At 39.3% G+C, this 72,089-nt stretch overlaps 1 protein-coding gene across 1 annotated transcript; it reads right to left on the minus strand.

The window, feature by feature from the left end:
- Window positions 1-13,124: 13,124 nt before the first annotated feature.
- Window positions 13,125-29,019, minus strand: LOC140894740 (regulator of nonsense transcripts 1 homolog). The gene is made up of 29 exons (XM_073303339.1): window positions 28,303-29,019; window positions 26,277-26,528; window positions 26,036-26,206; window positions 25,861-25,911; window positions 25,307-25,399; window positions 25,132-25,227; window positions 24,963-25,013; window positions 24,758-24,876; window positions 23,956-24,064; window positions 23,477-23,599; window positions 23,322-23,393; window positions 23,141-23,212; window positions 22,944-23,010; window positions 21,832-21,974; window positions 21,647-21,718; window positions 21,450-21,578; window positions 19,570-19,725; window positions 19,081-19,194; window positions 18,891-18,989; window positions 18,739-18,816; window positions 18,373-18,507; window positions 18,077-18,151; window positions 17,857-17,971; window positions 16,050-16,423; window positions 15,864-15,926; window positions 15,716-15,781; window positions 15,415-15,549; window positions 14,315-14,434; window positions 13,125-13,960 (listed from the first exon to the last, which is right to left on the minus strand). Exons 1-29 carry the CDS (start codon window positions 28,840-28,842, stop codon window positions 13,832-13,834), a joined length of 3,819 nt encoding a protein of 1,272 aa, XP_073159440.1. The 5' UTR covers window positions 28,843-29,019; the 3' UTR covers window positions 13,125-13,831.
- Window positions 29,020-72,089: the final 43,070 nt, after the last annotated feature.

Raw genomic sequence — 72,089 nt, forward strand, 5'->3', positions numbered from 1 at the left:
GCGCGGGCGAGGCATTCCTCGCGCGCGCGCGAGCTTGGTACCTCGCGCGGGCGCGAGCCTTTAAAAAAAAAAAAAAAAAAAAACTTTGACTTGTTTTACTCTTGGATTCTTGTTCGCTTAATTGTTGTTTAATCCGAGATTAGTGGTTTAGAATCGAGGTCTCACACATCCGCTCTACAATGCAAATACCCATGCATCATTAATTAAGCTCTAAAACCTTTAAATAAGCTATTGCATACTCCCAAATAATTTAAAGATACCATAGCTGTAACGCCCTATTTTTATCTTAAATGAGTTTATTTGAGTTAATCGGAGATTACAGAGTTCACGAGCCAACTTGATTTTGATCAGGGTCCTTTTTGCAAAAATTGGATTTTTCAGGGACTAAAACGCAAATATTGTTTTTGATATATTATCTACACTTGGAATTGATTGGGAAAAGTCTTCATCTTCCTCTCCAAACCGATATCCACCATTATAGACGCCTCAAACCCTCTTCAAGCTTTCTAAATCCAGTCCGAGCTCGATCCGTCCGTTAGAAATTAATTTTGAAGGCAGATTAGCGATCACTGCAGCGAGAGCTCCGTTATACCGTAAGTATTTCTCCGATCGGATATGTTTTGTTTTTCGGAGGTTTTTAGAATCGATTTAGATTCTAGTATGTTGTTCTTGACAGAGTTCTGATCGTTTATTATCTGTCGGTTTTGAATTAGAGCGACGTTCGGATTTGTTATGATTTTTGGAAGCCATTTTTGAAAATGTGGATTTTGAGATTGATGGGTTTGCTTTGTTATTGTTGTTTTGGGCATTGATATGAGGTTATATCGGTATTGAACTGCTGTCTGCATTTTTGGTTTGTTCAGTTTATAGACGTTATGCCGTCGGTTTGAGTTTTTGGAGATTTCGAGCCATTTTTGTATTGATTGAAGCTTTGGCTTGTGAGTGATCATGGTTGTTGATCAACTCTTGTATTCGTACAGATTCGTTGGAGTTTGTCGAGCCCTGTGTTAGCAACATTGTTCGTCGAGAGTTGGACGAAGAACGGTAAAGAGATTTCCTTGAACCGTTGTTTGTTGTTTAGGTTGTATAGTTGTTGATACAATCTTTTGTTGTAGCTTGTCCGGAGTTGGATCTATGACATTAAAAGGTAAAAGCAGTCATCGTAGCCGGATAGCATCCTCGGGATAGTTGGTTCTCGAGTTTCCCTTTTCAAATCACATATTGCATCTACACTTGTTCTAGCATTAGGAACTTGTGTCTTGTTGATTGATTTGGCTTTTGACTATGTGGCTTATGTTTTATGTTTCTGTTATGCATTCATCTTGAGCCTACGTTGATTCAGCGGGAAGAACCGCCCTTTTTGTTTGGAAGTTTGGGAACTATGATTGAGTGGCCTAGGTCGTAGTCGTATCGCCTAGTGCTAGCATACTCATTATGGTTGCTCAAAGTCTAGAGGAGTGAGATATGTGGCACCACCTTGATTGGAAGATTCGGTGAGTCGTCACATGATCTCATCCTCGGGATCCCAAAAGCACAGTAGCAATCCTTCGTTTATCAGATTTGATATCCCAGTTTAAAGACATGCATTTCATTACGTTGTTATTGATCGTGTTGTTGTCTTGAAAGCATGTTTATTGTTGTATTACTTGATATGTTGCTTTTACTGGGATTATCATTCTCACCAGTTTATCCGGCTGTTGCTTTGTTTTGTATGTGTGCTTGGCAACAGGAAGGGAAGGATCAAGTCAGCATAGACCTGGTTAGCGTCCAAAGCAAGAGATAGAAGTGAGACTCGTTTAGAAGTCGAATCACCATGTCAACCTAGTCATGTTTTGCGAACATGTTTAGTCATTCGAACTTCTCGTATTTGTTTTGTAAGCAAGAATCGATGTAGGTACTACCGTATTTAATGTTTCTCTTCCCTAAACCTTATTTGTATTGTTATTAGCATGTCAAATACTTTTAATGCAAGTGTTTAGGTTTTGATTGAGTTTATTTCAGTGCCTTAACTCTTCTGGGCGAGAGGACGGCGCGGGCGCGCGACCTCTTTGCGAGGTATGGGCGCGGGCGCGCTGATGTCAGCGCGGGCGCGCGAGCTTTCTTTTAAAAATAAATAAATATTATTGGTTTCTTGTTTACTTATCGATTTTTGTCTGATATTAGTTGATTAGAAACGAGGTCTCACATTAAGTGGTATTAGAGCGATAAGATTCTTGGTTGAACTAGAGTGAGCGGGTAGATCGAGTCTGCATGTATTGGCTCCTCGCATGTGTTTGAATTATTTTAGCTGTATAATTAATTCCATGCGAGCATGCTTTATTGTTGAGAATTAATTGAATTACATGGTTATGTGATTTACTTTTATAAAGCATGATCTACTTGAGATATAACTGCTTATGTTATCGACTGGTATCCGGTTTTTTTGAGCGGTTGTAAAGGGGCACCGGTTGTAGCGATTGAGATATCTTGTGCCCTAACATTTTTTATTCAGATGGGTCCTTGTCGAGTGATAAACAGAAATACACCGCCAGTTATCCCTGCGACTGAGCAAGCTAGCACTGAAGTTGATCAGTTGGATGCTTCAGTAACGCCTATGGAAACCTTGCTGAAGAGGTTTCAGCCGTTCAATCCGCCGTTATTGATGGGTTCAGAAAATCCAGTTTACTGTGAGAGTTGGTTGGATGATATCGATCAGTTGTTCGATTCCATTGACTACACCGATGACCGCAGAATCAGGTTAGTCATTCATCATCTACGTGGGGGTTGCTAAGAGCTGGTGGATCATGACAAAGAAAGCAATGGAGAGTAGAGGTACGGAAGTTACTTGGACTCTTTTTAAATCTGAATTTTATAAGAGGTTTTTCCCTATCTCGTATCACAAAGATAAGGGAGCAGAGTTTGCCAATCTGAGGCAAGGGAATCTGAACATTGAAGAGTACGTGGCTAAGTTTGATAGTCTGTTGTGTTTCGCACCGCTAATTGCCGGAGATGAGGAAGCAAAGGCCGATCAGTGTATCAATGGTTTGAACCCCGATGTCTTCACGTTGGTGAACACCAACAGGCCTAACAACTTTGCGGATGCCATGAATCACGCAAAGGGAGCAGAAGCAGGCTTGTGGAGGCAAAGAGGTAACCAGGTAGCACCTCAGCAACAGAGGCAGTATCAGAACCCACTATCTCAGTATCAGAATCAGCCACCTCAGCATCAGAACCAGCAGCAAAGGTATGAAGGTGGAAACAGTGGGGGAAACAGAAAAGATCAGTACAAAGCAAGAGGTAAACAGTTCAAGAGGCAGGGGAACAGTTCTTCTAGTTCCAGTGGTTCCAAGCAATTCGGTTCAGGACAGAGTTCTGGATCTTCAGCCATGTACTGCAGCAAGTGTGGGGGAAGACACTCACCGGATCAGTGTGTGAGAGTCTTTGGTAATTGTAACACCTGTCAGCAACCGGGACACTTCTCTAAGGTGTGCCCTCAGCGTAACAGAGATAGAGCTCAGAGCGGAAGTTCATCTCGACCTACAGCTCAGCCTGAGAGGCAGTCTTCTGCAGTGCACTCTTTCCAGCCTCAGCAGCAAAACAGACAGGGAGGTAACTCTAGTGCGAACCAACCTCCAAGACAGCAGGCACGAGTTTTTGCCTTGACAGAGGATCAGGCTTAGGCAGCACCTGACGATGTTATAGCAGGTAACTGTTCAATTTTCGGTTATTTTGCTCATGTCTTGATAGATACGGGTGCTTCCCATTCCTTTATCTCTGAGAAATTTGTGTTATTGCATGTTTTGCCTACTGAGTTGTTGTCTACTGTAGTAGCTGTTACTTCACCTTTGGGTGGAGGAATTGTTTCTCTCAGACTAGTCAGGAACTGTGAACTTTGTTTTGAGGGAAATTTGTTAGAATTCGACTGTATTGTGCTTGGACTGTCAGATTTTGATTTTATTGTCGGTATAGATGCTTTGACCAAATACAGGGCAACAGTCGATTGTTTTCTGAAAGTTGTCAGGTTCAGACCTGAAATGGCAGACGAGTGGAAATTCTTTGGTAAGGGTTCTCGATCTAGAATTCCTTTGATTTCGGTGTTATCTATGACTCGTTTGTTGCAGAGAGGTGCAGAAAGATTTTTGGTTTATGCAGTTGATGTACTAAAATCTAGCCCAGCATTGGTAGATTTACCAGTGGTTAGAGATTTTGCTGATGTGTTTTCGGAAGATGTTCCTGGATTGCCACCTATTCGAGAGATCTAATTCAGCATCGATTTGGTGCCAGGTACTCAACCTATTTCCAAAGCTCCTTATCGTATGGCACCTATTGAACTGAGAGAGTTGAAGGAGCAACTTGAAGATTTAATTGCCAAGGGATACATCAGACCTAGTGTATCGCCTTGGGGTGCTCCTGTGCTGTTTGTTCGGAAGAAGGATGGTTCTATGCGGCTTTGTATCGACTACCGTCAGTTGAATCAGGCTACAGTTAAGAACAGGTATCCTTTACCCCGAATAGATGACCTTTTTGATCAGCTGCAAGGTTCTTCTGTCTATTCTAAGATTGATCTGAGGTCAGGCTATCACCAGCTGAGAGTGCGAGAGGAAGATGTTCCTAAGACCGCATTCAGAACGAGGTATGGTCACTTTGAGTTTATAGTCATGCCGTTCGGTTTGACTAACGCTCCAGCGGTTTTTATGGGTTTGATGAACCGTATCTTTCAGCGTTATTTAGATGAGTTCGTCATTATCTTTATCGATGATATTCTTATATACTCGAAGAACCATACTGACCATGCAGAGCAATTGAGGACCATACTGCAGATTTTGCGAGTTGAGCAATTGTTTGCCAAGTTGTCTAAGTGTGAATTCTGGTTGGATCGAGTTGTCTTTCTCGGTCATATCATTTCTGTAGATGGGATTTCTGTCGATCCCAGCAAGATTGAAGCGGTTATGAATTGGCCTAGACCAACATCAGTACCTGAGATCCAAAGCTTCATGGGTTTAGCTGGTTATTATCGCCGATTCATCGAGGGTTTCTAGTCTATTGCCAAGCCTATTACCCAGCTAACTCAGAATAATGCGCCTTTTGTCTGGACTGCAGATTGTGAGGCTAGCTTTGTTGATCTGAAGAGGAGACTGACCAGTGCTCCGATTCTTTCTATTCTGAAGGGTACTGGAGGTTTCACAATCTATTGTGATGCTTCTAACCGAGGCTTGGGTTGTGTTCTTATGCAGCATAAGCATGTGGTGGCGTATGCATCGAGGCAGCTGAAACCGCATGAGACTCGTTATCCGGTTCATGATCTTGAACTAGCTGCGATCGTCTTTGCTCTGAAGATCTGGCGTCACTATCTTTATGGTGAGTCTTTCGAGATCTTTTCTGACCATAAGAGTCTTAAGTACTTGTTTTCACAAGCAGAGCTGAATATGAGACAGAGAAGATGGTTAGACCTGTTGAAGGATTTCGACTGTGAAATCAAGTATTATCCGGGAAAGTCGAATGCAGTTGCAGATGCCTTGAGCCGAAAGCTTTGTTCTTTATCTTTTTTACTATTGGTGTTTCTCAGTTGATCGATGATTGTTGCACTTCTAGTTTAGAGTTTGAAACAGATAGGGAGACTATCAGAGTGTTTGCTATTCAATCCAAACCGGAGTTGTTTGTTGCAATCAGAGAAGCACAGAAGTCTGAGCCGAGCATTCAGGTTTCAGTAGAGAAAGTCAGATCTGGGAATCAGTCTGAATTCCAGGTTAGAGATGATGTTTTGTTTGTGAATAACCGTATTGTTGTGCCTGAAATTTCGAAGTTGAGGCAGCGTATTCTTCGAGAGGCTCATTGCAGTCGGTTTAGTATTCATCCTGGAGGTCATAAGATGTACAACGACTTGAAGAACCAGTTCTGGTGGAAGAGAATGAAGAGCGATGTTGCGAGGTTTGTATCTCGGTTTTTGAACTGTCAGCAAGTAAAAGCAGAACGGAATCGATCAGGAGGTCTGTTGCACAGTCTATCTGTTCCTGAATGGAAGTGGGATCACATTTCCATGGATTTCGTCACGAAGCTACCACGATCTGTTCGAGGATGCGATGCCATTTGGGTAGTGATCGACCGATTGACAAAGTTTGCGTGTTTTATTCCGTACAGGATGACGTATCGTCTTGATCAGATGGCTGAGTTGTATGTTAGCAATGTTGTGAGATTGCATGGTGTGCCGAAGTCGATCGTTTCAGACAGAGATCCTAGATTCACTTCTCACTTTTGGCACAGTCTTCAGGGGGCACTTGGTACTCAATTGCATCTGAGTACAGCTTATCATCCTCAGACTGATGGACAGTCAGAGCGGACTATCCAGACGTTAGAGGATATGCTGCGAGCGGTAGTGCTAGACTTTGGCACTATTTGGCAGGATTCTTTGTCTCTTGTCGAGTTTTCTTACAACAACAGCTTCCAAGCGAGTATCGGTATGGAGCCTTTTGAGGCTTTGTATGGTAAGAAGTGCCGATCTTCGTTGTTTTGGGATGATTTTCCAAGTCACCGGGTTTGGGACCGGAGATGCTTAGAGATATGGCAGAGCAGGTTAAGATCATTCAGACCAGAATGAAGTCAGCTCAAGATAGGCAGGCAAAGTATGCGAATGTCAGGCGTAGACCTCTGAGTTTTGATCAGGGAGACCGAGTCTTTCTGAAGATTTCTCCGTTCAGAGGCACTGTCAGATTCGGTAAGAGATGGAAGTTATCTCCGAGATTCATCGGGCCGTACGAAATTCTCGAGAAGATAGGCGATCTTGCCTACAGACTTGCACTTCCTCCGTCTTTATCTGGTATTCACGACGTTTTTCACGTCTCTATGCTGCGAAAGTATCATCCAGATCCTTCTCATATTCTTCAGCTTGACGAAGCTGAGTTAGATGAGACTCTGAGCTACTTTGAGCGATCGCTTCAGATCCTTGATCGGAAGGAGAAACAGCTCAAAACCAAGTTGATTCCGTTGGTGAAAGTGCAGTGGAGCCATCACGGAGTCGAGGAAGCGACTTGGGAGACAGAATCTGACATGAGACAGCGATTTCTGGAGTTATTCGGATGACGTGAGTTCTTCTTACTGTCTTTAGTTCTTTATTCTATCTTATGAGTTGTAGTTCTTGTTGATTTCGAGGACGAAATCTCTTCTTAGTGGGGGAGAATTGTAACGCCCCGTTTTTATCTTAAATGAGTTTATTTGAGTTAATCGGAGATTACAGAGTTCACGAGCCGACTTGATTTTGATCAGGGTCCTTTTTGCAAAATTGGATTTTTCAGGGACTAAAACACAAATATTGTTTTTGATATATTATCTACACTTGGAATTGATTGGGAAAAGTCTTCATCTTCCTCTCCAAACCGATATCCACCATTAGAGACGCCTCAAACCCTCTTCAAGCTTTCTAAATCCAGTTCGAACTCGATCCGTCCGTTAGAAATTAATTCTGAAGGCAGATTAGCGATCACTGCAGCGAGAGCTCCGTTATACCATAAGTATTTCTCCGATTGGATATGTTTTGTTTTTCGGAGGTTGTTAGAATCGATTTAGATTCTAGTATGTTGTTCTTGACAGAGTTCTGATCGTTTATTATCTGTCGGTTTTGAATTAGAGCGACGTTCGGATTTGTTATGATTTTTGGAAGCCATTTTCGAAAATGTGGATTTTGAGATTGATGGGTTTGCTTTGTTATTGTTGTTTTGGGCATTGATATGAGGTTATATCGGTATTGAACTGCTGTATGCGTTTCCGGTTTGTTCATTTTATAGCCGTTATGCCGTCGGTTTGAGTTTTTGGAGATTTCGAGCCATTTTTGTATTGATTGAAGCTTTGGCTTGTGAGTGATCATGGTTGTTGATCAACTCTTGTATTCGTACAGATTCGTTGGAGTTTGTCGAGCCCTGTGTTAGCAACATTGTTCGTCGAGAGTAGGACGAAGAACGGTAAAGAGATTTCCTTGAACCGTTGTTTGTTGTTTAGGTTGTATAGTTATTAATACAATCTTTTGTTGTAGCTTGTCTGGAGTTGGATCTACGACATTGAAAGGTAAAAGCAGTCATCGTAGCGGGATAGCATCCTCGGGACAGTTGGTTCTCGAGTTTCCCTTTTCAAATCACATATTGCATCTACACTTGTTCTAGCATGAGGAACTTGTGTCTTGTTGATTGATTTGGCTTTTGACTATGTGGCTTATGTTTTATGTTTCTGTTATGCATTCATCTTGAGCCTACGTTGATTCAGCGGGCAGAACCTCCCTTTTTGTTTGGACGTTTGGGAACTATGATTGAGTGTCCTAGGTCGTAGTCGTATCGCCTAGTGCTAGTATACTCATTATGGTTGCTCAAAGTCTAGAGGAGTGAGATATGTGGCACCACCTCGATTGGGAGAGTCGGTGAGTCGTCACATGATCTCATCCTCGGGATCCCAAAAGCACAGTAGCAATCCTTCATTTATCAGATTTGATATCCCGGTTTAAAGACATGCATTTCATTACGTTGTTATTGATCGTGTTGTTGTCTTGAAAGCATGTTTATTGTTATATTACTTGATATGTTGCTTTTACTGGGATTATCATTCTCACCGATTTATCCGACTGTTGCTTTATTTTATATGTGTGCTTGGCAACAGGAAGGGCAGGATCAAGTCAGCATAGACCTGGTTAGCGTCCAGAGCAAGAGATAGAAGTGAGACTCGTTTAGAAGTCGAATCAGCATGTCAACCTAGTTATGTTTTGTGAACATGTTTAGTCATTCGAACTTCTCGTATTTGTTTTGTAAGCAAGAATCGATGTAGGTACTACCGTATTGAATGTTTCTCTTCCATAAACCTTATTTGTATTGTTATTGGCATGTCAAATAATTTTAATGCAAGTGTTTAGGTTTTGATTGAGTTTATTTCAGTGCCTTAACTCTTCTGGGCGAGAGGACGGCACGGGCGCGCGGTTGTTGGCGCTGGAGCGCGGCCTCTTTGCGAGGTATAGGCGCGGGCGCTCTTGCTTAGAGCGCGGGCGTGCTAGTTTTTGCGCAGCATAAGCGTGGGCACGCTGGTTTTAGCAGAGCTTAGGCGCGGGTGCGCTGATGTCAGCGCAGGCGCGCGAGCTTTCTTTAAAAAAAAAAAATATTATTGGTTTCTTGTTTACTTATCGATTGTTGTCTGATATTAGTTGATTAGAAACGAGGTCTCACAATAGCTATACCTGCGTCCGTCGTCAGCCCTTTGATGGCGATTATCCCGCAACTAGGGGCACACCCCTGCTGCAACTCCACAACTTGAGCACGGCTCCACTACACGAGCACTTCTTCGCTACTATGTCAGACACTGTCTGACTATGCTAAAATATATTCCCTACTCCAAATCTAAAATAAGAGTACCCAAAGCCCTAAAATAGAGCCACATGGGTGAAGGAGAGGAATTCGGAATTCGCACAAATGAGGAACTCGGACCCCATATTTATAGAGCACGATCGGACCGTCCGATCACGCCTTCGGAGCGTTCGATCTGCTTCGGACCGTCCGATCGCCTCATCGGATCGCCCGATCTCCGCCACGCATCATTGCTTTCACATGCGACCATACACCTGTCCCATACACTGTTCGGATGGTCCGATCTGGCCCTTCGGATCGTCCGAACTCGATATTACGTCATTCGTGATGTCAGCCATCCGATGATATGAAGACACGTGTCCCTGCTCAAGTTCGGATCGTCCGAACTCGACTTCGGAGCGTCCGAACTGCTCGTATCCTCCGACCCTTGGCTCTGTTCCCAGTTCGGATCATCCGAACCTGCTTCGGATCGTCCGTTCCTCCGGAACCTTTTCGGCATAATTCGAGTGTTCTGAATCCATTTCCAGACTCCGTTAATCCATGATCAGGAATTTTCTTAATCATATTTTACTAAATCTAAACATGATCACATGATTAATTACTCATTAATCATTAATTCTTGATACGGGTTACTACAACCACCATGTGCAATTACGTGGACAACGGCTGACGTGACACCTTGTACATCCAATGAGTGATTGTCACGTCAGCAGTTGCTCGTGTAGTTGCCCATGTGATCGAAATTCATATAAATATATATTGAATCAATCAATATATATTATTTGAAATTCATTTATCAACTTTTTCCACAAATAAAGTTATTTCCTCCAAGTTCAAAACATTCTCACAAAATTTATTACATTTCATCATTTTGGCTAACTAAAATAAAACTTAGCTTTAACCGACCTTTTTGAATCGACATAAAAATAAAACATATAAGATCGGGATCATGAATTCTACAATTGCGTAAAATAAAAACATCGAAAAAAAATTCAATCTTAGACTGAAAATTTTGATGGGAAAAGTTGCACGAAGACTGAAAATTGATCGAAAAAAATTCATTTTTGGACAATTATATATATAAAAATGATCGACTCAATTTACTATAATAACAATGAAAATATATTTGAGTAATGCAACAAAACTATTAATTTCCAACCATGATTGCAATTATCCTTATTTGTAGACATGATCATGATTATCATGCACTTACAGTGGTCGAGCGAGGCTTATGAGGTGTCTCATTTCCGTCAATGACCGACATCAGAAAGGTAATATAGGTTTAGGTCGAATAGAGTGTTAAATTGGGGATTCTCCGATGCACGTGGATAGTACGTGCATATTATTGCATTAGTTTGGGGTTTATTTAGTATACATTGAAGGTACCAGTTGCGGCCTGCAGTTTTTCACGTGGTTTACCTGACTAACGTAGTTTGCAGGCTATTGCGTTAGACCGGGGTTTACCCAGTGCACACCGAAGGTAGCGGCTAGAGGTGGTTTTTCGGTATACCGTACTAAAAATATTGGTATGAAAAAAAATCATACCGATACCGATAGCGAAATTCTAAAATTTTGGTACGGAAAAAATCCATATTGATATCATATAGATACCAAAAAAATGTCTGTATATCGAAAAAAATTCGATACGATATACCGAAAACTCGATATTTTGGTCCGATATGACAGCTCTAATAGCGGATCCGGTTCTTACGTAAAAAAAAAAAAAAAAAAATTAAATTGAGCTTCTAATACACGTGCAGAGCACGTGGGGATTCCGCTATCTTTAGCGGAATGAGTTGATGGAAGAGACATTTTTCAGACAAAATTAACAAGTGGGAGTGTACATAAGACATGGAAAGTTTGAGAGACATAGTTGGGAAAAAGTAGAAACTAGCTAGAGAGATATAATTATATATTATCCCGAAAATTAGCAATGAATTTTAAAACTAGTTTTGATGCAAAAACTGTAACTTCAAAAGAAACTAAACTAAGTTCAGCTTTTAATTTTTTTTATTAAAAAAAAGGAGATTTTGGCGTTTGGAAAATGTCAAAAAAACTTTTTGTTTTTATTTTTAAATACAATAGAAGCAAAAACTCAAAGTTAGAGATCCTTGCTTCTACCAAACTACTTTTTAAGTGTTATTTTTTAAAAAAAAATACTTTGTAACAAAACACTACAATTTTTTAACAAATACTTTTAAAATTTTGACCCGTCTAACCAATCTAACCAAATGAACTTTTAATCTCCCATGCGTCTTAAAAGGAACCACCATCGTCACAAAATTATGCTATGACAATAAATCAACATTTTAAGATATGATAATTATTTAAAATATAAAAATTTATGGGCCATAAACTAATCACAAACTTTTTATGACATGGTCTCAAAGTCAATTTTTTGAGTTACATTTCGTATCTGACCCTCTTGTAAATCAGGTTGACCCATATCACGGTCACAAAAGACCTATTCTTAATCAATATTGTCTTTATTATGTAACGAAATTATATTTTCATGGATTTAGCCATGTGCAATGTACAGATAGATATTTTCTTCATAGTTCTTATCCATTTCTCACCAATTATTTTTCCAAACATTTATTTATATTCTATTATTTGCCAAAACATGTATAATAATCAAGCATCTACAAAAATGAAAATCTAGAAAAGTGATATAGGATAGGAAAGCATATATATGTCGTCCCATTGTATCATTGCGCTACCCAACCATTCGAATCTAGATAATGACACCAAAAATTGCATCACATGTTATTAGCAACTAAAACTTAAATATATGATGTTAATTGCCCTTAGTAAAAAATCGAAAAAAGTAAAATTGTTTATAAAATCTGATGAAAGAATGTAAAACTCAATAAAAATAAAAATTTTGCAAGCAGTGGATGAAAACTCTTTGAAGTATATATCATGCATAATATATACTAGTACAACAATTTTATGGATGATATAAAAATAAAAATAGTATCACCAAATTTTTATTAGGTGATATATGTTTTAATATTAAAATTGGTCTAGTAACCATGGTGATATTCAAATCTTGTAAATAATACAACATATTAAGTATCACGAACAATTCCAACAAAAAAACAATTATTGTTCTTTTCAACGATACTCTTTCCTATAATTACACCAAATTTCAGTCTTTTTCCAACAAAATTGGCCAGAGTCAATATAATGAAAAGGCCCTAGAAATACCCTCACAAAACTAAGGCCATTATGCTAAGGGTAAATTGTTTGATACACTGGACGATATGCAACCTCAAGCCAGATTATATTATTTTATAGGTTAAATTAATAAAGCCTTGAGCCAATTACACGTATATAACCAAATGTACGAGGAAAAAGACTGAAATGAAACTATGTTTCTAAAATATATGCAAAAGGTTGATAAAGCCCTAGAGGCAATTCGAATTCACACCAGATTGATATGCTTTTTTCTACTTTTTTTTCCCTCAGGGAAATAAAATTACCACATGATCCGGAAATAAGTTATATTATGTTGGAGAACAATTAAAACATGATTCTTGAGTTGCTGGATATTTTTCTACCATTTACCAACAATTATAACTTATATGATCGTTCAATCCTTCCATTTATATCATAACCAAAATTACGTGTTCAATATCCGCAACTTACAAAAAATTCAATTACCTCTCTTGAAAAGCAATAGTTATCCCCACTAGCTCAACAATAGAGTATTGATATTTTTACTATTTTGTATGTATATCCTCCATTCTGTAAATAAAATTATTCATTTTGTTCCGTAGAGTAGAATAAGAGCAACAGAAGAAAAATTTCGAACGTGGTTGTCTCATTGTTTGTCAGACAATTATTTTCGTGGATTCTGCGATCTTAAGACATCACATACAAAGATACCATAACAAAGAAATTTTTGTTCCCAATACAAGCATTTCCGGTGTCTAGGAAGCAATTACAATTCACTGCCATTTGCCCAAATGAACACCAAAAATAGATTCGAAAGTAAACCACAGTTTAAAGCAGTAATGGTATCAAACATCAATCCGAGGACGCCACGTGATAGCAGCAATTGCACTCGTTGGCACTTAAATTATCGCCATCATCCAATTCCAACGAGCATGCTCACAATGCAAAGGCCAGATATAGGTAAGAACCTGTCCTTGCACGCTGTACAAAACTATGGCAGTTCTCTATTATATCGCCACTTTCCGTAACTTCAATAAACTTGCTTTGTTTTACAAACCCTCAACTATATCACAGCGTGCCACCTGTGTACCGCTCTCTTAGATTTCATGGTTTATTGGATCCTCCACCTCGGAAGGTGGCGTATGCCTAAAGTGACCATCCTCTTCAAACTTGTGTAATCCAGTAGTTGAAAGTCATCCTCGTGGATTGTGTCATGAACGAACTTCATATATTTATCAAACTTCAAACAGCGACTTTAGCTAGAGAGAATACACCTGATGGCACAAACCAGATTTCTGAACACAACATGTCACTCTCATACATAGAGCCCGTGACTTATTTTAGTGAATTTTCTGATTTTGAGAGGCTTGGCCTGGCTGGGATGAATGCTGTTGCTGGGAGTTTTGCATGTTAGGCTGTTGAGCATTGTAGTGAGCAAATGGTTGCGAGTAGAGGGGATTCAGCAAACTCTGTAAAGAAACAAGTGGGAAAGCTCACTGACCAAATATGATAGCACAAGGTATCAAATAATGGGATGGCCGGCCACTATTTGTAGACTTGGCGGGGATCATTCATTTTGACTAACGTAAAAAATTTATGGAATTCTTGACAAGTATAAGGTTCCTTACCAAAATGCACCAATTAGATCCATTCAAATCCTGAAACTCCCTTTACTAAAATCATCACAGTGATCATTTTTTTAAAAGAATATTTACTGCTTCGCTATGATCAGGACTGTTGAGAGTGGAGATGTATATAAATCCTCGGTCTGTTAAATTATATATCACTGCCATACATCAATTTAATGGTCAGTAAACAAATACCTGAGTCTGAAGGGGACGGGCATTGCCCCCACCATAGTGGTTTTGAGAAGAATCATCTTGAGATTGTTCGTTAAACGCAGCCTGTGTAAATAGCCCCAGCGAACCATGGGCCATGTATTCCTGGAGAATTATGGCGTTGGACTTCAACGGACAAGGAAAAAAGGGAAAAAATTGCAAATCCACTGTTTTAATAGACATGTGAGTACGAGAGCAATTTTCATTGATAGAATCTAAATTTACCCCACCCTTTGTCCTCTGGGAACTATCACTAAAACCTTCCCGAGTCATTACCAAAGACATAGCTTCATTATTTAAAATTTTAACACAATTGAAAAGCAATTTTGTCACATGGAAAGGCAGGTATTAATTTCATCAAACCATATAAAATGATCACTTGAAGAGAATGTTCAAGATATCAGAGAAATCTAAAAGCTTGCACATGTGGAACAACCAATTTCTCACGTCCTTTCAATGCAATTCCCATTTTGTTATTATCATTTCCAATGAGATTATTTTCCACCTCTAACGATAGGATGTAGCTCCTAACTTCGTTACAATCTAAATGAACTAAAAACAAGATCAAGATATGCCATATCTGCTTCTGCTTAAGATCATATTGGTGCAAATATAATAAAAAACAAATGAAAATTAGGCATGAAGAATTTAGCTAAAAATTAGATGACCGGTAGTACATCTGTAGTAAACACCTGACTCCCTCCAACAATATAAAACATTATTTTCTATCCCTTAAATTTAACATCAGGTTTAATGATACAAATTATAACAGATGAGTGAGTTCAAAGTGGAAGTGGCCCTAGCTTACTCCTTCTGAGACTTCTTCTGATATAAGATTGCGCGAATAAAAAAAATAAAGGACAATCAAAATGATTTTGACCACTTAACATGTATAATAAATGCGTTTTAGTTCGAAGGGATCAGTATTAGCAATAGTTTAAGGGGGAAAATGAAATTAATCCTATTTTGAATCTAAAACGGATTAGTTTAGGAAAGTAACTTGGTGCATCAAGTAAAGGAGTAACATAATTAGAAAACTTAAGGTAACGTAAACCATGGAAAATCCACATAATTTTAACTCTAACCTGAGACATGAAGTCATTTCCTGTTGCAAAACGACCATATCCAGCATGAGAGTTCTGGTTTAAAAAACTCCCAGGGAATCCACCTTGAGCACCACCCTGGGTCATATAGTCAACACCATATCCACCCTGAGTTGCCTACACCACAAAGCAGATCAACGTAAAAAGGTAATCAGCATACCAATAAAATTAATCAAGAGAATGAAAATCATCATAAAAGTACTATTGGCAAGCAATTTAAGAAAATATACAAAAATGAGAGTTGATGAAGACCACACATACAAAGTAACGTATACCACTATACCTGAGTAGAGAATTCAGCATATGGAACATGAGATCCCTGGCTTTTAAAATCATCACCCAAGAAATCCTGCATCATACTCCAACAATAAATAAAAGTTAATCATCAAAAATAACATAATCAATCAACAAAGTCCCGTTACAAAAACTACCTGAGACATGCCACCCATTGAGAATCGGTCACTAAATGTTTGGCTAGGTCCTTGACCTGTCACCTACAGTGTGCAAAAGAAAATTCCGAGTTTCATCAATCCAAATAGCAGAAAATTAGGAAATAAGAACGGACACATATTTCTCCTCAAGAGAGAAATATGAATAAAGTTGGTAACAACACTAACATTAGAAACATATCCTGGCTGAGATAATAATCCACCAGCATTTGGCTGGCTGCTGGCATTCTCGATAGACGGGAAATTGTAGTTAGATGCAATGCTTCCAATGGGGGGTTGCGCAACCTGCTGATGTGGAAGATGACTACCAATAGGAGCACTGATGCTCCCACGCCCACCACCAAATCCTCGACTTCCAGGCTGTGGCATTTGAGGAACAGTTCCAACAGGTCCATGTACAGCACCACGAGTAGGAATGGCATAAGGCTGAGAAGGAGGCCCACTGTGGTATGGAGAGAGGGGCACTCGTGGCATTGCATAACCAGCAGGGTGAACACCAGGTTTATGAGCACCATTAGGCGGTGCGGGCGGCATGTAAGGACCTGAATGTAGGAAAAACTTTTATGAGCTCCAATTTTAGGAAGATACCCGCCTATTAATTAATATATACTAGTGAAAAATCCACACGCTTTTGCATGTGTAAAACAGAATTTTTTTATATGTAATTTTTTTTATGCAAAACATGGAGTGGGAGATTTTGTGGGATAGTGGATAGAAAGAGATAATTATGGAATAAGATATTTTGATATCTTAAAAGGTAGTTCTTATAATAGGCTCATATATATATATATATATATAGTGGTATTCATGGGTGCCAGCTGAGCTGGCAGCCCAGCCGAAGCCCACCTCATTTTTTTTTATATTTGAAATTCCCAATCCTATCATCTCTTCCCTACCCCATATCACCCACCACACGACCACCATCATCAATTCACCACCACAAATCACCATTTAAATGCACCGACCACCCCTTGCTCCACAACCGTGCACCTTCGCGCCTCACCGGCCACCCGATGGTGAATGCGATTTGCAGACGAGGGGTTGCTGCGATGAGTGGTGGTCGCAGTGCGTAGAAGATGACGGTGAACGGAAGCGGTGGGCGGGCTTCAGATCCAGCTACAGGCGACAACGCTGGTCGTGGCGCGGTTGGGTCCATGGATTGTGAGGATCGATGGTGAAGGTGACCTGGGCACGGTGGAGGCGAGAAAGAACTAGCGGAGGTCGGTGGGCGATGATGGCGTCTTAAGGGTGGACGGACTGGCGTAGGTGGGTGGGCGATGGCGGCGGCGTAAGGAACGCAAGATCTCGGGCGTGCAAGGTGGTGTGAAACGAAGAAGATGGAAAAGTGTGAATCTCGGTTTTCCTTCATAAATTGAGCCCAAATTTAAAATTTTTTTTTAAAAATGACGCCCATGGATACCACGCACCCTATATATTCACCAATGGTAGCAGTTGAAGCATGCTGGTTGAAAGCTCAAACATTTATTGGGGAGTTTTAGAGAAAAGCATTCGAAAAACAAATTTAGATAGTTAATTCCAGTGTTCTAAAAGGGAGGCACAGGGTGGTCGCCCACCGCCCCGATTTCCAGAAAGGTGATGCCTCTAGACGTTGTTACATTAAATGGTCACCTACGCGCCTGGTCGCTGCCGACCACCACACCGACTTTTAGAAAGATGATCCCTCTAGGCGTTGTTGACGCCTAGGCGGCTCAAAATCCGCCGGGCAGTCAACTAGATTAATATATACTTTTTTTAATTTTAATTTTTTAAAGATTATTTGACATATTTGACCCGATGAAGAGGAATGTGCCATAAGTTTTGAGTTTGAATCCGTAAATGAAGAATTATAGGAGAAATACGAAGATGAACAAAAAGAATTAGATATTTAGGCTAACAAAAACCGCCTAGGCAGTGGCCACCCTCCTACCGCTTTTAGTACACTGGTTAATTCACTTTACTAACAAAAACAACATACCTCTAGAGCGAGCACCCCTCCTATCAGCACCAGGGCTTGAGGCAACAGATCCAAAAGCATCACTGGGGACGCCGCCTGGTCCACCACCATAGAAAAGTCGGTGATCATTGTATATCTGTACCACATCAACCAAATAACCCATGTGAAGGAGTAGGTCCAAAAAGACAACTGGCAAGCATTAAATTTCATACTTGACCATAGTTATATTGCCCCTGCCTACCTTTTTGGGCTTCTGAAATTGAACCATGCTCTGTTTTAAATTATTCAGTGGTCCTTCAACCAAGCATTCATGTTCCTGATAAACCAAACTTTCAGAGAGAAAAGCATAATGCGTTGCAGCACATAAATATATTCAGGAGACAACTCCAAGCTCAAACTTGTGAAAAAAACACCAAACTAATCAAAATGTTGCCATGCTGAAGGAGCCACAGTTTGGTCATGGCAGCTATAAACAAATGTAGGAACTATTTTTTTTATCATAAGAACACTAAGAACAAAATGAAAGCGGAAAAATACTTTGTAGTGTGTTAATAAGCCGTTCCAGAGGGGTTGCTTGCTCAATACTTTTGGATTTCCTAGGATAACTATCCCATAACGAGCACGTGTGAGGGCAACATTAAGCCGGCGTGGATCATTGAGGAAACCAATGCCCTGAACATAGATGAAAAAAGAATACCCATAAAAAATTGATATCAAGCACACTCCAGTGCACAACTATTAGTATGTAACCCAGTCCTGTGAGTCGACATGTCCAGCAAATGATGCATAACATTTTGTAGTCAACCATAATTTGTACCATATCGGAAATCATGCACAGAATCCCACTGTTGAAAATATAGTATATATACAGTGAAATGATTATCCTATATGAGAAGCCCCTACCTGGTGTTCATTACTCCTCACGCAAGACAAAATTATGTAGTCTTTTTCCCTTCCCTGAAATGAATCTACACTAGCCACCTGAATCGGACATGTCAAGTCACATCTAACTCAGCAAAATGTTCCAAATGAATAAAAACAAATATTATATTTACCTCGATTTCTTTGTATAGCTGCTGTCGTAAAGCACCGTTGCGAGACATATAATTCACAATGTATGCCCGCTGGCCTTCATATGGGGTTATAACACCAATCTGTAGGACACCAAGAGACAATATAATCACCACTCAAAATCAAGATAGAACTACACAAGAAACCTGAATAATGGAGAAGTTTATACTGAACCTGACTAGGAACTACACCACTTTTCAAAAACGTAGTCACAATTTTCTCAACATTTGCAGCTTCAGTCCTATTTAGGTAGGATGTTCCACTTGAACTTATCTCCTCTTGCCCCATCTATAAAGGCAACCAAAAAGTTTGAATAAAACTCTTAAAAAGTACATGAAAAGAAAAAGGAAAGCAGATAACGCGAATCTGCCGTGACAGACGTCCAACACCAAAGACATGCAATTTGAACATGGGTTAACTATCTTACTAATATGTCATCATAGACCAATGGGAAGATTAGAAATGTGAAGATTTCTCACTGATATGAAGTAAAGAAATGCTGCACCGATAAATTATGGAAAATGACCAAAAAACCTCTCTTACTGCATTAAATGTCATAAACCAAGAAATTCTTCCTCGAACAACAGTAACATGTTCATAAAGGAATGCATAAAAGTGTCTGAAGCAACTCCAATCCTTAGGAAAGTAAACAACTGAATATACCTGGACATAGAAAAACATGGGACGATTTGGCACAGGCCAAGGGAAGTCTATGCCTGGTGATTGCCTCTCGTTAATTGTTACTCCATTTTGAAGAGTACCTTCATAAAAGCTGTTAGAGGGAAACTCTGAAAGGGCAGGATGCATCCTATACTGAACCTGGAGGATTGAAAACGAGGGGTTTTAAGGTTCCAACCATACAAGATAAAGACACAAATAACATGGTGTTGCATCATTAAGCCGATAAAACATAAACCAGATACAGGATTACGTGATATTTAAACAAGATTATTATAGTTCGTCATACGTAACGTAAGAAGTCCATGATGAATTATGCTAATCCCACAAGTTGATGATTGATCACCATTAACTGAAACTAAGAAGCACTACTTAACCTTTGTTTAAAGCACTTAAGTTTCCAGGGGCTTTAAGTGCAAAACAAAACACACGCTTAACAGAAATAAAGCACAATAAATTAAAATATTCTATTAAGATAAAGTAAAATCAATTTTTTTTTTTAAATATGAAACATGGGGATACCAAATATTGAAATCATCACCATCTTCACCTTCCAAATATCAAATATCAATATCAATATCAATATCAAATATTAAAATGTGTGGTCAAAGGGCAGGGGGAGATGTGAGGCAGAGACGAAGCCGGGAAGAGGCAACATGATGTTAGGGTTTCCTCTACTCCGTTTTTTAATAAACAGCTCCACTGTCAGAATTTTTTTAATAGGCTGTGTTATCTCCGATGAGAGCTTCAAGAAAGCCATGTGCTTAACGCAGGCTGTGAATTGCGAATGCGCTGCTTTTGACAACTATAGGTGTTTATTTTTACATGTTCCTAGTCCAACAAAAATACCTCCATTTGTCATTAGTTCATATGACTAGGTAGGAAAAGGATATATAGAACGGGAACACTTTATGCACAAAAGTGGAGACACATTTTGGGAAAGAATATCCTATCAATTTGTTAGAAAATTGTTTCCTTTTCAGTTTTAAATAAAACTAGCAAATGCAATACTTCTATAATAGAGGAATCCAAAAATTGAGTATTCAGAGGTCACCATCACCTTTTTCTGGCCCAGTTAGCCGAGGCCTGAGCAAGAAGCGGGACGTGACAAAAGGCGGAAAAGAGAAATACAACACAGTGCCAAAGAGAAGTTCATTTCATTTTTTTATTTAGAGGGTGTTTGACTAAACTTATTAAAAACAACTTATAAGCTCTATGAGCTTATAAGCTGTTTTAGGAGCTTATAAGCTGTCAGGTCTTATTTTAAAAAAAGTTGTTTAAGTGTTTGGATAACTTATTTTAAACAACTTTAAGATGTTGACGTGTGTGGTATTATAAGATCTTTTTTTTTATCGAAATTACCAAAGTGAGTAAAATACTATAAAATTAATTTAAATAGTAATATACATACAAAATAGTTTTAAATTTATCACAAATGTTAAACATATATTAATAAAATAAAGCTATTTTAAATTTTAATTTAGAAAAAAAATTTGAGAAATTATGTACAAAAAATGAAAGAGGGCATGGTGAGAATTTAATAAAATATATAGGGATAATATGGAGAAGTAAAATATAGATATAAGATCTTTTTTATAAAAGTAGGGGTGACCTTACTTTTTTAAAAACAAACTTGACAGCTTATTTTTGACAGCTTAAAAGTTGTTTGACAAAAAATTTGCCAAACAAATTTAAATAGCTTATAAACTCTGAAACAACTTATAAGCTGTTTTCAAAAACTTATAAGCTCTCCCAAACACCCTCTTAACTTTTTCCCAGCTTAATTGTGGATGGACAATAACAAAGAGTTGATACACTTCCATGAAATGGACAGTAGCAAAAACAAATATCAGCATGACAATCACCTGCAACCTAATTGGTTTAACCCCAAGCAGCACAAGTCGTTCAAACAATGACTGTGCAAGACCCGCTCGAGCAGCTTTTTTGCACATAATGACTGGACCAAGTTGGCAATGGTCTCCAACAAGAACAACCTGTAATAAACTTCTTATTAAAGTTCTTTGATATAATCAAGTAAGGTTGTGCAGCTAACTTCAAATACCTGTTTCACTCCAAGAACCAAAGGGATAAGACACTCAGGCTCTGTTGCCTGGGTAGATTCGTCGATAAGCACCTAGAAATGCATTCAGCATTAAAACCACATGATCAAGGCCTAATATGAAAAAGTAACCTGGCCCTAGACAATGTACGCAAAGAAAGTAATCCAGTTTCCATTGCCCAAGTTACCTGACGAAATCTGAAGTTTGCCAAGCGAGGATCTCCAGCTCCAACACATGTACAACAGATAACATCAGCACTCTGAGATATCTCCCTTTCAGTAGCTCTTTTTAGTGCTTTATACTTTTTCTCATCGCTGCTGGACAGTTCCCCTGGAACATATACAAAAGATGGGTAAAACCTCAGCATTGAACTTTATGTAGTACAGTGACTGTATATGGGCTTTGTGACAGTATATTAATCTAACAAATAATCGCAACAAGAAGCACAAAGATGAACCCAAAATTAATATCCTCATTCATATTTGCAGCAGGTACAGAGTAAAGGAACTCAAATTCATGCTGGATGTCCACCAATGAAAACAAATTCTGTGGCCTCTATCATATTATGTTTACCCAAAAACCTAAATTTTTTTTTAAAAAGAACTCAAATAGACTAATAAAATAGCATATTGTCACATGGCCAAAGCCCAAACGTGAGATTCCACAAAGGTTCCAGTTTTCAACAACTGATGTACCTCAATAAGCACTAAACCAAGATTTAATTTTGTGTCGGTGATGTTCTTATGGCGGAAGTCGGAACACAAACGTAAGCAGAAAGATAAAAGTAAATTATCTTTTTTTTTAAAAATTTACTCAAAATCACTTGAAGTCTCTCCTTTCTCTCACACATCACAAAATTTCCATTATTGTGCTAAAAACATTTCTTCCTTTTAAATCCATGATAACTATATTTCGAAATGGAAATGAATTCTACACGTTGAGCACTTGCCTTATTCCTTCACAGCTTGTTTAACATCAGATCACTTTCGTGACACACGTATACACCCAATTTGAATTACAGCTATTAACATGTTTTTTTCAAATGTCACCACCGTTCAACAGAAGCAGCCAATTCACTTTTACATAGCGACAACTGAACACATCCCACAAAACTGCTTGAGAGAATCTTACGAAAAACAAACTAAAACATAATACTAATCGCTTTTCTGCAAAAAATGTACAATGACCAAAAGTAGAGAGCTGGCAATGCCAACTGCTAAACAAATGTAAACCAAAAAGGTAAGTAAGAAAAATAAAGAATACGAGGGGAACAAAAGGAAGAAGACAAAAAACACACACCTTGTTCATCTTTCAGCTGCTGTAACTTGTGAAGTTCACTCTTTTCAGAAGTGTCTAGATGTCTAACCTGTGAACATTTATAACATGCATATTATGAGTTTGATTTGAAAGTCGTGAACATACTACGTATAAATGTGGAAACAAATCAGCAAAACAAAGAGCACAAATGCCAAAATCCAGTTCCTTGATTAACTAACCTGATAATGCAAGGTTAAATGCTCAACAGGGGAACTAACAGCTTCCCTTGATTTTGCACAAATTCTGACAACCTTCTCATTCAAAATAAAAGAACACGGACATAATCAAACATCGAAGTAAGTTAATTTGATTTCTAGCGCACTGTATAAAATAATATCTGAAAAGCAGCAATATCCAGACCTTCAAACCAGTGGCACTTATCTTTTCAGCTAGCTGATCGACAGCCACATTACTTGGAGCACATACCAGAACCTGCCATGGAAAACTACAGATGAGTCTACAAAGATGAAATTAACTATAAAAAACATAGATTTTTTCTAAAAACTCTACATTACCTGTCCCTGGCCTTGTTTTGCCATATGATACACAATTGCAGCAGAGGTGACGGTTTTACCAGTTCCAGGAGGACCTTGTATGAGACTTATAGGTTTTTGTAAAACACTCTTCACGGCAAAAACCTGTGTGAATTGACAGGTAAGGAAAATGCAAAATTAGAAGAAAACAGAATGACAAGAAAAGAAAGGGAAATCCATAACACCATATCATTTGAATAAGTTTTCAATAAAGCCTTACTGGTTAAAGGTCATTCCTGTCACACTAAGATAAACGGATTCTATCATAAATTGAATTCTACTGGTCAAAGATGTACATCATTCTTTTGTTTTGTTTAGTTCTATTTTTTCATTACCATGTCTGACGTTGTTCTTTCACATTCCATTCTCTAATTTAACAGGCATCAACAATCAAGCAACCCAAAATCAAGAATACAAAGAAAATCCAAAACAAAACCAAAGTTGAAACAACGACACATTACTTGAGATGCATTAAGCTCTGGAAGACCCGGAGCACCAAATCGACGAGGCAACGCATTTCGAACTATCTGCATATCAACTTCATGGCCCAGTAAATGATGATAAATGTACCTGCATGACGTGCAGCAGTTCAGAAAACTAATAAGAGTCTACAACATAAAAAAAAGTGGATCATCAACTGAAACACCAATTGATCTCAAGAAAGCCTGATCAAAGTTGAGTTCATGAACAACCTATCTCCAATCAGGCTAAGATCAACCCTCTTGGAAAAAATTCAACAAATGAAAAAGTGAAACAAGTATGTAAAGTAAAGCTGATAAAACTAATGCCAAGTTGGCCACTTGAAAATGATAAGCTATGTATATGATCATTTTGCATAAAGTCATAGCAGATCACACTCGGAAGCATATTGTTGAAGCATTGATAGATAGAAAAAATAAATACTTGATTCGCTTCATTAATCAAGTTCCTCCACAGAGAAACATAGTCCAGCTAACTTAACACTTAATGGGTACAATTAATAGTTTAAAGAAGACAATAAACTCCTGACACTTGATATTGGTGCTGCTTTTTAGTCCAATTTTCAACATAAAAAGGATGGCTCTTCCCAATAGGGTGGCGTGATACCCGTGCACCTCCAGGTTTACCTGGCACATTATCGAACTAAAGTACCAACCTTAACCGATTAGGCAGTCTGTGAATAAGACAATAATAGATAATAGAAATTTAACTCCACCCTTTTAAAAGATCATACATGCATACACCCAAAGGAGCTTATCAACCAGATGAATGGTGTTTACTTACCCACTGACACTTGTTTCATCCAGCGCAAATGTTTTCATGGCCCCTTGCATTCGGTCAAAACTAGTGCTTTTCCAAACAAAGTCGACACTAAAACCATGGTTCACATCAACGGACACACCCTGCTAGAGCAAGTTAAATCAAACTCTTGCAGAAGGATGAATAGTGAAAATAGAAAAAAAAAAATATGATCACAGACAACAAATACCTGACTAACACGAAGCTCAAGAGCAACCTCCTCTTGTGAAGTTAATTTTATCTGAAAACCGCAGCAAAGCAGTTAAGCAGGTTCTCAGCATAGCATCTTATGCTAATTATTTAAACAGATCCAGCGATGAAAGCTAGGACTTAGGAGGGTTCAGACAAAAATGGCGTACCACATGACCCACAGACTGCCACGAGGGATGAGTTGCATCTCCTGGATAACGCAGCCTTAATTCATCACCGGGTACTAGCCTTAACTCATTGTCTTCCTACAGAAAATAATGCGTTCGTCACATAAATATAATGGCAAACAGTTAATAATAAAAATTATTTTAAAAAATAAGTTACCTTTGGAAAGACAAAGTAGGCAATACGCTTCTTATTCAGTCCAATATCCCATCGAACTGTGATGTTATCTTTGCTTTGAGACTCTTTCATCATCTGCCATCAACTAACAGTAAGTAGTGTTTTTGGTGCCTTTGTTCCACTTAAGACAACATACGACACAAATTTTTTTTACTTGGTTATTAAAAGAAAACGAGAAATAATGGTGTAAAAAATATTTAATCATATTTTCCAGGTGATACATTTCCATCAGCCATGACATACCATTAAAGTCAATTGTTCTAATTTATTTATTTTTATGACAATAGAGCATGTTTAAAGAATCCTCCTCCCGTACGTTGCCCTTCACATCAGGAAATTAATTCTCATACCAAAAAAAGAAACAGTACAAATGGTGGTGCATAATAGAGTTGAACCTCAACCCGTATATTAATGGCACATGGAGAGGGGAAAACTAATAAATTACAAAAAAGAAAAAAAAAAGTTTTCAATAGCATTGTTTTTTTATATTGCTAGTGGGCAGCTAAAAAGAGAAACAATTAAATGTGTAATAATACCTTGTCATAGTCTGCTTCAAGCTTGATGAGTGGTGCAAAAACATTTTGATACTGGACCAAAAGTTATAGCAATACGTTAGGTGGAGACAAAAAAATTGCATGGCATATCATCAACAGCAAGTAACATCCATTTCAGCTGATTAACTGAAAATACAGTCAATCTACTTAAGAGCACCTGGTATGCATCCTCGTACTTGAGCACTACAGGCTGAGGTTCCTCATCGACACCAGGTTTCTCAAGATCTTCCAAGGTAGCATCAGGATTTGTCTTCCAAAGCTCTTCAATTTTATTTATCTGTTGGGCACTTATTTGTCGTGCCCTCAACTGCTCTTGTTCAGATGGGACCTGTTTTACAAACAATTGGACAGTTAATTTAGGTCATAACCCGTAGCACAACTAATAAATAAATTCCTACCTTCAACAGCCATTGCAAGAAACATCTGTCATCAATAAGAGGGCACCACTGACTGAGATCCCAATTCATGTCCTTCAAAGCATTAGAACTAAGGCAAGGTTCTCTACAAAGAAGAACAACCACACTCTCTGTCTTTGCAGATATAAATCCAAGAAGGAAGACATTCCGGCATCCACAGTTGTAACACTCAAGAATTGTCTCTCCCAAAGGACTATCTTTATGAAGACACACTTCCTTGTGCTTTGCTCTCACCTAAGACGATGGAAGGAAATCAAGCCGAAGAAGCAATTATTTGCACGCAACCAAAACACAAAATTCAAAATCCTGGCTACATATATAGTTTGATTAGAACACTTGGAAACAAATTGTGTGCATTTCCATATTCTCTATAAATATTAGACACAAATCTTATTTTGTAGCAAATATTTCAAGATAAATTATAAGTAAAAGCACCCCAAAAAAAGAAGAAAGGTTTCCCAATTTCTGTTGATTGGCTGTTTCTTATCAATTGATAGTCAGCTAATATATCTTCGTTACCTTTCACAGCTTACAAAATTCCACCATTTTCCTGCCTTTTATTCTACATCTGTATTTAAAAATTTATTAAAAATATAACATTTTTAATTAATTTATGATTTATATTTTCAAAGTTATTTTTCATGCTAAAGCGTGCAAGAAATATTTATTTTCTACATGATTTTTATAAATGTTATTCAGAGCTAAAGTTGATTCTATTTTATTCATAACTTTCGTACACTTTTCTAAGTAAAGTTTATGAATATAAGTGTTATTACTGTAATAAAATGTATTGATTATTCTATTAAACTAAATAATTTATACACGCAAAAAAAAAAAAAAAACTTCTCACTACTGCTACTTTGCAATCGTTTCAAAAATAGAAAATTGTTTCTAAATGCTCCTCTGATGTTGATAGAGGTTAATCGTTTCTGTTTGTGCTGAAAAAACATATTCAATCCTGACCAAACTGGAAAAGTATACGTATCATTTATCATTTATATAAAAAAAAGATGTTTTTTTTTATAAGAAAAAAAGATGTTTATCTAGCTAGAACCAACAAAAAACAGAATCAGCACCATAAATATCACTGCTCAAACTCAATACACATCGATTATGATTCTATTTTTTGCTTCTACACGTGTATCATCAACTAGCCAGGAGAGTGGCACCCATATCTGAGTCCATGATAAAAATAACATATTCAATCCTCACCAAACTGGAAAAGTATACGTATCATTTATCAAAAAATAAAAAGATGTTTATCTAGCGCTACCAACAAAAAACAGAACCAGCACCATAAATATCACTGCTCAAACTCAATACACATCGATTATGATTCTATTTTTTGCTTCTGCACGTGTATCATCAACTAGCCAGGCCATGAAAATTCCCACGAAATAAAACAACAATTTATTTTTATCATGGACTCAGATATGGGTGCCACTCTAGTCTAAGATGTGGTTACAGTCAATTAAAGCAAATACGATCTTCTAATTTAAGGTAGTTTCAAATATAAAGCATGTGTTGCAGAGTATTATCCAGTAAAAATGAACCAAAGGACATTATGCAACTAACACCTTCAAAGAAACAAGTTGCACTACGGGTATTCAATCCCAATAGATTTATGTTGTTTAAATAATCACCACCCTAACACACAGATTACAAGATATACCAAAGTAAGATAAGGAAAGCATAGTCAACTCAATCTTAGCTGCGAATGGGAAACTTAAAAAACTGAATGCAACAATTCAGCTGACACAATTCCATAAATTCACGCTAATAACCATTCAAAAGTATAATTTATTTCATAATCAAAATTCAAACCATATAACTTCCTTTATGAAACCACTAACTGCACCAATCCCGAAATATTTCATCCCCAGACAGCTTATCACATGATATTTCAATAAAAGATGACACCAGAGACCAGATAGTATCTCGTCTTGAATTGTACATAAGCAAAGGCTGCCACACAAAAAGTAAAAAACTTGAATATTTTTCAACTCACCAAATGATTAACAATGTGAGAACCAGATGTATTCCCTCGTGAATTACAGAACCATTTCCTACAAGAAGGGACATTGCACCGTGCAACACATGCAGGGTTGGTGATCCCACAGTACTTGCAAGCATGTTCAGCAAAATCCCCCTTCCCATAATCAAAAACCTCGTCATCACCCGTCTCTTCAAAGTTCAGACCGCTCATCCCTGCCGCCAATGCCTCCACCACTCCCTCCTTGCTACCATTATTACCACTACTCCCACTACCGCTAGCAGCGCTATTATTGTTGTTGTTGTTGCTAATTCCACCTCGGAGTTTATTCGTCGGAGAGGACTCAGTGGAGAAAGCAGTATCAGCAGCAGCAATAGAATCGGACGGTGCAGGCCAGAGAGAGGAAGACGATCGAATAGGCTGAGAGAGCTCCTGAAATTCAGGGTAAGCAAAATCTTCCTCGCCTTGCGTGTGGAATTCCAGGAATGTATACGCATCGTTCCCTTCATCCGGCTGCGACGCAGTCTCGTATAGATTGTTCGCCGGCGAATCCATGACCGGCTGCGCTAACCGGAAACAATATACGTACGATTATTAGTGGTGAAGATTACGAATTTGCGAGTAGATTAGCGTAATTCTCACAATTGGGTAAGAAAAATTAGAATTTAGGGTTAGGGTTTGATTATGATGTAGGTGAAATAAGGGGGTTACGCTGTAGGGCAGTAGGGGTCCTTGGAGGAATGATTGTCTGCGATGGGTGTAATGGTGTTGGAATGCTGCAGTTAATGCAAATGGGCCTGATCCGGGGCCTAAAAAGATTTGGTCCAAATCAAGCTTTAGCCTGGCCCAAAACTCTTACCCGTGTTGCATAAGATTTAAGTCGAAGTTGGGCTAATCGGTTTTGTCTAAATTTTAAGGGACATTTTGCAAAAAAATATTATTTTGTAAGTGATTAAATTTATAGATTGCAAAAAAAATCAAAAGTTATCGTATTTGAAAACAAATGTGAAAATATAAAAATTAAATTTGAGTAGTGTTTGATAAATAAGTGATCAGAGTAATTTTAACATCGATTTTTTTATTAGAATCACTTTTGGAAAATCATAATCGTCATATGACTAGATTTTGGATTTCAATTACGTTAGGCATAATCTAACACATAATTTGAGTTTAAAAAACACACAAAAGTGATTTTTTTAAGTTAAAATCTAACAATAGTTATTTTTTAGTACACTCACTAATTATTAAAAATGAGTAACTTGGTTTAGGAGTTTATAAGCTACTATTTTTTAGTTTAGAAATAAGAATTTAAAGTATTTTGATATACTTATTTTAAATTCAAAAAAATTAAAAATATTTTATGTTTAACATTATAAAATCTTTTTATTATCAAAATCTCAAAATTGGTATAACACTATGAAGATAATTTAAAATAATTTTAGAATTTTATCATAAATTTTAAATGTATATTCCAAAAATATATATATTTCACATTTTAATTTAGAAAATTGTTATTCTTTAGAAAAAAAATTTAAAAAATATTTAATGGGAGAAGACATGGTGGGGATTTATGAAATATAAAACGCTTTGAGAAGTAAAATTTTAAACTAAGATATTTTAAAAAAATTAAGGTCACCCCAAATTTTTTAAAAACAAGTTATAAGCTGTCAAATAATTTATTTTGACCTCTTTATAAGTTGTTTGACCAACTTGTTGTCAAACAAATTTGAAGAGTTTATGAGCTTCAAAATAACCTATAAGTTATTTTGTATAGCTCATAAGATCATTCATACACCCTCTAAATTATATTTATTCAGTTCAGTTCCATTTGGTTTTATATTTGCTTATAAACAATACCGATGTTTGCGTGATTTGAATTTGAAGTAGTTAAATTTCAATATAATTTAATAATTAGAGAAAAATCATGAAATTATAAGCATGCAATGCGTACTCCAAAATAATAGGGATAACAACAATTTTAGTTATGTTATTTGCATTTTTTCAATTTTTGTCGTATTAATAATGAATTTATATTTTAGTCATGTAACTTGAATATTTTTTCATTTGATCTTGTCACGGTGAATAATAATAATAATGATGATGGCGATGATGATTAGATCTTATCAAAATCCTTGCTTAATTAGATAATAGAATCGTTACTTGGGGTAGCGAGTAACCCAATTGGGTTGTGGGATAAAAAATTAACTTACGTGAAATTCTAACCAAATAAAGAATCTTCGAAAACAAAAAAAAAAGTCATATTTAATTGACTATCTCTTCCTCTAAAAAACAATCCATTTAGTATGGATGACAATGGATCGGATCTAAACCCGACTCGCATTGAACCTGGCCCGGCGGGCGTGTTTAGACCCGGCCAAGCGGGTTCAGATGCGGGTCCGGGGCGGGTCCCGGCTTTGGTTGGACCCGCCTCGGACTCGCCCCGCCAAAAAATATATATTAAATATAAATATAAATTATATATGTATATATATTAATAATATATAATTATATTATTTATATTAGGAAAAACTGCAAATTTAGTCATGTATGTTTGTCACTTTATAATTTTGGTCCTTCAAATTTTTATATTTCAGTTTTAGTCCTGCATGTTCCGATTTTTGGCAATTTCGGTCCTTTTTACTCGAAAATGCTTACGTGACACTGTACACATCAACTCCACGTCAGCATTGAATTGTTGCCACGTCAGCTCCACGTCGGAAAAATGACTAAAATTGCCAAAAAAATAAAGATAGCGGACAAAAACTGAAATCTGAAAATATAAAAACTGAAATCGCAAAGTGATAAATATACAGGACCAAAAAAGCAATTTTCCATTTATATTACATAATCAATACTTTATCCCTAATTAAGTTTAAAATATTTTGGATTTAAATAATTTTAATATATTATGATATTTTTAATATAAAAATATATTTTTATGATTTTTCCTTAGTTATTAATTATAATTTAAATTAAAATGATATATTTTAACTTATAAAACATTTTCTTATCTTAAATATTATTAATATAAATTTTAAAAATAAATTTAATAATGATTTGTTAATTTTTTGACTTATTTAAAATTTTTATTTAATATAATTTTAAATATTATATTTAATTTGACGGGTCCAACGGGTCTAACCCGGATTGGACCACGGGGTGGGGTGGGTCTCGGGTTTACCAAAATCCGCCCCGAACCTGCCCCGTTGTCATCCCTACCAGTTAGATCCTGACGAATGTGATTAGACTGGTAAATCAAATGTTGATGCTGCATATGGTTGAAGAAAACAAAGACGGTTTTATCGGGCCGAGTAGATCGATCGAAAATTGTAGTGACCTAACCCGGATCCACTAACTAATCAGAGTTATTAATAAAGCGCATGCAAAATACTTTAAAGCGTACGAAGCGGATAAAAAAATACAACAAATCCAATCGGCAGAATACAACCGACGATAACATAAGTGCAAAAATACCATTAAACAACCAAATCGAAGGTTCAGGGTAAACAAATCCCTACCCTCTAACACCTCACGCTCGCGGATCCTCAACCCTGCTGAGAGCCGTCCGGACCATCCAGCCTCAAACCTGCCCCGCCACAAGGTACACCACAATACCCAAATACAGGGGCGTGAGCGACAACGCTCAATACGAAAACAGTGATATAAGTAAAAATATGCGCACACAAATGATTTAAAATCTCAGGTAAAACACTTGCTCATGGCGCCAGGAACGTACAGTACCGGCTAGAGAGCTACTCCATGGGGTACTCGTATATTCTATATCAGGGTTGAGACAACCCCAACCTGACCCGAATCCAAAACAGGATACAAGTCTCATATGAAAACTGTCATGCCTGACTCGAGTCCAAAATGAAATCATTGTTCCCTATGGAGACTGTCAATGACTCACATCTCTCAGGATGCAGTCACACGTAAAATCATGTATGTGCTAAGACGGTAAAACATGCTAAAACATGATAAAACATATAGCACATACTTATGCAATATACATGCAAATATATCATGCCAGCTATCTCGGTCAGTACTTACGTACCTCTAACACTGTTGGTCAAACCTAGCTCCGTTGGTCTAGACTTCAAGCCTACTAATCCAGTCTACTGCTACTACAATGCAATTACCCATGCATCAATAATTAAGCTTTAAAAGCCTTAACTAAGCTAAAGCATACTCCTAAATATTTTTAGGATGCCAAAGTTATACCTGCGTCCGTCGATAGCCCTTTGCTGTAGATAGCCTCAAAACTAGGCCACAGCTCCACTATGATGCCTAGACTGCTATGCCACTTCCGGATTTCCCGTAGGACGCCTAGATCTCCCTAGATCTGAGTTAGAAGGCTTAGGAATTGAGAGAGAAGAGAGGATTTGGTGCGTCTCAATTGAACCCTCGGCCCTCCTATTTATAGACACAGAACATTGCTTTCGTTCGGGTTCGTTGCGTCCGTTCTGCCTGACGAACGTTGCGTCCGTTCCTCTTCGTTGCTTCCGATGTCCCATCAAGTGCGTAAGCAATGACGTAATATTGCTGACATCACGGATGACATCAGCTGCCAGAACGTTGCTTCCGTTCAAGAATGTTGCTTTCGTTCTGGGTCACCCTCCGGACCATTTCTGATCATTCTGAATCCATTTCTAAAGTCCGTTAGTTCAACAGAAACTTCCTTAATCGTGTTTTACTTAATTTAAACATGATCATATGATTAATATACTTATTAATCATTAATTACGGATACGGGTCACTACATTCTCCCCCACTTAAGAAATTTCGTCCTCGAAATTTAAGTCTTAGAGGAAAATATGAATAGTCAATCAAATAATCTTTATTACAACTGAACAAGTACAAACTTGATACAATGAAATACAAAATCTCAAAATAACTTGGGGTGTTCGGCTAACATCCGGCTCTCCAACTCCCAAGTAGCTTCCTCTGTACCTCTACGTTGCCATTGTACCAACACTAATGTTATACGCTTGTTACGAAGTACCTTGTCCTTCGTGTACAGAATCAGTAGGGGTTTCTCCACATACTATAGATCCTGATCTACCTTTACCTCGGTCGGATGCAAAATATGCGACTCGTCCGCCATGTACTGCCTTAACAAGGACACGTGGAACACATTGTGGATCTCCGAAAGATCGGGTGGCAAGGCTAGACGATAAGCTACATCCCCAACCTTCTCGAATCTCGAAAGGACCAATAAATCTCGGTGTAAGCTTACCCTTTCGACCAAACCTCATAACCTTTCCGAAAGGTGAATCACACAAGAATACATGCTCTCCCACCTCGAAGTGTAAAGGCCTCCGGTGAGTGTTTGCGTAACTAGCCTGTCGATCCTGAGCCACCTTAATCCTGCGTCGGATCAACTCCACTGCATCAGTCATCTGCTGAATCATCTTAGGACCCTCAACCTGACGCTCGCCAACCTCGTCCCAAAACAAAGGCGTGCGACAACGACGTCCATAAAGAGCCTCAAATGGTGTCATGCCAATGCTGCGATGAAAACTATTGTTGTAAGCGAACTCTACCAATGGTAAATGATCATGCCACGCTGGACCAAAATCCATCACTGCCACGCGAAGCATATCCTCTAAAGTGCGAATAGTATGCTCGGATTATCCATCCGTCTCTGGATGATAAGTCGTACTCAGGCTCAAAGTAGTACCAAGGGCTCGCTAGAAACTACCCCAAAATCTCGAGGTGAATCTCGGATCTCTATCACTAACAATGCTCAACGGAATGCCATGCAATCGGACGATCTCCCGCACATACAATTGAGCCATCCTATCAAAGGTATAATTGCGGTTATAGGAAAGAAAATGCGCTGACTTCGATAATCGATCCACAACAACCAAAATAGCGTCACAATTCCTGGAAGACATAGGAAAGTGGGTGACAAAATCCATCGTCACATGCTTCCACTTCCACTCAGGAATCTCTAAGCTGTGAAGTAACCCTCCGGGTCGTCTAAACTCTGCCTTCACCTGCAGACACACAAGGCATCGCGATACAAACTGATAGACACTGCGCTTCATCCCTTTCCACAAAAAACGTGTGCGAAGATCCTTATACATCTTCATGCTGCCTGGATGTACAGAGAATCGACTGCGGTGAGCTTGCGATAGGATCTCATCCCTCAAAGCAGAATCCTCGGGTACCACAACTTGACCAGAAAGACACAACAGACCGTCTCCCTGCAGATGAAAACCAGAAGTACTATCACCCTCAGCCAAACGGGCCAACTTCTGAGTCTTCAGATCAGAATTCTGAGCTTCCCTAATTCGTCGATACAATGCTGGCTCTGCAAGCACAGAAGAAACACGAATCCCTTGCTATTCTTTCTTATGACGGAACGTGAATCCCAAAGAACAACACTCCTCTACTGCCTTCGAAATCGAACTGGTCTGAAGGGAACTCACATAGGCCTTGCGACTAAGCGCATCAGCAACGGGGTTAGAAGAACCTGGATGGTACTTGATCTCATAATCATAATCCTTCAACAGATCCATCCAACGACGTGAAAGAGTTGATGCCCCGTTAGCCAACTTGTGGCTAAGGGCTTTGAGAGTCTCTATTTGTAAACAATCTTTGTTTAATATAATATACGTTCTTTAAATAGCGTTCACTTTATCTTATTATTATATAATGATATACTATTACTATTTTGATAAAGACCTTGAATATACTAAAGTAAGATGTGGTAGCACATGGGGATGACTATCATGAAACACATCTTATAGTCACTGTATATTCTAAACAGTTCCTAGTCGATTGAGCCATCTGTTAATAAGGATAAGGATCGCTCGAGATTGAGACTAGCATTTGCGATGCCGAGTACCACGTTTCATTGGTATGGAATATAGAGATGTTCAAAGCATGCAAATGGATATTCATATGATGAATGATCGAACTACCCTATCCGAACTTTACAAGTGGTTATCACTTATCGAGTGGATAAAGTCCGCGGTTTTGGTTGTACACCATTAGTCCTTACTACTTGAAACATCATTGAGACTCTATATTCTAGTATTGTACTTTGACTCGTTTACCGACTCTATTGGGGTCATCAGGTGTCGGGATTGGGTATAGTTATGACACATATAGGAGTCGATGCTTTGTTGTCAAGGATTCACCACATACTTGCGAGTATGGATATCCTATGCGATATGAGGAGATATTAGTGTGACGAATCTCTGGCCAGAGTACATGATGTGTTTTAGGTTACTCGGTGTTCCTAGTAACACATGCGATGTCACTATTTGATCTCCAAGATGTAATGCATAGTTATCGAATCTCGAACGACTCTCGATTTACCAATGGTTGTTGATTCCATCGGGATATATGGATGAAGGGACCGTACTGTACGCTAACCAAAATCTATTGGTTCTTGCAGGCACTATCAGTGATACCTAGGGAATCATGGGGCGATGTTGCTAGGCGCTCTTACCATGATTCGTTGGGTAAGTCGGAAATTGTTGTTCCGAGTCACAAGGAGTTGTGAGCCCACGGCTAGCTGTATCCCTGAACCATTGAGGGTTACACAAGTAATGGATTTTTAATCCCCGTTGAGATAATTAAATTTAAAGAGTTAAATTTAGTGAATAAAGAAGTGGAACTTCTTATTTAAGAGAAGAGGGAGTAAGATTTTCTAAAATGACATAGTGATGGACATTTTTGGAAACCACTAAATTCGGATTCAGAAAATTTGTCTTGACTTTAAAAGATGCAGAAATGGTTTCTGTGCACATTGGTGAAATTGGTTTATCAATCTGAGTCACGATGAATTTTATATTAATCTCTGAACATGCGAGCTTTGCTTGTCAGGCTTGAACTTATGACTAATGGGCCCTAAGCTGTTAGCAGCCCACATTATAAATAAATTATTGCAGTGCAGAAATTACACAACACAAGGTCATAAATTTTTGAAAACCCTAGAGAGTTTCTCTCTAGTTTCGGCCGCCCCCCTTCCCTCTGTCTTTGAGATTTTTCAGTCTGCAAATTTTGAATTTGCAGTCTGAATTAGCAGATCAAATCTGTTATTTCTCTTCGTAGAAACTTCTGATAGACTTTCTAGTGCAGTCTATCAGAGGGATTAAACTTCTGTTCGTGGACCTGATTGAAGAAATGTTCGTTCATCAGTTCCTGGGATATACAACAAGAGCAGTTTAATCTGTTGGTGTCCATAATCTCGTTTCGAGATTTTAAGGTAAAATTTACATTGTTTAAATTTTATGTTATCAATTTTAATCGTAGGAATTTGATACCCATATGGAATCGTTCCATATAAAATTTTAAAACTTTCGCTGCAACGGGTATCATTTTTTTTCGATTCGGAGAACGACCGTGTTCCAACAGTGGTATCAGAGCCAGGTTGTTCTCGGATTTTACGATTAAAATTTATTCGATTGTAACCAGCCTCGATTTTTCAAAAAAATAAAACGAAAATTTTAAATTAAATTCCAGGGCAATCGGGCAGTGCGCACGGCGCTGCCCACGGCGCTGCCCGGGGCAGCGACTTGATCGCTGCCCACGGGCAACGATTGGCTGCCCACCTCGACGTGGGCAGCCCTGTCCCACGTGGAGGCCGGGCTGCCCGGGATTGTCCCGGGCAGTCCAGAAATTTTAAAATATAATTTTTGATTTTTTGAAATTTTTGAAATTTTAGTTTTTGGTCCGATTGAAAATTGTTTTTGATTGGTCCACGAGGCATCGGATCAAATTGTTTGAGTTCGAAATTTTAAAAATTGATTTTTGGATAAATTTGAATTTTTGGAAAATTTATAAATTTTATCCATTAAATTAGATTTTATAAAATTAATAATTATGGTACAATTGATAATAAAATATGATTTTATGTATAAATAGGATTTTATATGTAAAATATGATTTTATGGACAAACTAGATAAAATATGATTTTATATATAAAATAAGATTTTATGTATGAAATATGATTTTATCTATTTATATTTATTGCCATTGCATGATATCCAATAAATTAATTTTTGAATTAAATATTATTGGATAAGGATGATCGATTGCCATGACCAATGTTATAGGTGTATGTTAGGTTTTTTTTTTTTTTTTTAAAAAAAAAAACACCGCCGGAAGCGGGGGGTTAGGCAGACCCCTACCTGTATATAAACATAAAAAAGCGATACAAATAAAACCTAACGGAGGAGGGGGACTAGGCCAAGACCTCCCCAAAAGGCTATACAAAGGTAATAAGAACATCAGAACAGCTAGGGTATCGAAAATATACAACCAAAGCATCCCTAGGAAATAAGTATAAACAAATAACATCAAAGATAGCTTACTAAGTCAACGTCAACAGTCATCCTGAGCAGCAAAAGCTAGAAGAGAGCCACAGCTCGGCCCAGCAAAATCAAAAACGGACACTGAGGCGCGAAGAGTGGCTGGTATCAGCCTGTGCAGTAAAACCTAGAGGAGATCCACAACTCCAGGCCAGCAAAATCAAATCCGACACTAAAGCGCGAAAAGAGGCTGGCACCATCCAGAGCTGAACAACAGATCAAAGCTATGCAAGAAATATGTCCAAAAGTCATGATCAGCTGGGAAGTCACTATACATAGGCCGCGAGGAAAAAGAGGAGCGACCGCAAACCAGCAGACCCAGAGCAAAAAAGCAGGAGAATGGCGAAGGAAACTCAAGCCATAACCTCACTCCCAAGAAGACTGGAAATCCAAAAAGCGAGGGGCACGAGAGACCACCCACAAAACATCCAAACAACAGCAAGAACCAGGCAAGGGGAAGCACAGAGAACGCCTGATGATCCATCACCCTGAAGAAGCAAAGCAAGAGACAGGGGAACAGACTAACTCCAAAAACTCCGAAAAAGGGCCGGAGAGCTGTACCTGCAAAGAAAAATAAATAGCTACATATATCTAAATCTAGGATGACCTAGACCAAAAAAGAGAGCAAACAAAGAAAAAGAAAGCCCAAGAGAAACGGCTATAAGCGAGCGTGAGGCTCTAAGAAAACCTAGATCTAAGGTAAGGAAGCCCGGAAGAGTCAGAACGGGCAAACGCAGCGATGAGAGTGGTTAAAGAAACACCAATCTCCAACAAACACTGCCTATGATCATGAGCCTGCCGCGCCAACACATCCGCAACCGAATTCCTTTCCTGATAGATATGCGAGAAAAGGAATGAATTCCCTCACATTACCCCCCGGAGACCACTCGCGACCCCTTTTCCAAGTACTGAGAAACAGACTGAAGTTCTCAGTGGCAGGGATGCGAACTCTAAAGATAGCCCCAAAGAAATGCCACACAGAGCGGGCGATGGGACCGTCGATGAAAATGTGAGTAAATGTCTCCGACATCTCACAGCACTGGCACTTGGACACAAGGGAGAAACCCCGCTGCTGGAGCACCTCATCCACAGGCAACCACCGATGCCAAAACCTCCACAGAAATAAGGACATGGTGGGCCTCATCCAGCAACCCCAACAGGGAGTAAAGATATCCGAGACCGAGCCTCTCGGTCTGACCTGCTCCCAAGCAGATCTCACAGAAAAGGCACCATCGGTGCTGTGGATCCAGATAGTCGCATCCGGCTCATCCACCAAAACAGGAATCTGAACGATCTCCTCCGCCACCGAGGGAGCGACGACAGTGCAAAGGAGATCAAAATCCCAGTCTCCCTCCAAAAGGAAGCTGAAAACACGCACACACCGATCCCCTCTGACATTACACCTGCTCGACAAAGGGGCATCACCCAACCAAGTATCATCCCAAAAAGAGACATCCCCAAGACCAATCTTCCACCGGATACCAGGCTCCGCACGAGGTCTAATCTGGAGCAAGCGCCTCCAAGTGGGGGGAAATGGCACCACGAGAAGGAGCACAAATAGGGCTGACAGTCCGGCAATACTTCCTTGAAAGGAATCTCGCCCAGAGAGAGGAACCCTGCCGGAATCTGAACCACAGCTTCATGGAAAAGCTATCAACAATGTCCTTGAGCCTGCGAAAACCCAGGCCTCCTTCTTTCACAGGGAGACAGGCGCGAGACCAGCGGGCCCAGTGCCACTTCCTTTCTAAGGGTCTATCTTAATATTGTCATTAAAATTTAAATGAAATAATGTCAAAATATAATTCCGTTGCCGTGTATGTTAGGTTGTTTAAATTTGGTTTTAATTATTGTTGTTGGATTTATTAATGGGCCTGGTTTATGGCCCAATATGAATTGTCATATGTAATAAAAGTGGGCCTGGTTTATGGCCCGTTCCCACCCCTTAAATATGTATCCCCTGCTTGTCATCGAAAATTATTGTAAATTTTAGACTTAGTGGGAGATGAAGATTTGAAGACAAAGGTGGGCCCAGCAGACAATAAAGACCGAAGAAATGTAAATTGGAAGTTCAATGTAATAGGATTGCATTGCATACTTGCATATTACCTAGGATTGGACTTAAACTCGTGATTGGAAACCACGGGTCGATTAGTAATGGAATCGATCATCCTAAAATAATATATGATATTATTGTTGTATGCATGTTTAGACTAAATTGTATGAATCCCGCAAGCATACATAAATTGCATGATGAGACAAATTTTCAAAATTAAAATCCCTCATTTTAAATATGATTTAAAATTGATATCAAGATAAACAAAAGGGCATTTAAATATTGTTTAAATGTTCCTACCTTCCATCAACGATCTATGTATTAGATGCTACCCGCGGATACGGTCCGGCTCATATTATTGGAGGGGCCCGTTCGTCGGAAAGCTGTACATTGGATCGACACATGTTGTAAGTTGGATGGAACTCCCATGGGATTGGCTCATATTATTGGGAATCCACATGGCGACCGTCCATCACAACTTAATATTGATGGGTCATCTTGACGTGTCACAATAAACGGCGTCATATTATTGGGCCCTTATTGGACATGAGGTAAAAACATGGAGGTTGCTTTGGAAGCAATTGGGCTCTACCATTTGAAAATTATGGTTGGCTGATATTATTCGGGACTATAGTTTGTCAATTGGACTCCATGTTTCCACTAAAGAAAATGTTTCTCGTTTTCACTAGAGGGTAATGAAATCGTTAAAATAGTGGGAGTGAGATTCATAAAATAAATTCATAAATGGTGGGACCATAATATCAAGGCCAAATGCTATATGCAAGCTTCGATGTCTTATGAACTCCAGAGGCGATTTGAGGATACCGTGAATGCTGCTGACATTCACGCACAACTCAAGGAAATTTTTGGGGCTCAATCGAGAGCTGAAAGGTTCGCTACTGTAAAAGAGTTAATGACGTGTCGCATGCGTGAAGGGACTTCGGTCCGTGATCATGGGGTACGCGTGATTTGGCTCATTCAGAAGTTGGTAACGCTTGAATTGGTATTGGAGCATGAACTCAATGTGGACTTATTACTTCTCTCTCTTCCTTCATCGTTTGACGGTTTTGTGGTGAATTTCAATATGAACAAGATAGAGGCCTCCCTTGAAGAGATGGTCAATATGCTTGTAACTTATGAAGCCACTTTAAAGAAGGATAAACCGGTTCTCTTGGTGGGCTCCTCTTCTTCTGCTAAGAAGGGGCCAAGTACAAAGGGTAAGAAATGTTCTGCCCCATCCAAGAAAACCGGACCCGAGAAGAAGAACAAGACAAAGGCTTCAAACATGGAAAAATCCAAGGATGTTTGCCATCACTGCAAGAAACCCGGTCATTGGAAACGTAACTGCAAGGAATATCTCGAGCAGTTGCGAACTGCGAAGGGTATGTTTTATATTGAAATAAATGTTTCACTTAATACTACTTCTTGGGTATTGGATACCGGATGTGGATCTCATATTTGCAATGATTTGCAGGTGATGACAAGAGGTCGCAAGCTTAGGATGGGTGAGACCCAGCTGAGGCTCGGAAATGGTTCTCGAGTTGAAGTCAAAGCTGTGGGAGACATTTGTTTAATTTTGCAGAATGATTTTAAGTTATTTTTGAGAGATGTTTTATATGTGCCAGATTTGGTTAACAACATTATTTCTATTTCTATGCTTGATAGAGATGGTTTTTCTTGCAATTTTGTGAATGAGATTTGCAATATTTACAAGAATGAATGTTTAATTGGATGTGGACAACTTGAAAATGATCTATATAACTTAAAATTAAAAGACGTTCCAATTAATTATGTTGATAAACCGGTAACAACAAATAAAAGGAAAATTGATAATCAAAACCCAGCAAACCTTTGGCATGCTAGGCTAGGCCATATTTCTTCAAGGAGGATGAACAAGCTAGTGGAAGAGGGTGAAAGAGTGGGTGCCCAGTGAGCCAACTTGTGGCTATGGGCTTTGATGACTCTTTGTACAAACGATCTTTTGTTTAATGTAATTTACACTTTTATTAATGGCAATGACTTTATCTTTCTTCATATTGTTATATTATGATATACTATTGTTGTTTTGATAAAGACCTTGAATATACTATAGTGTATGTAAGATGTGGTAGAACATGGGGATGTCTATCATGAAATACATCTTATAGTCACTGTATATTCTAAACTGTTCCTAGTCGATTGAGCCGTCCGATAATAAGGATAAGGATCGCTCGAGTTTGAGACTAGCTTTGCGATGCGGAGTACCACGTTTCATTGGTAGGGAACATGGAGATGTTCGAAGCATGCAAATGGATATTCATAGGATGAATAATCGAACTACCCTATCCGGACTTTCCAAGTGGTTATCACTTATCGAGCGGATAAAGTCCGCGGTTTTGGTTGTACACCATTAGTCCTTACTACTTGAAACATCATGGAGACTCTATATGCTAGTACTGTGCTTTGACTCGTTTACCGACTCTATGGGGGTCATCAGGTGTCGGGATTGGGTACAGTTACAACACATATAGGAGTCGATGCATTGTTGTCAAGGATTCACCACATACTTGCGAGTGTGGATATCCTATGCGATCTGAGGAGATATTAGTGTGACGAATCTCTGGCCAGAGTACTTGATGTGATTTAAGAAATGGTTTCTTAGTAGCACATGCGATGTCACTAATTTGATCTTCAAGATGTATTGCATAGTTATCGAATCTTGAGCGACTCTCGATATACCAATGGTTGTTGATTCGATCGGGATATGGATGAAGGGACCGTACTGTACGCTAACCAAAATCTACTGGTTCTTGTAGGCACTATCAGTGATACCTAGGGAATCATGGGGCGATGTTGCTAGGCGCTTTACCATGATTCGTTGGGCAAGTCGGAAATCGTTGTTCCGAGTCACAAGGAGTTGTGAGCCCACGGCTAGCTGTATCCCTGAACCATTGAGGGTCACACAGTGTAATGGAGTTTTAATCCCCGTTGAGATAGTTAAATTTAAAGAGTTAAATTTAATGAATAAAGAAGTTGGACTTCTTAAATAAGAGTAAGGGAGTAGGATTTCCTAAAATGACATAGGGATGTACATTTTTGGAAACCACTGAATTCGGATTCAGGAAAATTTATCTTGACTTTAAAATGTGCAGAAATGGTTTCTGTGCACATTGGTAAAATCGGTTTATCAATCGGAGTCACGATGAATTTTATATTAATTTCTGAACATGCGGGCTTTGCTTGTCGGGCCTCAACTTATGACTAATGGGCCCTAAGGTGTTAGTGGCCTGCATTATAAATAAGTTATTGCAGTACAGAAATTACACACAGTTGGTCATAATTTTGAGAGACAGTTTTCGAAAAAAAAACCCTAGCTCTCTCTAGAAATTCGGCCGCCCCTCCCTCTTTCTGTCAGAGATTTTCCGGTCTGTGATTTTGAATTGCAGACAGGATTAGCGAATCAAATTCGTTATTCTCTTCGCAGAAAACTTCTGATAGATTTTCTAGTGCAATCTATCAGAGGGATTAAACCTCCATTCGTGGACCTGATTGAAGGAAAGCTTGTTCATCAGTTCCAGGGAGATACAAGAAGCGCAGAGAAATCTGTGTGGTGTCCAATAATCTCGCTTCGAGATTGAAGGTAAAATTTAATAATAGTTATTTAATTTTACACACACAAATAATTTAATCGTATGGTTGATACCCACACTATGGAATTGTTCCATACTAAAAATTTTAAACTTCCGCTGCACCGGGTATCAATCGTGATTGATCTGAACGCCAGTTACCCAACAGTGGTATCAGAGCCAGGTTGCTCAGATCAAACGATTAAATTAATCGATTGTACAAAAATTTTTGAGTCTTGGTTTTTTTAAAACAAAATAAATATTTTAAATAAAAATTTTTTTTTTTTTTTTTTTCGGGCAAAACCCGGGCAGCGATTGGATCGCTGCCCGGTGGGGCAGCGACGGTCGCTGCCCCGGGCGGCGCACGGCGCCGCCCAAAGGGGGCGCACAGCGCCGCCCACGGCGGCGCACGGCGCCGCCCCCAGGCGCCGCCAGGGCAGCGATTGTCGCTGCCCTAAAGGGGCAGCCGGGCTGCCCCGGCCCGCGCCCACGGGTGCGGGCCGGCCCGGGAGTGTCCCGGGCGGCCCGCAGGAAAAATTATTATTTTTTATTTAAATTAATTTTAATGTGTTAAAATTTTATTTTTGGTCCGGTCAAAAATTGTTTTTTGTTTGTTCACGAGGCATCGGATCGAATTGTTCGAGTCCGAAAATTTTAAAATTGATTTTTTGATAAATTTGAATTTTTGGAAAATTTTAATATTTTATCCTTAAATTGAATTTTGAAATCAATTATTTTTGGTACAATTGATGATAAGATTTGATCTTATGTATATATTAAGTAAAATATGATTTTATCTATAAAATTAGATTCTGTAGATAAAATATGATTTTATTTAATAAAAGGTAAAATATGATTTTATATGTAAAATATGATTTTATATATAAAATATGATTTTATCCTGTTTAAATTTAAATTGCCATATGCATGATATCCAATAAATTAATTTTGAATTAAATGTTATTGGATAAGGATGATCGATTGCCATGACCAATTTTGTAGGTGTATGTTAGGAATTTACATTTGTTTTATTGTTGTTGGTTTTATTAATGGGCCTGGTTTATGGCCCAATATGAATGTCATATGTAATAAAAGTGGGCTTGGTTTATGGCCCGTTCCCACCCCTAAAATGTATCCCCTACTTGTCATTGCTATTTATTGTAAATACATTAGATTTAGTGGGAGATCAAGATTTGAAGATGGTGGGCCCAGCAGACAATAAAGACGAAGAAATGTAAATTGGAAGCTAATGTAATAGGATTGCATTGCATACTGCATATTACCTAGGATTGGACTAAGACTCGTGATTGGCAACCACGAGTCAATTAGAAATGGAATCGATCATCCTATATATAATATATGATATTATGATTGTATGCATGTTTTAGACATAATTGTATGAATCCGGCAAGCATACAATAAATTGAAAAATGATGAGACAAATTTTCATAATTAAAAATCCCTCATTTTAAATATGATTTAAAATTGATATCAAGATAAATAAAGGAAATTTAAATTTGTTTAAATGTTCCTATCTTCCATCAACGGTCAATGTATGTGATGCTACCCGCGGATACGGTCCGGCTCATATTATTGGGGGGGCCCGTCCGTCGGAAAGCTGTACATTGGATCGACACATGTTGTAAGTTGGGTGGAACTCCCATGGGATCGGCTCATATTATTGGGGGATCCACATGGCGACCGTTCATCACAACTTAATATTGATGGGTCATCTTGACATGTCACTATAAACAGCGTCATATTATTGGGCCCTTATTGGACATGAGGTAAATACATGGGGGTTGCTTTGGAAGCAATTGGGCTCTACCTTTTGAGAATTATGGTTGGCTGATATTATTCGGGACCATAAGTTTGTCAATTGGACTCCATGTTCTCACTAAGGAAAAAGTTTCCCGTTTTCACTAGAGGGTAGTGAAATCGTTAAAATAGTGGGAGTGAGATTCATAAAATTAAATTCGCCTATTTTATGTCTTAGTAAATTGCTTAAACAATCATTGATATATGTCTGTTTTTCTTTTCAGTATTTCATACAATGAATTCGCGTAATCCATTATTCTCGATCCTCGAACAAAACAAGTTGACTGACGCAAACTATACGGAATGGTTCCGGAAGTTGAAGATTGTCTTGACTTCGGAGAAGATGCTCTACGTGTTAGAGAAATCACCTCCGAAGGAAGCACCAGCTGACGTAAGTCCGGAGGAATTGGCCAAACTTGATGCATGGTGGGACCATGACATCAAGACCAAATGCTATATGCAAGCCTCGATGTCTGATGAACTCCAGAGGCGATTTGAGGACACCGTGAATGCTGCTGACATTCACGCTCAACTCAAGGAACTTTTTGGGGCTCAATCGAGGGCTGAAAGGTTCGCTACTGTTAAGGAGCTAATGACGTGTCACATGCGTGAAGGGACTTCGGTCCGTGATCATGGGGTACGAGTGATTTGGCTCATACAGAAGTTAGCAACTCTTGATTTGGTGTTGGAGCATGAACTCAACGTGGATTTACTGCTTCTGTCTCTTCCTTCTTCGTTTGACGGATTTGTGGTAAATTTTAATATGAACAAGATAGAGGCCACCCTTGAAGAGATGGTCAATATGCTTGTGACATATGAATCCACACTAAAGAAGGATAAACCAGCTTTCTTGGTGGGCTCCTCATCTTCTGCTAAGAAGGGGCCAAGTACGAAGGGTAAGAAACGTTCTGCCCCACCCAAGAAAGTCGAACCCGAGAAGAAGCACAAGACAAAGGCTTCAAACAATGGAAAATCCAAGGATGTTTGCCATTACTGCAAGAAGCCCGGTCATTGGAAGCGCAACTGCAAGGAATATCTAGAGCAGTTGGGAACTGCAAAGGGTATGTTCTATATTGAAATAAACATTTCACTTAATACTACTTCTTGGGTATTGGATACCGGATGTGGATCTCACATTTGCAATGATTTGCAGGTGATGACAAGAAGTCGCATGCTTAGAATGGGTGAGACCCAGCTGAGGCTCGGGAATGGTTCCAGAGTTGAAGCTACAACCATTGGAGATGTTTGTTTAATTTTGCAGAACGGTTTTAAGTTATTTTTAAGAGATGTTTTATTTGTTCCGGATTTAATTAAAAACATTATTTCTGTTTCTATGCTAGATAGAGATGGTTATTCTTGCAATTTTGTGAATGAGATTTGCAATATTTACAAGAATGAATGTTTGATTGGAAATGGACAACTTGAAAACGATCTATACAACTTAAAACTAAAAGACGTTCCAATAAATTATGTTGATAAACCGGCGACAACAAACAAAAGGAAAATCGATAGTCAAAACCCGGCAAACCTTTGGCACGCTAGACTAGGTCATATTTCCTCAAGGAGGATGAACAAGCTAGTGGGAGAGGGCATGTTTGATATGTCTGATATTAACTCTCTACCTACTTGTGAATCCTGCCTAAAAGGGAAAATGACTAAATCTCCTTTTAAGGGGAAACCTGAGCGTAGTCAAAATCTGTTGGATTTGATCCATACAGATGTTTGTGGTCCATTTAGAGTTGGGACTCAACATGGCCACACCTACTTCATTACCTTTACTGATGATTATTCAAGGTATGGGTATTTATATTTAATGAAATATAAGTATGAAGCATTTGAAAAGTTCAAAGAATTCAAGGCTGAAGTAGAAAATAAGCTAGGTAAAAGTATTAAAACACTTCGATCGGATCGAGGTGGAGAATACTTAAGTACCGATTTTTTGGACTATCTAAAAGAGAATGGGATTCTCTCTCATTGGACTCCTCCTATGACACCACAGCTTAATGGTGTATCGGAGCGTCGTAATCGAACTTTGTTGGACATGGTTCGATCCATGATGAGCTTCACTGAGCTTCCACCTTCGTTTTGGGGCTATGCGCTTGAAACGGCGGTATTGTTGTTGAACAACGTCCACACTAAAGCAGTGGACAAAACACCATACGAGTTATGGAATGGCAAAGCTCCTAAGTATTCGTACTTAAGGATTTGGGGATGTCCTGCTTACGTGAAGCAGACAGTGGGAGATAAGTTGGATAGTCGATCCAGCTTATGTTATTTTGTAGGGTATCCGAAGAATTCAATCGGATATTATTTCTATTATCCTGCTGAAACAAAGGTGTTTGTTTCTAGGAATGCCACCTTCTTGGAGAAGGAGTTCTTATTGGATAAGAAAGGCGAGATGATGGAACTCGAAGAAGTTCGAGAAGAACCCGAAATACAAAATAACGATCCTACGCCTCAGGAACCATTACTGGACACGCCTGAACCTAGAAGATCCGAGAGGACTTCTAGACCTCCTGTTCGATATGGTCTTCTTCTTGAAGGGGATCAAGATGAACCCGACATTGGATGTGATCCAAGAAACTTCAAGGAAGCAATTTCTGATGCGGATTCAAATTTATGGCTTGAAGCTATGCAGTCTGAATTGGATTCAATGCATACAAACCAAGTTTGGTCTTTAGTAGATCCTCCTGATGGAATTGTTCCAATAGGGTGTAAATGGATCTACAAGAGAAATCTTGGGTCTGATGGTAAGGTATTGACCTACAAGGCGCGATTGGTGGCGAAAGGTTACACTCAAAGACAAGGAGTTGACTATGATGAACCCTTTTCACCAGTTGCAATGTTCAAGTCCATAAGAATCCTTATTGCCATAGCTGCATGGTATGACTATGAGATATGGCAAATGGATGTGAAGACTGCTTTTCTTAATGGAGACATTAAGGAAGAAATCTATATGAAGCAGCCGGAGGGGTTCACATCCATGGGAAGCGAGCATAAGGTATGCAAGCTTCAGAGATCAATTTATGGTCTAAAACAAGCATCAAGAAGTTGGAACCAGAAATTTGATGAAACAATAAAAGATTTTGGTTTCATCAAGAACCCGGAAGAACCGTGCGTGTACAAGAAAGTAGTTAAGGATGCTGTGACATTCTTAGTACTTTATGTTGATGACATCCTACTCATTGGGAATGATGTAGGGATGTTGCAGTCAACAAAGATATGGTTATCAGGTAGATTCTCGATGAAGGATTTGGGTGAGGCATCCTACATTCTTGGGATACAGATCTATAGAGATAGATCTAAGAGAATGATAGGACTCACTCAATCAACCTACATCGACACCATATTGAAACGGTTTTCAATGGATGGGTCCAAGAGAGGACATCTACCCATGTGTCATGGAGTTTCTTTATCCAAGTCTATGTGTCCCAAGACTGATGCAGAGATAGAGAATATGACACATGTACCATATGCGTCAGCTATAGGTAGTATCATGTATGGGATGATATCTACCAGACCGGATGTAGCATTTGCTCTGAGTTTCATGAGCAGATATCAGGCTAATCCTGGTCAAATGCATTGGAAAGCCGTGAAGGACATTCTTAAGTACTTACGAAGGACTAAGAATATGTTCATGGTATATGGAGGACGAGATCTGAAATTGGAAGGCTATACCGACTCTAGCTTCCAAAGTGACGTGGATGACTCGAAGTCAACCTCTGGATTTGTGTTCATGCTCAATGGCGGTGCTGTCTCTTGGAAGAGTTCCAAGCAGGACACCACAGCGGATTCCACCACTGAGGCTGAATACATTGCAGCATCAGCTGCTGCTAAAGAGGCCGTTTGGATGAGGAAGTTCGTCCAAGAGTTGGGCGTCATTCCTGAATTTGTTGGTCCAGTCCCGGTGTACTGTGACAACACGGGTGCCGTTGCTCAAGCAAAGGAACCAAGGTCTCATCAAAGATCCAAACACGTACTGAAGAAATACCACATCATCCGGGAGATTGTGGAAAGAGGAGACATCACTGTCGAACGAGTGGCCTCTGCAGACAATATCGCTGATCCGCTTACTAAGCCCTTGCCAGGACCATTGTTTGACAAACATCGCGAAGCAATGGGTCTACGTAGTATGACTAGTTGGCTATAGGGCAAGTGGGAGATTGAAAGAGTGGGTGCCCAGTGAGCCAACTTGTGGCTATGGGCTTTGATGACTCTTTGTACAAACGATCTTTTGTTTAATGTAATTTACACTTTTATTAATGGCAATGACTTTATCTTTCTTCATATTGTTATATTATGATATACTATTGTTGTTTTGATAAAAACCTTGAATATACTATAGTGTATGTAAGATGTGGTAGAACATGGGGATGTCTATCATGAAATACATCTTATAGTCACTGTATATTCTAAACTGTTCCTAGTCGATTGAGCCGTCCGATAATAAGGATAAGGATCGCTCGAGTTTGAGACTAGCTTTGCGATGCGGAGTACCACGTTTCATTGGTAGGGAACATGGAGATGTTCGAAGCATGCAAATGGATATTCATAGGATGAATAATCGAACTACCCTATCTGGACTTTCCAAGTGGTTATCACTTATCGAGTGGATAAAGTCTGCGGTTTTGGTTGTACACCATTAGTCCTTACTACTTGAAACATCATGGAGACTCTATATGCTAGTACTGTTCTTTGACTCGTTTACCGACTCTATGGGGGTCATCAGGTGTCGGGATTGGGTACAGTTACAACACATATAGGAGTCGATGCATTGTTGTCAAGGATTCACCACATACTTGCGAGTGTGGATATCCTATGCGATCTGAGGAGATATTAGTGTGACGAATCTCTGGCCAGAGTACTTGATGTGATTTAAGAAATGGTTTCTTAGTAGCACATGCGATGTCACTAATTTGATCTTCAAGATGTATTGCATAGTTATCGAATCTTGAGCGACTCTCGATATACCAATGGTTGTTGATTCGATCGGGATATATGGATGAAGGGACCGTACTGTACGCTAACCAAAATCTACTGGTTCTTGTAGGCACTATCAGTGATACCTAGGGAATCATGGGGCGATGTTGCTAGGCGCTTTACCATGATTCGTTGGGCAAGTCGGAAATCGTTGTTCCGAGTCACAAGGAGTTGTGAGCCCACGGCTAGCTGTATCCCTGAACCATTGAGGGTCACACAGTGTAATGGAGTTTTAATCCCCGTTGAGATAGTTAAATTTAAAGAGTTAAATTTAATGAATAAAGAAGTTGGACTTCTTAAATAAGAGTAAGGGAGTAGGATTTCCTAAAATGACATAGGGATGTACATTTTTGGAAACCACTGAATTCGGATTCAGGAAAATTTATCTTGACTTTAAAATGTGCAGAAATGGTTTCTGTGCACATTGGTAAAATCGGTTTATCAATCGGAGTCACGATGAATTTTATATTAATTTCTGAACATGCGGGCTTTGCTTGTCGGGCCTCAACTTATGACTAATGGGCCCTAAGGTGTTAGTGGCCTGCATTATAAATAAGTTATTGCAGTACAAAAATTACACACAGTTGGTCATAATTTTGAGAGACAGTTTTCGAAAAAAAAACCCTAGCTCTCTCTAGAAATTCGGCCGCCCCTCCCTCTCTCTGTCAGAGATTTTCCGGTCTGTGATTTTGAATTGCAGACAGGATTAGCGAATCAAATTCGTTATTCTCTTCGCAGAAAACTTCTGATAGATTTTCTAGTGCAATCTATCAGAGGGATTAAACCTCCATTCGTGGACCTGATTGAAGGAAAGCTTGTTCATCAGTTCCAGGGAGATACAAGAAGCGCAGAGAAATCTGTGTGGTGTCCAATAATCTCGCTTCGAGATTGAAGGTAAAATTTAATAATAGTTATTTAATTTTACACACACAAATAATTTAATCGTATGGTTGATACCCACACTATGGAATTGTTCCATACTAAAAATTTTAAACTTCCGCTGCACCGGGTATCAATCGTGATTGATCTGAACGCCAGTTACCCAACAGAGGGCATGTTTGATATGTCTGATATTAACTCTCTACCTACTTGTGAGTCCTGCCTCAAAGGAAAAATGACTAAATCTCCTTTCAAAGGGAAGCCAGAGCGTAGTCAAAATCTATTGGATTTGATCCATACAGATGTTTGCAGACCATTTAGTATTGGTACAAAATTTGGTCACACCTACTTCATTACCTTTACTGATGATTATTCTAGGTATGAGTTCTTATATTTGAAGAAATATAAGTCTGAATCATTTGAAAAGTTCAAAGAATTCAAGGCTGAAGTAGAAAACAAACTAGGTAAGAGTATTAAAGCACTTCGATCAGATCAAGGTGGAGAATACTTAAGTACCGAGTTCTTGGATTATCTAAAAGAGAATGGGATTCTCTCTCAGTCGACTCCTCCTATGACACCTCAGCTGAATGGTGTTTCGGAGCGTCGCAATCGAACCTTGTTGGACATGGTTCGATCTATGATGAGCTTCACTGAGCTCCCATCTTTGTTTTGGGGCTATGCTCTTGAAACGGCGGTATTGTTGTTGAACAACGTCCACACTAAAGCAGTGAACAAAATACCATACGAGTTATGGAATGGAAAAGCTCCTAAGTATTCGTACTTGAGGATTTGGGGATGTCCTGCTTACGTGAAGCAGACAGTGGGAGATAAGTTGGATAGTCGATCCACCTTATGTTATTTTGTAGGGTATCCGAAGAATTCAATCGGATATTATTTCTATCATCCTACTGAAACAAAAGTGTTTGTTTCAAGGAATGCCACCTTCTTGGAGAAGGAGTTCTTATTGGATAAGAAAGGCAAGATGATGGAACTCGAAGAAATTCGAGAAGAACCCGAGATACAAAATAACGATCCTATACCTCAAGAATCATCACAAGACACGCCTATTACTAGAAGATCCGAGAGGACTTCTAGGCCTCCTATTAGATATGGTCTTCTTCTTGAAGGGGATCAAAGTGAACCCGACATTGGATGTGATCCAAGAAACTTCAAGGAAGCAATTTCTGATGCGGATTCGAATTTATGGCTTGAAGCTATGCAGTCGGAAATAGATTCGATGCATACAAACCAAGTTTGGTCTTTAGTAGATCCTCCCGATGGAATTGTTCCAATAGGGTGTAAATGGATCTACAAGAGAAAACTTGGGCCTGATGGAAAGGTACTGACCTACAAGGCACGATTGGTGACAAAAGGTTATACTCAAAGACAAGGAGTTGACTATGATGAAACTTTTTCACCAGTCGCAATGTTCAAGTCCATAAGAATCCTTATTGCCATAGCAGCTTGGTATGACTATGAGATATGACAAATGGATGTGAAGACTGCATTTCTTAATGGAAACATTAAGGAAGATATCTATATGATGCAGCCTGAGGGATACACATCCATGGAAAGCGAGCATAAGGTATGCAAGCTTCAGAGATCAATTTATGGTCTCAAACAAGCATCAAGAAGTTGGAACCAGAAATTTGATGAAACAATAAAGGATTTTGGTTTCATCAAGAACCCAGAGGAACCGTGCGTGTACAAGAAAGTAGTTAAGAATGCTGTGACATTCTTGGTACTTTATGTTGATGACATCTTACTTATTGGGAATGATGTAGGGATGTTGCAGTCAACAAAGATATGGTTATCAGGTAGATTCTCGATGAAGGATTTGGGTGAGGCGTCCTATATTCTAGGGATACAGATCTATAGAGATAGATCTAAGAGAATGATAGGACTTACTCGAGCTACCAACATCGACACTATATTGAAAAGGTTTTCAATGGATGAGTCCAAGAGAGGACATCTACCTATGTGTCATGGAGTCTCTCTATCCAAGTCTATGTGTCCCAAGACTGACGAAGAGATAGAGAAAATGACACACATACCATATGCGTCAGCCATAGGGAGTATCATGTATGGGATGATATATACCAGACCGGATGTGGCATTTGGTTTGAGTGTCACGAGCAGATATCAAGCCAATCCCGGTCAAATGCATTGGAAAAACGTGAAGGATATTCTTAAGTACTTGAGAAGAACTAAGAATGTATTCATGGTTTATGGAGGAAGAGAACTGAAATTGGAAGGCTATACCGACTCTAGCTTCCAAAGTGACGTGGATGACTCGAAGTCAACCTCTGGATTTGTGTTCATGCTCAATGGCGGTGCTGTCTCTTGGAAGAGTTCCAAGCAGGACACCACAACGGATTCCACCACTGAGGCAGAATACATTGCGGCATCAGCTGCTGCTAAGGAGGCCGTTTGGATGAGGAATTTCGTCCAAGAGTTGGGCGTTATTCCTGAAGCTGTTGGTCTAGTCCCGGTGTACTGTGACAACACGGGTGCCGTTGATCAGGCAAAGGAACCAAGGTCTCATCAAAGATCCAAACACGTACTGAGGAAATACCACATCATCCGGGAGATCGTGGAAAGAGGAGACATCACTGTCGAGAGAGTGGCCTCTGCAGATAATATCGCTGATCCACTTACTAAGCCCTTGCCAGGACCATTATTTGACAAACATCGCGAAGCAATGGGACTACGTAGTATGACTAGTTGGATTTAGGGCAAGTGGGAGATTGAAAGAGTTGATGCCCCATTAGCCAACTTGTGGCTAAGGGCTTTGAGAGTCTCTTTTTGTAAACAATCTTTGTTTAATATAATATACGTTCTTTAAATGGCATTCACTTTATCTTATTATTATATAATGATATACTATTGCTATTTTGATAAAGACCTTGAATATACTAAAGTAAGATGTGGTAGCACATGGGGATGGCTATCATGAAACACATCTTATAGTCACTGTATATTCTAAACAGTTCCTAGTCGATTGAGCCGTCCGTTAATAAGGATAAGGATCGCTCGAGATTGAGACTAGCATTTGCGATGCCAAGTACCACGTTTCATTGGTATGGAACATAGAGATGTTCAAAGCATGCAAATGGATATTCATATGATGAATGATCGAACTACCCTATCCGGACTTTCCAAGTGGTTATCACTTATCGAGTGGATAAAGTCCGCGGTTTTGGTTGTACACCATTAGTCCTTACTACTTGAAACATCATTGAGACTCTATATGCTAGTACTGTACTTTGACTCGTTTACCAACTCTATTGGGGTCATCAGGTGTCGGGATTGGGTACAGTTACGACACATATAGGAGTCGATGCTTTGTTGTCAAGGATTCACCACATACTTGCGAGTGTGGATATCCTATGCGATATGAGGAGATATTAGTATGACGAATCTCTGGCCAGAGTACATGATGTGTTTTAGGTTACTCGGTGTTCCTAGTAACATATGCGATGTCACTATTTGATCTTCAAGATGTAATGCATAGTTATCGAATCTCGAACGACTCTCGATTTACCAATGGTTGTTGATTCGATCGGGATATATGGATGAAGGGACCGTACTGTATGCTAACCAAAATCTATTGGTTCTTGCAGGCACTATCAGTGATACCTAGGGAATCATGGGGCGATGTTGCTAGGCGCTCTTACCATGATTCGTTGGGTAAGTCGGAAATTGTTGTTCTGAGTCACAAGGAGTTGTGAGCCCATGGCTAGCTGTATCCCTGAACCATTGAGGGTTACACAAGTAATGGATTTTTAATCCCCGTTGAGATAAGTAAATTTAAAGAGTTAAATTTAGTGAATAAAGAAGTGGGACTTCTTATTTAAGAGAAGAGGGAGTAAGATTTCCTAAAATGACATAGTGATGGATATTTTTGGAAACCACTGAATTCGGATTTAGAAAATTTGTCTTGACTTTAAAAGATGCAGAAATGGTTTCTGTGCACATTGGTGAAATTGGTTTATCAATCTGAGTCACGATGAATTTTATATTAATTTCTGAACATGCGGGCTTTGCTTGTCAGGCTTGAACTTATGACTAATGGGCCCTAAGCTGTTAGCAGCCCACATTATAAATAAGTTATTGCAGTGTAGAAATTACACAACACAAGGTCATAAATTTTTGAAAACCCTAGAGAGTTTCTCTCTAGTTTCGGCCGCCCACCTTCCCTCTGTCTTTGAGATTTTTCAGTCTGCAAATTTCGAATTTGCAGTCTGAATTAGCAAATCAAATCTGTTATTTCTCTTCGTAAAAACTTCTGATAGACTTTCTAGTGCAGTCTATCAGAGGGATTAAACTTCTGTTCGTGGACCTGATTGAAGAAAAGTTCGTTCATCAGTTCCTGGGATATACAACAAGAGCAGTTTAATCTGTTGGTGTCCATAATCTCGTTTCGAGATTTTAAGGTAAAATTTACATTGTTTAAATTTTATGTTATCAATTTTAATCGTAGGAATTTGATATCCATATGGAATCGTTCCATATAAAATTTTAAAACTTTTGCTGCAACGGGTATCATTTTTTTTCGATCCGGAGAACGACCGTGTTCCAACACGACGCTGCCGCATGTTCAACTCAGCTTGAGTGAACAGATACTTCAAACTCTTATGATCGGTGAAGATCTCAAATCGTTCTCCGTACAAATAGTGACGCCATATTTTCAGGGCAAAGACAATGGCTGCTAGCTCTAGGTCATGTACGGGATAGTTCTCTTCATGAGTTTTCAACTGCTTGGATGCATACGCGATCACGTGGCCGTTCTGAGTCAACACGCACCCCAAACCCTGGAGAGAAGCATCAGTAAAGACTACAAACCCACCTGATCCAGACGGCAAAGCAAGAACTGGAGCTGTCGTCAAACGACGTCTCAACTCACAAAAACTATCTTCGCAAGCATCAGACCACACAAAAGAAGCATCTTTCTTTGTCAGCTGCGTCAAAGGCCAAGCTATCTGAGAGAAGTTCTCAACAAAACGCCGATAGTATCCTGCCAAACCAAGGAAACTACGAATCTCAGAAGCTGTAGTCGGACGCGACCAATTCAGAATAGCCTCTGTCTTGCTGGGGTCAACAGATACGCCCTCCTGAGAAATGACATGACCAAGAAATACAACTCGGTCAATCCAAAAGTCACACTTGCTCAACTTCGCGTACAACTGTCTCTCCCTCAAGACATGCAGTATAATATAGAGATGGTAGACATGCTCATCCATTCTACGAGAATAAACCAAGATATCATCGATGAACACCACCACGAACTTATCCAAAAAGTCACGGAACACCCTGTTCATCAGATCCATAAAGACAGCTGGAGCATTCGTCAGACCAAACGGCATCACTAGAAACTCATAGTGCCCATACCGCGTACGAAATGCTGTCTTAGGAACATCCTCCTTCCGAATTCGCAACTGATGATACCCAGACCGAAGATCAATCTTCGAATAGACAGAAGTACCCTGTAACTGATCAAAGAGATCATCTATCCGCGGAATAGGATACTTATTCTTCACTGTCGCTTGATTCAACTGACGGTAATCAATACACAACCGCATTGAACCATCCTTCTTCTTGACAAACAGCACTGGGGCTCCCCATGGCGAAACACTAGGTCGAATGTAGCCCTTATCAAGAAGATCTTGCAATTGCTTCTGCAGCTCTTTCATCTCTGTCGATGCCAAACGGTAAGGAGCTCTGGAAATCGGTGCAGTCCCTGACAATAACTCAATGCCAAACTCGATCTCCCTCACTGGCGGCAAACCTGGAATTTCTTCCGGAAACACATCTGGAAAATCACAAACCACTAGTATCTCCTGGATATCTGGCTCTCGTATGGATGTGTCAATGGCATAGATAAGGTAGCCTTCCCGCCAGACTCTAAAGCATGCCGGGCCTTCAGAGTAGAAACTACTGACATCGGAGGTCGCGCTCCCTCACCATAGAAATACCAAGACTCGCAATCCTCTGGATGGAACTGAACAAATCTCTGATAGCAATCCACTATCGCTCGGTAGGTAGTCAGGAGATCTATCCCAATGATACAATCGAAATCCTTAATGGCTAGAATCATCAGGTTAGCACTAAGTTGATGCCCCTCGAAATCCAAAATACAACCCACAACTAGACGCTTGGCTAAAACCTCGCTACCTATAGGAGTAGAAACTACTAGCAAGACGTCTAAAGGAATGAATGGCAACTTGTACTTCTTAGCAAAACGTGCTCATACGAAAGAACGCGATGCACCGGTATCAATCAAAATATATGCAGGAAAACAACATACACTATAGATACCTGCGATCATCCGATCACTGTCAGCCTCTTCCTATTCCTGGTTGAGCACAAAGACCTGACCCTGGGCACGTGGCCGCAAAGAAGAATGACCCCGAGAAGGAGTCTGAGTAGGCTGTCGCTGAGACTGCTGTGGCTACTGGTGCTGCTGAGAATACTGCTGCTGATAAGGTGGCTGTGGAAACTGAGGTGGCTGAACAGATGCCTGAGAACCTCCTGAACCACTCGCTGCCCCAATCAACATCGGACAATCCCTCTTCATGTGACCCTCCTGGCCACACTGAAAACATGCACTGGTCGATCAACCACACTGCCCTGGCGGATGCCTGCGTCTGCACTGATGACATCGGTTCGGTATCTGACCACCAAAATTATGCACTCCACCAGATCCAGATGAAGAAGAAGAAGTACCTCCTGGCTTCTTGAAAGATTGTCCTTTTTGACCCAAAGTACTAGCACTCGCTGGCCTGGAAGAAGAAGAGAAGAGTCCTCTGTTCCTCCGAACACTGTCCTCGGCCTGACGACAATGGTCCACCAAATCCTCATAGGTCCCATCATCGCCCACAGCAACCATCCGATGAATCTCTGGATTCAGACCCTGAAGAAAATGGTCGTACTTTGCCATAGAACTATCAGCAACGTGAGGACAATAAGGTAGCAGATCAAAGAACTTCTGCTGGTACTCCTCGATCATCATCGTACCCTGTCGCAAACTCAACAACTCACTGGCCTTCGCCTATCGAAGAGCTGGAGGAAAATACAACCTCTGATAAGCAGTATGGAACTCAACCCACGTAGCTATGCGCGGAAGTCGATCTCCACCACTTCCTCGCTCGTCCTTCAAGCATGAAGGCAAGAATCTCCATCCTATCCTCATCTGTGCAACGAAACTCCTGAAAACACTGCTCCATCCTCTCAAGCCAATCCTCGGCCTGCTCAGGCGTCTCACCTCCTGACAAAGGCTTCGGGCTAACCTCCTTAAATCTGCGCATGCTCACTCATCTGCGCTCCTCAGGCTGACCACGACGACGTCTATGATCATCCGGATTGCCCCAATGACCGCCGCCTCCGCTATCGTGGCTCTCATCGTAATTTGCCATCTGTTACACAATAACAGATAATAACTTAATCTGCTTTACGAAATTTTCAGTGCAATACGCTCTGATACCAAAAAGTGTAGTGACCCAACCCAGATCCACTAACTAATCAGAGTTATTAATAAAGCGCATGCAAAATACTTTAAAGCGTACAAAGCGGATAAAAAAATACAACAAATCCAATCGGCAGAATACAACCGACGATAACACAAGTGCAAAAATACCATTAAACAACCAAATCGAAGGTTCAGGGTAAACAAATCCCTACCCTCTAACACCTCACGCTCGCGAATCCTCAATCCTGCTGAGAGCCGTCCGGACCGTCGAGCCTCAAACCTGCCCCGCCACAAGGTACACCACAATACCCAAATACAGGGGCGTGAGCAACAACGCTCAATATGAAAGCAATGATATAAGTACAAATATGCGCACACAAATGATTTAAAATCCCAGGTAAAACACTTGCTCATGGCGCCTGGAATATACAGTACCGGCTAGAGAGCTACTCCGCGGGGTACTCGTATATTCTATATCAGGGCTGAGCCAACCCCAACCTGACCCGAATCCAAAACAGGATACAAGTCTCATATGAAAACTGTCATGCCTGACTCGAGTCCAAAATGAGATCATTGTTCCTTATGGAGACTGTCAATGACTCACATCTCTCAAGATGCAGTCACACATAAAATCATGTATGTGCTAAGATGGTAAAACATGCTAAAACATGATAAAACATATAGCACATACTTATGCAACATACATGCAAATATATCATGCCGGCTATCTCGGTCAGTACTTACGTACCTCTAACACTGTTGGTCAAACCTAGCTCCGCTGGTCTAGACTCCAAGCCTACTAATCCAGTCTACTGCTACTATAATGCAATTACCCATGCATCAATAATTAAGCTCTAAAAGCCTTAACTAAGCTAAAGCATACTCCTAAATATTTTTAGGATGCGTCCTTCGATAGCCCTTTGCTGTAGATGGCCTCAAAACTAGGCCACAGCTCTGCTACGATGCCTAGACTTCTATGCCACTTCTGGATTTCCCGTAGGACGCCTAGATCTCCCTAGATCTGAGTTAGAAGGCTTAGGAATTGAGAGAGAAGAGAGGATTTGGTGCGTCTCAAATGAACCCTCGGCCCTCCTATTTATAGACATGAAACGTTGCTTCCATTCGGGTTCGTTGCGTCCGTTCTGCCTGACGAATGTTGCGTCCGTTCCTCTTCATTGCTTCCGATGTCCCATCAAGTGCGTAAGCAATGACGTAATATTGATGACATCACGGATGACATCAGCTGCTAGAACGTTGCTTTCGTTCAAGAACGTTGCTTCCGTTCTGGGTCACCCTCCGGACCATTTCCGATCATTCTGAATCCATTTCTGAAGTTCGTTAGTCCAAAAAAAACTTCCTTAATCATGTTTTACTTAATTTAAACATGATCATATGATTAATATACTCATTAATCATTAATTACGGATTCGGGTCACTACAAAAACACTAACAATTATAAATAAATGATAAAATTAAAAAATAGTGGAAAACAATGGAACTCATCCCTTTTCTTGCCCATAAAATATAATACATGAAGAAGAAGAAGAATAAAATAAATATTGAAAAAAAAAAAGATCGTGGAGGAAAAATTAAATCAAAATTATACGTTTTTTTTATGACATGGGAACCTGCAGCTGCTACCTTTCGGTGTGCACTGGACTAACCCCCGGACTAATGCAATAGCTGATAAGTGTATTTTGTGTGCATTAGTTTGTGATATTTTTGTGTTATTTTGTGTGCATTCATATAATTTTATGTGTGTTTTTACGTGTTTTATTGCATGTGTGTGCATTTCACTCTTCTCGGATTTTATTTGTTGGAAAAATAGAAATTAAAGGAATTTTGAGAGCAAAAATAGAAGAAAAAAATCAAAGAAAGAAGATTTTAGCGTCATGGAAGAAGTAGAGCTGTTGTATAGAGCTACAACTCTAAACAACAGCTCTGCCTATAGAGAAAGCAGAGAAGCGTTATACCGCTAGATTTGAAGAAGCAAGGAAGCGCTATTGCGCTAAAGTGCAGCGCTATTGCTTTTGCAAAGTAAAAAAAGTAAGCGTGCTAGGTTGATGCGGAAGAGAAATCGGAGCAGACACGTCTTGCTCGAGCGCATGTTTGCGCGCTCGAGTGAGAGATCACGATCAGGAAAAAAAATCAGAATTTTGGAAATTAAATCTCTTATTTTGCGGGCTTTATTTTGTGGGCTTTTCAAGTAATATAAATAGAATATTAGAGAGCAGATTTGTAGTGACCCGCACCGTGATCACCTACTTATCAGAAACTTAAGCATTTAACTTAATTAAATAAGCAACAGAAAACAACAGCGGAAAAGCATAAATAATTCCCAAATACATTATTTATGATACAACCATATTGAAAATCTATATCAACTCAAATTCAACAAAAGCCTAGACAATAATCCTGCTGGTCATCCATCGCCTAAATCCTCCTGGAACCACCCGCCTCATCTAGCCGCAGACCTGCCCCATGGAATAGGGTGTCCAGATTATAACAAAGTACGGGACGTGAGCATAAAAAGCGCTGTACAAGAGTATGAGTATACGGTATTACACGTGTATGTATGCGAGTGAACTGAGTACCAAGACTCTCAGGTCAATAAATGCTTATAAACCGAGCACATGATATATAGCACGCTGCGCCATCGCCTCAGGAGGTGGCTCCTATACCCAGTGGATAATGTTGACCTGATACTAGTACAGGTGTCCAACCAATCATGGTGACCTGACACAAGACTTACGTATCCAACCATCCACGACTCGTAGGGTGAGCACCCTACTACAGGTTACCTCTAAGGTAATAATGCTCAATATGTATATGAATGCAACATACAGTCATGACATGTTGTATCATATAAATCATGCAATAACATAATACACGCAAACACATAATACATTTATACTCATCTGGATATCTCGAATAAATACTTCCGTACCTTAGACACTAGGCAAGCTAGACCAGCTCTATGTCCAAGCCCATCGTTCGTACTACAATGCAAAGTACTCATGAATTATAACCTTATTCTAAAAGCATTAACTAGACTATAGCATACTCCCTATTTACTATAAGGAGTCAGAGCTATACCTGCGTCCGTCGTCAGCCCGCTGTTGATGACTGCCCCAGAACTTGGGCACCTCTCAGCAGCAACCTTGGAGCGCCTTGCCAACCTCCGGACCAAGCCTAAGAAGGCTGGAATCACCCCTAAGCACTTAAAAGCAAGCTCAAACCGAGAGAGAAGAGAGGACTTGGTGTGCCAAAATGTGAGCCTCGGATGGCCTATTTATAGGCGGAGTTCGGACGGTCCGATCGGGACATCGGATGATCCGAAACTTGCATGCGAGACACGACACTACATGCACTCTTTGGACGGTCCGATCCTGCCTTCGGACACTTCGAACTGCTAGGTGTCCGTTCAACCTTGATACCTCATCAGCTGCATGGCCTAACTGAGTTCGGACGGTCCGATCTGGGTTCGGACGCTCCGAACTATCCGCAGCCTCCGATCCAAGGGTTCATGCCTCCGAAGGGTACGGATCCTCCGATCTTGGTTCGGATGCTCCGAACCTACCTTGACCCAAATTTTAGAAAATTGTCCAATTAATTCCATTTTAAGCCCTTAATCCATGTTTAACCATTTTTACTTAATTAATCTGATAAAATGGAGCCGGGTTACTAGATTCTCCCCCTACTTAAGATATTTCGCCCTCGAATAATCTGAAGTATTGAATGCAACAATTAATGAATAAACATTTTTATTCAAATTGGAAAAATTTCAAATTATAACTGAAATACATTACATCAAAATAACTCTGGATAATTCGTACGCATGCGACTCTCTAGTTCCCAAGTGACCTCCTCAGTGCCTCGGCGCTGCCACTGAACTAAAACAAGAGGAATGATCTTATTGCGTAACACCTTATCCTTATGACCTATGATACGCAAAAGTCTCTCCACGTACGTCAAATCCGAATCCAACTGTACCTCAAATGGATGCAAGATATGAGACTCATCTACCACATATCATCGTAAAAGTGAAACATGGAACACGTCGTGGATACTTGACAAATACGGCGGTAAAGACAACCTGTAAGCCAAATCTCCAATACTTTCCAGCATCTCAAACGGACCAATGTACCTAGGAGATAGCTTACACTTGAGACCGAATCTCAAAATTCTGCAAAATGGTGAGACTTTCAGGAACACTTTCTCTCCCACTTCAAACTGCAAAGGTCTGCGCCTGACATTTGCATAGCTAGCCTGTCGATCTTGAGCAATCTTGATTCTCTTTTTGATCTGTCCAACAATATCAACTGCCTGCTGGACTAACTCTGGTCCATCTACCTGTCGCTCCCCCACTTCTTCCCAGAACAGTGGAGTACAACACCGTTGCCCGTACAACGCCTCAAACGGAGCCATCCCAATACTACAATGGTAACTGTTGCTGTACGTGAACTCAATCAATGACAACTGATCTTGCCATGCTGGACCAAAATCTAAAGAACTTGCTGTTAGAACCTAATGGGGGGGGATTTAGGTTCTATTCGCAACTTTAGCAATTTAAAGCGATTATGCTAGTACGCAAGCGGAAGACTAAGAGAAATTAATAATAAGTGCAGTAAATAAATACATAATGTAAATAAAGCAGTAAAAGGGATAAGAGATATTTATGGAAGTTCGACGATAAATCGTCTGCGTCTCCCCTTCTTGGTTAAGATCGATTAACCAAGGATCCATTAGCATTTCAACGTCTTGGCTTTGATGGCTCCAAGGATAGCCGTATAACTCAACACGATCATCGCGCCGATACAACTCAAACACTTGGCCTTAAGGGCTCTATGGATAGCCACAACACTCGTATAATACACTTGGCTTCACACACAAGTGTTTGCAACAACCGAGCGACCAACTCACGAATGAACTTATACAAACAACCCTCGTTTTAGAATATAACACACAAATATTTCTTGAACTTTTGAAGGAGAGGATCTTGCTTGCAAAGAGAGATGAAAGTGAATTGGTGAGTTGAGAAGGCTTCAAATGACATGTATTTATAGGTGCCAATCCGAATGGGTTTGGGTCATCTGAACGGGTCTTCGGGTCGTCCGAATGTTGTTTGATTCAATTTCAAATTTCTACGGCTGATGAACTGTTCGGGTGGTCCGAAGTCCTCTTTGGGTCATCCGAACGGCTGCATTAAATTCATTCCGGCAATTTTTCTTCCGACAAAATCTTCATGGCCGTAAAGGAGTTTGGGTGGTCCGAACTTGCCTTCGGGTCGTTCGAAGTATTCATTTCGTGGCCTCCGAGAATGCCTCCGAGCAATTTTAAAATCCTGGAAATTCTTTGGGTCATCCGAACTGTTCTTCGAAGCCTCCGAGCCTGTCCTACGATCTTTATTTAATTCTGTAAAATTCTTTGGACCGTCCGAAGTGGGCTTTGGGTCGTCCGAACCTGGGCAGATTCGAACCCTTGAATTTTTATTCCCAATTTTTTATTATCGGTTCTTGCTTCCAATATTGTCTATACTCAAAAGTATTATAATCTGCAAATTTCTCACTTGAAACTGTTAGTAACGATTTAACCGAGTTTTATAATCATCAAAACAATTTAATTATGAGAATTGTTAATGCATTAAAAACATTAATCTCATTACACGAGATTTGTATGCGTTAAAGGCGTAACAATCTCCCCCCTTTTGATGATCACAAAACTTGGTTAAATATGAGAGAAAAAATATAAGAAATAAAGAAATATTTAAACAATTAACCAAATACTGTTTCAAATATTAAAACTCCCCCTCAATTTAATATTTATTTAACAAAATTAATTCTCCTCCTTTTTTGAGATAATCAAAAAGCAGTTAATAAAAGACGAGAAAATACACAATAATTTCATTTTAAACTAATTTTGAATTTTACATTGAAAGCATAAAAAAAAATGCAAAATAAAATCTAAGAGTCATCATCGTGATGCGGCGGAGGATAGCGGGAGAAAAAGTCATCAAAACGAGTCTCCAACGATGCAACTCTCATAGTCAAGGCATCCATAGAGGCAGTAGAAGATGCAAAGTGGCTGACTAGATTCCCTTCAATGCGCTAAAGAGTCTCGAAAAGACGATCAGACTGATGTGACTGATGAGTGGGGGTAGCAGGAATCTCGGGAATCTCAAATGGAAGCTCGCTAAGATTAGCTGGAACAGACTGAAAGCCAGAAAAAGAAGGTCCTCCTTCTCCTACAGGCGGCCCATTGGGAAAACCCTTAGCCTAAGAAGAGGGTGAAAGACTCAAATAAGGAAGTGAAAAATGTTTGTCCGGAAGATATTTCTTGAAGGCACGAGTTGGGTCATTAACCCAACAAGAAATGACAGGATTCCAAGACAGTTCCATCTTGGTAATCATAGCATGGTTGAAGGTATGGTAATCAGAGATGGATAGAGGATTTGGGTAATCAAAAGAAACATGAAAATGAGTCAAAATACGGTTGATGACCCGAGCAAAAGGTAGAGAAACTTTCCTCGTGGCTTTAGCCGCATTATGCATAGCCTTGTTGGAAAACGTGTTCAGATCAATTAAGAATTGATACCCGGTGCAGCGAAAGTTTAAAAATTTTTATTTTTCGATATGGAACAATTCCATATCATGGGTATCAAAACTTTACGATTAAATTATGCAAGTAAAAATAAAATCACAATTAAATTTTTACCTCTTCAAGAAACGGCTTGATTATGGACACCAACAGAATTTAATCTGCTCTTCTTGTATATCCCGGGAACCGATGGCTTCACGATCAATCTCCGGAATAAGATCCACGAACAGAAAACAGAAACCCTCTGATTGATTGCACTAGAAATCAATCAGATGTTTATCGATGAGAATAAACAGATTTGATCTGTCAATTCAGAATGTAATTTTACGAAAAATCACAAACTGAATTTTCTCAAAAAGGGACAGAGGATTTCGAAAATCCCCTTGAAATAATATGAGTGATTTTCGAAAATTGCTAGAATTAATTCTTGTGATTTTTGAACACTACTCATCTATTTATAGATAATTTCTAGACTAGATTAAGTTATGATTGTATTAGGACTCTAACTCCCTAGAGCCCATAATCCATAACTTAAGCCTAACAAGCCAAGCCCGTTATTATAGAAATTAATATAAAATTCATCATGACTCCGATTGATAAACTGATTTCACCAATGTGCACAGAAACCATTTCTGCACCTTTTAAAGTCAAGATAATTTTTCTGAATCCGAATTCAGTGATTTCCAAAAATTCCCATCCCTATGTCATTTTAGGAAATTCCACTCCCTTTTAGTTAAGAAGTCCAACTTCTATTTCATTAAATTTAACTCTTTAAATTTAACTATCTCAATGGGGTTTAGTAATCCATTACTTGTGTGACCCTCAATGGTTCAGGGATACAGCTAGCCGTGGGCTCACAACTCCTTGTGACTCGGAACAACAATTTCCGACTTTCCCAACGAATCATGGTAAGAGCGTCTAGCAACATTGCCCCATGATTCCCTTGGTATCACTGATAGTGCCTGCAAAAACCAGTAGATTTTGGTTAGCGTACAGTACGGTCCCTTCATCCATATATCCCGATCGAATCAACAACCATTGATGCATTGAAAGTCGTTTGAGATTCGATAACTATGCATTACATCTTGGAGATCAAATAGTGACATCGCATGTGTTACTAGGAAAACCGAGTAACCTAAAACACATCATGTACTCTGGCCAGAGATTCGTCACACTAATATCTGCTCAGATCGCATAGGATATCCACACTCGCAAGTATGTGGTGAATCCTTGACAACAAAGCATCGACTCCTATATATGTCGTAACTGTACCCAATCCCGACACCTGATGACCCCAATAGAGTTGGTAAATGAGTCAAAGTACATTACTAACATATAGAGTCTCAATGATGTTTCAAGTAGTAAGGACTAATGGTGTACAACCAAAACCGCGGACTTTATCCACTCGATAAGTGATAACCACTTGGAAAGTCCGAATAGGGTAGTTCGATCATTCATCATATGAATATCCATTTGCATGCTTTGAACATCTCCATGTCCATTACCAATGAAACATGGTACTTGGCATCACAAATGCTAGTCTCAATCTCGAGCGATCCTTATCCTTATTAGCGGACGGCTCAATTGACTAGGAACTGTTTAGAATATACAGTGACTATAAGATGTGTTTCATAATAGTGATCTCTCTTTATTCACTATCTCATATTACTTACACTATAGTATATTCAAGGTCTTTATCAAAACATCAATAGTATATCACAATATAACAATATGAAGAAAGACAAAGAAAATACCATTAATGAATGTAAATTATATTAAACAAAGATTGTTTATACATAGAGTCACAAAAGCCCTTAGCCACAAGTTGGCTAACCGGGCACCCACTCTTTCAATCTCCCACTTGCCCTAAAGCCAACTAGTCACACTACGCAATCCCATTGCTTCGCGATGTTTGTCAAACAATGGTCCTGGCAAGGGTTTAGTAAGTGGATCAGCGATATTGTTTGTAGAGGCCACTCTCTCGACAGTGATGTCTCCTCTTTCCATAATCTTCCGGATGATGTGGTATTTCCTCAGTACGTGTTTGGATCTTTGATGAGACCTTGGTTCCTTTGCCTGAGCAATGGAACCAGTGTTGTCGCAGTACACCGGAACTGGATCAAAAGCTTCTGGAATTACGCCCAACTCTTGGACGAAATTCCTCATCCAAACAGCCTCTTTAGCAGCAGCTGATGTTGCAATGTATTCTGCCTCAGTGGTGGAATCTGCTGTGGTGTCTTGCTTGGAACTCTTCCAAGAGACAGCACCGCCATTGAGCATGAATACAAATCCAGAGGTTGACTTCGAGTCATCCACGTCGCTTTGGAAGCTAGAGTCAGTATAGCCTTCCAATTTCAATTCTCTTCCTCCATAAACCATGAATATATTCTTAGTCCTTATCAAGTACTTAAGAATATCCTTCACGGCTTTCCAATGCATTTGACCGGGGTTGGCCTGATATCTGCTCGTGACACTCAGAGCAAAGGCTACATCTAGTCTGGTAGATATCATCCCATACATAATACTACCTATGGCAGACGCATATGGTATGTATGTCATTTTCTCTATCTCTTCGTCAGTCTTGGGATACATAGACTTGGATAGAGAAACTCCATGACACATAGGTAGATGTCCTCTCTTGGACTCATCCATAGAAAACCTTTTCAATATGGTGTCGATGTAGGTTGCTTGAGTGAGTCTTATCATTCTCTTAGATCTATCTCTATAGATCTGTATCCCTAGAATATAGGAGGCCTCACCCAAATCCTTCATCGAGAATCTACCTGATAACCATATCTTTGTTGACTGCAACATCCCTACGTCATTCCCAATGAGTAGGATGTCATCAACATAAAGCACTAAGAACGTCACTGCATCCTTAACTACTTTCTTGTACACGCACGGTTCCTCCGGGTTTTTGATGAAACCAAAGTCCTTTATTGTTTCATCAAATTTCTGGTTCCAACTTCTTGATGCTTGTTTGAGACCATAAATTAATCTCTGAAGCTTGCATACCTTATGCTCGCTTCCCATGGATGTGAATCCCTCGGGCTGCATCATATAGATTTCTTCCTTAATGTTTCCATTAAGAAATGTAGTCTTCACATCCATTTGCCATATCTCATAGTCATACCATGCTGCTATGGCAATAAGGATTCTTATGGACTTGAACATTGCGACTGGTGAAAAGGTTTCATCATAGTCAACTCCTTGTCTTTGAGTATAACCTTTTGCTACCAATCATGCCTTGTAGGTTAGTACCTTGCCATCAGGCCCAAGTTTTCTCTTGTAGATCCATTTACACCCTATTGGAACAATTCCATCGGGAGGATCTACTAAAGACCAAACTTGGTTTGTATGCATCGAGTCTATTTTCGACTGCATAACATCAAGCCATAAATTCGAATCCGCATCAGAAATAGCTTCCTTGAAGTTTCTTGGATCACATCCAATGTCGGGTTCACTTTGATCCCCTTCAAGAAGAATACCATATCGAATAGGAGGTCTAGAAGTCCTCTCGGATCTCCTAGATGTAGGCGTGTCTACTGAAGGTTCTTGAGGTATGGGATCGTTATTTTGTATCTCAGGTTCTTCTCGAATTTCTTCGAGTTCCATCATATTGCCTTTCTTATCTAATAAAAACTCCTTCTCCATGAAGGTGGCATTCCTCGAAACAAACACTTTTGTTTCAGTAGGATGATAGAAATAATATCCGATTGAATTCTTTGGATATCCTACAAAATAACATAAGGTGGATCGACTATCCAACTTATCTCCCACTGTCTGCTTCACGTAAGCAAGACATCCCCAAATCCTCAAGTACGAATACTTAGGAGCTTTGCCATTCCATAACTCGTATGGAGTTTTATTCACTGCTTTGGTGTGAACATTGTTCAACAACAACACCGCCGTTTCAAGTGCATAGCCCCAAAACGAAGGAGGGAGCTCTGTGAAGCTCATCATAGATCGAACCATGTCCAACAAAGTTCGATTGCGACGCTCCGAGACACCATTCAGTTGAGGTGTCATAGGAGGAGTCTACTGAGAGAGAATCCCATTCTCTTTTAGATAGCTCAAAAACTCGGTACTTAAGTATTCTCCACCTCGATCCGATCGAAGTGCTTTAATACTTCTACCTTGTTTGTTTTCTACTTCAGCCTTGAATTATTTGAACTTTTCAAATGATTCAGACTTATATTTCATTAAATATAAATACCCATACCTAGAATAATCATCAGTAAAGGTAATGAAGTAGGTGTGACCAAATTTAGTACCGGTACTAAATGGTCCGCAAACATCTGTATGGATCAAATTCAATAGATTTTGACTACGCTCAAGCTTCCCTTTGAAAGGATATTTAGTCATTTTTCCTTTTAGGCAGGACTCACAAGTAGGTAGAGAGTTAATATTAGACATATCAAACATGCCCTCTCCCACTAGCTTGTTCATCCTCCTTGAGGAAATATGACCTAGCCTAGCATGCCAAAGGTTTGCCGGGTTTTGACTATCATTTTTCCTTTTATTTGTTGTTACCGGTTTATCAACATAATTAATTGGAACGTCTTTTAATTTTAAGTTATATAGATCGTTTTCAAGTTGTCCATTTTCAATCAAACATTCATTCTTGTAAATATTGCAAATCTCATTTACAAATTTACAAGAAAAACCATCTCTATCAAGCATAGAAACAGAAATAATGTTTTTAACTAAATCTGGCACAAATAAAACATCTCTCAAAAATAACTTAAAGTTGTTCTGCAAAACTAAATAAACGTCTCCCACTGCTTTGGCTTCAACTCTGGAACCATTTCCGAGCCTCAGCTGGGTCTCACCCATCCTAAGCTTTTGACTTCTTGTCATCACCTGCAAATCATTGTAAATATGAGATCCACATCCGGTATCCAATACCCAAGAAGTAGTATTAAGTGAAACATTTATTTCAATGTAAAACATACCCTTTGCAGTTCGCAACTGCTCGAGGTATTCCTTGCAGTTATGTTTCTAATGACCGGGTTTCTTGCAGTGATGACAAACATCTCCAGATATGTTCACGTTTGAAGCTTTTTTCTTGGCCTTCTTTTGTGGTACAATTTTCTTGGGTGGGGCAGAAAGTTTCTTACCCTTTCCACTTGGCCCCTTCTTGGAATAAGAAGAGGAGCCAACCAAGAGTACCGGTTTATCCTTCTTTAATGTGGCCTCATAAGACACAAGCATATTGACCATCTCTTCAAGGGTGGCCTCTATCTTGTTCAGATTGAATTTCACCACAAATCCGTCAAATGACGAAGGAAGGGAAAGAAGTAACAAGTCCGCGTTTAGTTCATGCTCCAAAGTCAAATCGAGTGTTACCAATTTTTCAATGAGCCCAATCATGTGTACCCCATGCTCACGGACCGAAGTCCTATCTCGCATGCGACATGTCATGAGCTCTTTGACGGTGGCATACCTCTCCGACCTTGACTGAGCTCCAAAAAGTTCCTTGAGGGGCATGTGTATGTCAGCAGCATTCCCGACATCCTCAAATCGCCACTGGAGTTCATCAGACATTGAAGCTTGCATATAGCATTTAGCCTTGATATCATGGTCCCACCATTGATCAAGTTTTGCCAATTCTTCCGGAATTATATTAGCCGGTGCTTCCTTTGGAGGATTCTTTTCTAACACGTAGAAAATTTTCTCCGAGTTTAGAACAATCTTTAATTTACGAAACCATTCCGTATAGTTTGCGCCAGTCAATTTGTTTTGTTCGAGAATTGAGTATAGTGGATTGTGCGAATTCATTGTAATGAAATACTGAAAAGAAACAGACAATAATCAGTGATTGTTTAATTAATTTATTAAGACATAAAATATGGCGAGATTTAATTTTATGAATTTCACTCCCACTATTTTAACGATTTCACTACCCTCTAGTGAAAACGGGAAACTTGTTTCCTTAGTGGAAACATGGAGTCCAATTGACAAACTATAGTCCCGAATAATATCAGCCAACCATAATTTTCAAAAGGTAGAGCCCAATTGCTTCCAAAGCAACCCCCATGTTTTTACCTCATGTTCAATAAGGGCCCAATAATATGACGCCGTTTAATGTGATATGTCAAGATGACCCATCAATATTAAGTTGTGATGGACGGTCTCCATGTGGATCCCCAATAATATGAGCCAATCCCATGGGAGTTCCACCCAACTTACAACATGTGTCGATCGAATGTACAGCTTTCCGACGAACGGGACCCCCCAATAATATGAAGCGGACCGTGCCCGCGGGTAGCATCTCATACATTGATCGTTGATGGAAGGTAGGAATATTTAAACAATATTTAAATTCCCTTTTGTTTATCTTGATATCAATTTTAAATCATATTTAAAATGAGAGATTTTTAATTTTGAAAATTTGTCTCATCATGCAATTTATGTATGCTTGCGGGATTCATACAATTTAGTCTAAACATGCATACATCAATAATATCATATATTATTTAAGGATGATCGATCCCATTATCTATTCGATCCGTGGTTGCCAATCACGAGTCTAAGTTCAATCCTAGGTGATATGCAAGTATGCAATGCAATCCTATTACATTGAGCTTCCATTTACATTTCTTCGATCTTTATCGTCTGCTGGGCCCACCATTGTCTTCAAATCTTTATCTCCCACTAAGTCTAACAAATTTACAATAAATTTCGATGACAAGTAGGGGATACATATTTAAGGGGTGGGAACGAGCCATAAACCAAGCCCACTTTTTATTATAAATGACAATTCAAATTGGGCTATAAACCAAGCCCATTAATAAAACCTAACAACAATAAAACCAAATGTAAAGTACCTAACATACACCTAAAACATTGGTCATGGCAATCGATCATCCTTTTATCCAATAATTAATTCAATAATTAAAACATTGGATAACATGCAATGGCATCATAATTAAAAGATAAAATCATATTTTATCTAATACATTCATAAGATCATATCTTATCATCAATTGTACAAAAATAATTAATTTTATAAAATCTAATTTAACGGATAAGATTTAAAAATTTTCCAAAAATTCAAATTTATCCAAAAATC

Source organism: Henckelia pumila, chromosome 4 (genome assembly GCF_033568475.1).
Source record: "Henckelia pumila isolate YLH828 chromosome 4, ASM3356847v2, whole genome shotgun sequence".
In the NCBI taxonomy this organism is placed as follows: Eukaryota; Viridiplantae; Streptophyta; class Magnoliopsida; order Lamiales; family Gesneriaceae; genus Henckelia; species Henckelia pumila.

Excerpts from the sequence above, each read along its gene's own strand:
- LOC140894740 (XM_073303339.1), bottom strand. The coding sequence starts at position 28,842 with ATGGATTCGCCGGCGAACAATCTATACGAGACTGCGTCGCAGCCGGAT. Across the intron at positions 21,975-22,943 it reads GCAGCTGAAAGATGAACAAG|GGGAACTGTCCAGCAGCGAT; the intron begins GTGTGTGTTTTT and ends TATATGTTCCAG. Across the intron at positions 18,817-18,890 it reads AGCTATACAAAGAAATCGAG|GTGGCTAGTGTAGATTCATT; the intron begins GTAAATATAATA and ends TGTCCGATTCAG.